The sequence below is a fragment of the Bidens hawaiensis genome, unplaced genomic scaffold (genome assembly GCF_021521415.1).
Source record: "Bidens hawaiensis isolate Kalapana, Puna unplaced genomic scaffold, B.hawaiensis_p1.1 tig00011081_1, whole genome shotgun sequence".
NCBI lineage: Eukaryota > Viridiplantae > Streptophyta > Magnoliopsida > Asterales > Asteraceae > Bidens > Bidens hawaiensis.
The window spans coordinates 421,182-493,270 of NW_027491856.1; the positions used below are offsets into that span (position 1 = coordinate 421,182).

Consider the following 72,089-nt stretch of genomic DNA (forward strand, 5'->3'; position numbering starts at 1 on the left):
ATGTCCTGCGAAAATCAGAATCTTTTACCCACTCCTCCACTTTTGAATAAATAATAATACTTTCCATACTTTATCATCATCACACCTAGATATGAAAAGATTACAATCCCCTAAATCAAGGGATTGTGTTCCATTGAGTGTGCCTATAAATATGTAACCTAAAATTATCACTCAACACACTTCAAACTTCTCTCTTAAAACTGCAAATCTGCTCTGAATCATCTCCCAAGCATCTATTTGATTTTCAATTCCGTTCCTGTTACTAGGTAAGCCGAGATTATAACCTTGAGATCTACTTTCCAACCCTTATATCTTGATCTTAATATAGATTTCTTGTTATTTAATCGTATTCTAGACCTTCGATTCCGAGGCCAACACCAAGAAAACCCGAATCTCGATTAATCCCTTAACAAGAACCTCAGGTGAGTCTCACAGCCCCCATTTCACTATTTTCACTGTTTTTAACCTGTTTTCGGGGCGAGGGACACGTGTTTAAATTACATTTTATCATGGTATACTTACAAGCTATGCAACGATTATGTGTTTAACTTATAATTCATTATGGTAAGTTTTCGAGCAATGCAAACAGTTATCTATGGTTTTCGATATGAGTGCGCAAGAACGAGTAAGTGATCACTTTACCATTGGAACTCTAAGGGTAGGGACTGCTGGTTTGATCCACCCACTCGTAGGGGTCGCACCTCTTTGCATGGACGAGTGCCTAGTATGGTCATGGGGCAGTACTATGGGTTTGAGCCCGCTCGTAGGGGTCGCGCCTCTTTGCATGGACGAGCGCCTTGTTTTCCGGCACAACGTCCGCGCGTAACCCGCGGGACGGTAATACGTTATTTTAGCTCGTAGTGGCAGCGCCACTTACATAGACGAGCACGGTTTTTCAGAAATGTCCACGCGTAAACCGCGGGACGATAATACATTATTTTAGCTCGTAGTGGCAGCGCCACTTTGCATGGACGAGCACATTTTCCTGAAACGTTCGCGCGTAAACCGCGGGACGGTATTACTTATTTTAGCTCGTAGTGGCAGCGCCACTTTGCTTAGACGAGCACAGTTCCCAGAAATGTTCGCGCGTAACCCGCGGAACGATTTTATCAGAATATGTTGATAGAACTATGTTTTTACCAAGCATGTGTTTTAATGATGCTATCAGAATTATGTTTCAGAATGATTATGATGCAATACGATTTATCAAGTTACTAAAACTTGTGAACTCACTCAGTTTATACTGATTCAAATATTTTTACGTGTCTTTCAGGAGATAATTAGGTAGCGCATGGAGTCACACTTAGAGCACCTCACGCTGAACATCTAAAACCAGCCTTTTGGAAGATTTTAGTTCTATCCCTTCGATGCGCGTGGTTGTTCCCACCGCGCAAGGGGATATGGCTTGGAAATCTTCAACAGTTTTATACTTGGATGTTTTTATGTAATTTTTAAACAATGTAATGTATTGTATTAAACATTTCACGCGCAATGAAAATCTTTGAATGTTTGCAATGGCCCGTGCTTAATTATCAATCCCCACTCGCGCGCGCCCGGCTGTTTCCGCCGCTCAGGGCCGGGTGTGACAGATTGGTATCAGAGCACTGGTTATAGCGAACTAGGAAAAGAAGTTTTAACCTAGACTATAACCGTTGGGGAATCACATGAAATACTTTTCAAAGAAAATATTTTCAAAAGAAACTATACACACACTTAGGAACACGGGTCACACAGTGTCTAGTAAATAACGATAACATTATGTGCTCAGAGTACATGCGCTAAGTTTGATATAATTCCATTCTCTTTTAAAGCGAGAATGCCTCCAACTAAAGCCAAGGGAATTACCATGACACCCGAGGAACTCGCGGAAATAATCGCGCAAGCGATTGCGACACATGAGGCCAGCAAGGCCGAATCAAGTCAGGGTCGTCAGAACGAGACCCCAGAACCCGAATCAGGAGCCTTGGACAAAGGATGCTCCTACAAGACATTCATGGCCTGTAAGCCTTGGCCATTCAAGGGTATCGAAGGAGCCATTGGGCTCTACAACTGGATTGACAAGATGGAGACAGTTCTCTCCATTAGCGGATGTAGTGAGAACCAGAAGGTCCTTTACGCGACCTGCATGTTCCAAGAAGCAGCTTCATCTTGGTGGAAGCTTCAAGTGAAGACTTTGGGGCGAGAAGTTGCTCTTCACAAGACCTGGGAGGAACTGAAGGAAATGTTGATGAGAAAGTTCTGCTCACGCGCAGAGATTCAGAGTCTGCAACAAGAATTCTGGAACCACACTATGGTAGGAACGGATATCGACGCCTACAACAACCGGTTCAACGAGCTTTGTCAGTTGGTGCCAGATATGGCAAACACAGAGGAAAAGAAGGTCGAGAGGTATATCTTTGGGTTGCCTCCTGTTGTTAGGGTTCCGCTCAACGCCGCAGCGCCTCCAACCTTCGATGAGGCGGTTGCGCGGGCCATCACCCTTACAAGGGATACGGTCCGTGCGGGTATGTTGACTACGCGCGGAAGCGAGCAGCGAACCTCTGACTCCAAAAGGAAATGGAACTCTCACCACCGAGGGTCCGACTCCAAGCAGCCACCGTTCAAGAAGCAGGAGAGCGTAAGGACTTACGCGATCCAAGCCGCGGAGTCGTCAAGGAAAGGATACAGCGGGCCTCGCCCATGGTGCAACAAATGCAAGTACCACCACGAGGGTGAATGCGCAAGAATCGAATGTGCCAAATGTGGCAGACCAGGGCACAAGACGATGAATTGCCGTATCAGAGAAGCTGGAGCAAGCGACAACTGCTACGCATGCGGGAAGCCAGGGCATTTTAGTCGGGATTGCCCGCAAAAGGGGAACCAAGCTCGTGGGAGAGCTTTTGTGATCGGCGCAGGCGAAGCAAAAGAAGAGCCGAATGTGGTAACCGGTACGTTTTTACTTAACGGCCATTTTGCATCTGTCTTATTTGATACTGGCGCTGATCTAAGTTTTATATCCACTGAGTTTAAAAACTCCTTAGGTCTAGCAACCAGTAGGCTAGACATACCTTATACTATAGAACTGGCCAATGGTAGGCAGTTGTGCGCGAGCGAAAGGGCTGAGCAATGTGTTCTATTCATGGGAGGTCACGAGTTCAATATTAACTTGTTGCCTATAGATTTGGGAAGTTTTGACATTGTGGTAGGTATGGATTGGTTAGTCGAGAATCTCGCAGAGGTTATTTGTCATGAGAAGCAGGTCCGGATTCCACTGTTGAACGGAGAAACTTTGATGATTCAAGGGGAAAGAAAGGGAGTTGCGACGAAACTGATTTCGTGCCTAAAGGCGCGTAAGTGCCTAAGGAAAGGGTGCTACGCCTTCCTGGCGCATGTAGTAGAGAAGAAAGATGAGCGAAGAATTGAAGACTTACCAGTAGTGCGCGAATTTCCAGAAGTTTTTCCTGAAGATCTGCCCGGATTACCGCCGCCGCGACAAGTCGAATTTCGCATCGATTTGGTCCCAGGAGCTGCGCCAGTAGCACGAGCGCCTTATCGATTAGCTCCATCTGAGATGCAAGAACTATCCAATCAGCTACAGGAACTATTGGATAAGGGTTTCATTCGCCCAAGTTTCTCACCTTGGGGAGCTCCAGTACTGTTTGTAAAGAAGAAGGATGGTTCCTTCCGGATGTGTATTGACTACAGGGAGCTGAACAAGCTGACAGTCAAAAATCGGTACCCTTTACCGAGGATTGACGACTTATTTGACCAGTTGCAGGGATCCAGTTATTATTCGAAGATAGATCTACGGTCAGGATACCACCAACTTAGGGTCCATGAGGAAGACGCGCCAAAGACAGCCTTCCGAACTAGATACGGCCATTATGAGTTCTTAGTGATGCCTTTCGGGCTAACTAATGCGCCGGCTGTGTTCATGGATCTGATGAACCGCGTGTGCAAACCATATTTGGACAAGGTTGTGATTGTGTTTATAGATGATATTTTGATTTACTCTCGGACCAAGGCCGAGCATGAGCAACACCTGAGATTGATTTTGGAATTGTTAAGGAAAGAAAAGTTGTATGCGAAGTTTTCCAAGTGCGAGTTTTGGCTTAGAGAAGTTCACTTCCTCGGTCACGTTGTAAACGAGAAAGGAATTCACGTTGATCCTTCCAAAGTCAAGGCCATCGAAAACTGGGAAGCGCCAAAAACCCCAACTGAGGTGAGGCAATTCCTAGGACTAGCTGGCTACTATCGACGCTTCATTGAGAACTTCTCCAAGATAGCTCTACCTCTGACCGCGCTAACTCAGAAAGACAGGATGTTTGTTTGGGGCGAAAACCAGGAAGCAGCGTTTCAAATGTTGAAGCAGAAGTTATGTAGTGCGCCAATTCTATCTCTGCCCGAGGGGACAGATGACATCGTCGTTTACTGCGACGCTTCACATCAAGGACTCGGATGTGTCCTTATGCAGCGAGACAAAGTCATAGCGTATGCCTCGCGCCAACTTAAGACCAATGAGAAGAACTACACAACGCATGATCTGGAACTTGGAGCGGTTGTCTTCGCGCTAAAGATTTGGCGCCATTACCTCTATGGTACAAAGTGTATAATCTTTACGGATCACAAGAGCCTTCAACATATATTTGATCAAAAGGATTTAAACATGAGGCAACGAAGATGGGTTGAATTGTTGAACGATTATGATTGTGAAATAAAGTACCACCCTGGAAAGGCGAATGTGGTAGCAGACGCGCTAAGTAGGAAGGAGCGAATAAAAACGCTACGAGTCAAGGCTCTAAGGTTGACCATTCACGCAGATCTCTCTACCCGCATCCGAGACGCTCAGCAAGAAGCCTTGAAACCAGAGTTTGTTAAAAACGAATGCCTTGGGGGTATGGTTAAGAATTTGGAACTTAAAGAGAACGGCAATCTATATTTCGCTAACCGCATATGGTTCCCTCTCAAGGGAGGATTGCGCGAACAGGTCTTGAACGAAGCTCACAAGACGCGGTATTCCGTACATCCTGGCACAGACAAGATGTACCAAGATGTTAAAACGCTGTATTGGTGGCCCAATCTTAAAGGCGCCATCGCGACGTATGTCAGTAAGTGCCTGACGTGTTCGAAGGTGAAGGCTGAATACCAGAAACCATCAGGGTTGCTTCAGCAGCCAGAAATTCCCATGTGGAAGTGGGAACAAATCTCTATGGACTTCATCACCAAACTGCCAAGGACACCTGGGGGTTATGACACAATATGGGTTATTGTGGATCGGCTAACTAAGTCAGCGCACTTCCTGCCAATCAAGGAAACCGATAAGATGGAAAAGTTAGCCCGACTGTATATTCGAGAAGTAGTTTCAAAACATGGAGTCCCAGTGTCCATCATTTCTGATAGAGATAGTCGGTTCACATCAAGATTTTGGAAATCGTTACAAGGAGCTCTAGGTACTCGCCTTGATATGAGTACAGCTTATCATCCTCAAACGGATGGGCAAAGCGAGCGAACAATCCAGACTTTGGAAGATATGCTACGCGCGTGCGCAATCGATTTCGGTGGTAGCTGGGATACTCATCTCCCATTGGTTGAATTTTCTTACAACAATAGCTATCACACAAGCATTAAGGCTGCGCCGTTCGAAGCTTTGTATGGGCGCAAGTGTAGATCCCCACTGTGCTGGGCTGAAGTGGGTGACAAGCAAATGACTGGTCCAGAATTGATCCAAGAAACATCAGACAAGATTTTTCAGATACGGGATCGCCTTAAGACAGCACGAGACAGACAGAAGAGCTACGCAGATGTGCGAAGGAAACCATTGGAGTTTCAAGTAAGGGATAAAGTACTTTTGAAAGTCTCTCCATGGAAAGGAGTCCCCCGTTTCGGCAAGCGAGGAAAGTTGAATCCGCGCTTCATTGGACCATTCGAGATCCTGGAAAGGATCGGTCCGGTTGCTTATAAACTCCGTTTACCCGCCGAACTCAGTGGAGTTCATGATACGTTTCATGTGTCCAACCTCAAAAAGTGTTTATCTGACGAAACGTTGATTTTGCCGATGGAAGAGATTCACATCGACAAACAGCTGCACTTCATAGAAGAACCCATAGCAATAACCGATTGGAAAGAACAAAAGTTACGCAGAAGCAAAATCAAGTTAGTAAAGGTTCAATGGAACTCGAGGCGTGGGCCTGAATTCACTTGGGAAAGAGAAGACCAGATGCGCATGAAATACCCACACCTCTTTCAGAACATGGCTTCTGCCAGCAACGTCTCCTAAATTTCGGGACGAAATTCGTTTAACGAGGGGAGAATGTGACACCCGGTAAATTCCCAATCCCTTAAACTAAGTAATCAACCTAATAATTAGGTGATTGTAAATATTATGTGCGCCATGTTAGTCAGCGCGTGCATTTGTTATGTGCGCCCTGCGCGAGCGCCATGTTAGTCAGCGCGTGCATTTGTTATGTGCGCCCTGCGCGAGCGCGCCATGTTAGTCAGCGCGTGCATTTGTTATGTGCGCCATGTGCGAGCGCACCATGTTAAGAACCAGCGTGGGCATATGTTATATGCGCCATGCGCGAATGTTTTGGCTTTATGTTTTCATGTACCTTAACGTTATGATGTCTAATGGGTTGACCGTCACGCATGATGCTAAGGCGGGTGCACCCTAAATCGTTTATGCGCGTGCGGAAGGGAACTAACCTCCCCGCATGGCGGGAACATTGAGAGCTAGTTTGTCTGAAGCTCCAGGATGGAATTGACTTCAACATAACTGATCACTATGTTGAAATACCAAGACCACCTGGAGAATCTACAAATGAAACTCAATGTCCCTGACTGCGAGAAGGTTACGTACCTACCCGCAGCAAAGAAACATTCTACACGCAGAATCCTACACGCATAAGGCTGTACGCGCAAGGTTACACGCACAAAACACAGTATTCTTCAGAATAAAGGGGATTATTCCCGCCCAAAAGAAAACAGTAACGTGTTTCAGAAAATTTCTACTTTTTACTGTGCACTGGCAAAAGCACACTGTGGCATGAACAGTCAACTATCAGCCACCCTACTCTCACCAACCACAGACCTGCATGTCCTGCGAAAATCAGAATCTTTTACCCACTCCTCCACTTTTGAATAAATAATAATACTTTCCATACTTTATCATCATCACACCTAGATATGAAAAGATTACAATCCCCTAAATCAAGGGATTGTGTTCCATTGAGTGTGCCTATAAATATGTAACCTAAAATTATCACTCAACACACTTCAAACTTCTCTCTTAAAACTGCAAATCTGCTCTGAATCATCTCCCAAGCATCTATTTGATTTTCAATTCCGTTCCTGTTACTAGGTAAGCCGAGATTATAACCTTGAGATCTACTTTCCAACCCTTATATCTTGATCTTAATATAGATTTCTTGTTATTTAATCGTATTCTAGACCTTCGATTCCGAGGCCAACACCAAGAAAACCCGAATCTCGATTAATCCCTTAACAAGAACCTCAGGTGAGTCTCACAGCCCCCATTTCACTATTTTCACTGTTTTTAACCTGTTTTCGGGGCGAGGGACACGTGTTTAAATTACATTTTATCATGGTATACTTACAAGCTATGCAACGATTATGTGTTTAACTTATAATTCATTATGGTAAGTTTTCGAGCAATGCAAACAGTTATCTATGGTTTTCGATATGAGTGCGCAAGAACGAGTAAGTGATCACTTTACCATTGGAACTCTAAGGGTAGGGACTGCTGGTTTGATCCACCCACTCGTAGGGGTCGCACCTCTTTGCATGGACGAGTGCCTAGTATGGTCATGGGGCAGTACTATGGGTTTGAGCCCGCTCGTAGGGGTCGCGCCTCTTTGCATGGACGAGCGCCTTGTTTTCCGGCACAACGTCCGCGCGTAACCCGCGGGACGGTAATACGTTATTTTAGCTCGTAGTGGCAGCGCCACTTACATAGACGAGCACGGTTTTTCAGAAATGTCCACGCGTAAACCGCGGGACGATAATACATTATTTTAGCTCGTAGTGGCAGCGCCACTTTGCATGGACGAGCACATTTTCCTGAAACGTTCGCGCGTAAACCGCGGGACGGTATTACTTATTTTAGCTCGTAGTGGCAGCGCCACTTTGCTTAGACGAGCACAGTTCCCAGAAATGTTCGCGCGTAACCCGCGGAACGATTTTATCAGAATATGTTGATAGAACTATGTTTTTACCAAGCATGTGTTTTAATGATGCTATCAGAATTATGTTTCAGAATGATTATGATGCAATACGATTTATCAAGTTACTAAAACTTGTGAACTCACTCAGTTTATACTGATTCAAATATTTTTACGTGTCTTTCAGGAGATAATTAGGTAGCGCATGGAGTCACACTTAGAGCACCTCACGCTGAACATCTAAAACCAGCCTTTTGGAAGATTTTAGTTCTATCCCTTCGATGCGCGTGGTTGTTCCCACCGCGCAAGGGGATATGGCTTGGAAATCTTCAACAGTTTTATACTTGGATGTTTTTATGTAATTTTTAAACAATGTAATGTATTGTATTAAACATTTCACGCGCAATGAAAATCTTTGAATGTTTGCAATGGCCCGTGCTTAATTATCAATCCCCACTCGCGCGCGCCCGGCTGTTTCCGCCGCTCAGGGCCGGGTGTGACATTTTGTCCAAAAGAGAAACTATGTAAGTACATAATAAATAGAGTTCGATAAGAATCCTAACATGTCATCTAATCTTTTGGAAAGAATCATAATAATCTTTTTGGAGTTGGTTTTGGTATCCAAGGTTTGATTAATGTAAAATATATGGCAAGAGAAACCTCACGTAATGAGAAATACGTTGCCAGACTTAGGGAATATGCAACACGGCAAGTCTAGTATGTTGTTAAGCTTGATTTACCGCTCACGTAATAAACTAGCGTCCGTTTGATGTAGACCAAGTTAGGGCTTGAATATAAATCTTCTAAATGTTAGTTCTGGCTAAAAAAGGTTCTTTCACCTGTGAACTAGCTACTGCTCCTACTCTTGCTTGTGATTGTCACCCACTAGTAAGTCTATGTCAAACACTTACAAAGGATAAAAGCCCAATGACAAGGGAAGATGATGATAGAAACTAAAAAACCGAAAATGGATTACGAATTTTCGTCTATATCCATAAGACGATTTATTTGTCAATGATATAACAGATATACCAGCTACCTCACATCTAGGACAAATTCAATCTTATATCCATCCTCAATCGTCATGAACTGATATCCTCGTATCCATGTTGTCATCCGTATTAACATGAGTCGATTTTCATCCCTAATGATATTAACATATGTATAATGTATATATATTTTTTTTATAGGGAGCATTATTTGAAACTAACTTTATCTATTAAAGACGACGTGAAATTACAAATTTAGTGACATGTACGATGGTGAAATATGAAGGTATTTATAATGTTTGGTGGCAAGTGTTCATTAAATGTGTTCAATAATGATCGGAGAATAGATTTTTGGGCCTAGGTTGAGCCAATCCTATTTAACTCCCACAACTAGTACACCACCAATAAATCCCACGTTCCCTTTGACCATGTCAACGTCTCACCAGTGTTTTAAAAACCGGTTCAAACCGGCCGGTTGAACCGGTTAAACTGGATTTTGCACAGCAGGCCGGTATTTTGAGTCCGATATTTTTGGTCGGTTTGCTAAAACATCATACCGGCGGTTTTTTTCTAAAATACCGGTTTTTACCGGCAAACCGGTATTATGTCCAAGAAATTTTTGATATTTGCGGCCCATATTTTATCAAAATTACTTTTAACCCAACAATTAATATTCAAACGTTTAAGCTTTATGCCTCTTTTTCTAAAATTGAGTGCTTTTGTGTTATTTTTTAATATGGATTCACTTTTTGATTATATTTTGTTATGAAATCATTTACTTTTGGATTATTTTTTGAGTTAAAATTATATTTATCAAAAATTATAAGGTAAACTATTCAACCGGTTGAACCTCCCGGTATAACCCGGTTCAACCGGTTGTACCATTTTTTAGCCCAATCCGGTACGTGTAAAAAACCGGTTTATAAAACATTGCTTCTCACCGTTAGCAAATTCTCACCATTAAATATCAATAGCCATACTAAATTCGGTTACCATCAGCTTCTTTCCAGCCTGTGTTTTCCGGCGAGTCTTGCCACCGTTTCCCTCATGCAGTATGTGCACGCTTCCCAGGCCTTTAAACCATCGATTCGCGCACATTTGTCACCTTTGTCTTTCTTCACAAATGTAAACACATACAAATAACGTACAACGTCAACAAGTAAAATAAATTATCTTTGGTAATGAAAACAATAGACGAGCTGATTTTAAACAATAATTTTTTAGCGAGTTTTGAGACATGCTATCTAGAAAACCGTAGGTCATTGTTAAATGACGTTTTTCTTGGTTCTTTCACATACTTTTCACACTATAATAATCTTGAATTTGAATTAACCACGGTTATTTATTTATTAATAAGTAAATTAGGTTATTTATTTAGTTACTTAAAACATGTTATCTGAAGAAACACTAGTTTAACTCTCGGCCTAATTACTTAGTCCTTAGGATAAGTTTCATCTTTCTCACGGGGGTTAGTTTATAATCTGGCAGATTTGAGTAGCAACACATGCAAGACAGAATACCGTGAGCTCGTTACAAGAAGGAGATTGTTGGGGGAGGGGGGTCTTCTCATAATCACCCTCCGGAGTGAGAATCAGTACGGGAGACTAAATATGAATAAAATGCAAGTGAACACGAAACACTAGGGAGTATTCTCGCATAAGACTTCAGATCCTTTTACCATTGGAAGTGGAGGGGTGTATTTATAGCCGGATGAGAGGAGAGAAGATATGTGTCGCATGTCATGTCAGAAAATCCACTAATCATGGTGCTTGCACGTGCCCAAGAAAGTTAGTGAATGAAGTAGCTAACTGATGGTGACATTTGTAGTACTAATGATGATTTGTTGTCATTTATAATGATGCAATTATGAAACGAACTAATATGTGTTTATTGTTGTGATTTAATCGTATTAAAAGCAAGTGTTATTATATGTACTTCTATTTTTTTTATCTCGTGTAATACACATGTTTCTAACCTAGTCATGATATATTGAAAGTTGAAAGCTAGTTCAGTGGCGAATCTAGACAATAATTCCAGGGGTAGTGTAAATTTTTTTTAGCATACGTTAAAAAAACACCATAATACATAAAGTTAAACATGTACCTAACAGATTTCTACTCTCCGGCATTTAAAAGCTTGAAATATAGCTGTTACATTGTCTTATGTTATGTAATTAACTATTTATCTTTTGACCGCATAAACTGGATCATTGTTTAAATACTCTTCACCTATTTGATTGCATAAAGCTCTCTTGATAAGTTGCAATCGGTAAAAGTACCAATGCTAGCTTCAATATCCGATAAACAAATGGTTGCGGTTGTAACCAGTAAAATCAACGGTGAGACGATAGCAGCAGGTGATTCACTTAGTAGCAAACCGTCGGATAAGATTGTCGTTGGTCGAATATTGACGCCCTTGGGCGTTGTGTTCTGTCTTTTTGTTTTACCTTGTTCAATTTTCAAAACCCTCAACAAGTTGAGCTTTTTACCTAAGATGGATTTTTTAGTTTTAACTAAATAATGAATTTTTAATTATCAATCAGTGTCGGACTTCTAAATAAAATTTTGAGAGATGAGGTGCTGGGATTTTAAAAACATTTGAGGCCAGTAGTGGAACTAGGGTTTTTGAACTATGGCCCCAATAGAATTTTGATTTTACATTCACCTTTAAATTGGTTTTTAACAACCGAAATATTATAATGCAAGAATTTTCATTTTTTTATATATATTTTTTTGCTAGTATTACGTTGGCATTCGATAAAATTGAAATGATACAAAAATAACAGCATAACTCATGCGAAAGGATGAAATGTAGAAATGGAAAATAGTAAAAAAAAAAAACTACTTATATATATATATAACTATACTATTAAAGCAAGACAATGTTTTCATATGTCATTCAATTAGACTCTCCGCATAGGTTGCTAAGTGTACAAGTTTTCATTTTTACAATTTCCCCTTCATGAATGTTAAAATGAAAAATATGTTATTAGTGAGAATTGAACTCACTACCTTGCTTTTAAGATGTTTGTGGCTTACCAACTTAACTAAGATGAATCGATGCTAGCCTTTTCTTTTACTCAATTATTATAGATTCACAACATTCCATTTTGTTGAATTTTTTTAACCACCCGTGTAGTACACGGGCTCTATCATAGTATGTATATATATCTCAAAACGTGGGTTGATGGTTCATTGACAAATGCAAAGCCTTTAAATATTTTGGATAGAGAAAGTTTAGGAGGTAATGGATTCAAGTTTTACTGACAACAAAAGTTAAAAATAAATTCGTCATAAGAAAAGCACAAAACTTATTAATTATAAATAAATCATAACTATCTAACATAGATAGATTGAAGAAAACAAATAACGAAGTTAACGGAAACAAAAGAAATTAGAGTCTTTTTAATGTTATATAAAACAAAGAGAACAAAATGATAAAGAAATTATAAAATTATATTATAATATTATTAAAGATTGATTTGGCTTTTACTTGAGAAAAGATAAACATGCATTATAATATGTATAAGGTGGGCCCATAAGTCATCATCTTCCTTTCCCTCTGTCCTTAAAAACATCCTCTCGGCTCAACAAATAAATTCCGATTTCTTGATTCTTTTTATCTAAACCATTCTCTGTCTCCTGGTTCCGTCGATGTTTGAGGGGTAACGTAATATCATTTCAGGGGTAACACAATATATAAAACGTTAAAAAACTTAAAATTTTCCACCTTCACCGGAAAAGTTGAGGGGTAGCGGATGTTACCCCTGCTATTGAACTGAATCCGCCCCTGAGCTAGTTAACAAAAGCAAAAATACATAATAACTGATAACTGATGTCAAATAACTTGTGCCAAAGAAAGTGATAAAAACATGGTATAATTAATAGCAGGAGCCGTTCATTATTTTATCTTTAGCCCCTGCTTTTTTTTGGTATTATTTACAAAACTCTTCGTTGTCACGCTCATAAAAACTATTTATGTTAGATAATTGAGAAGTTTATAGTCCAATATGATCGAGTCAGACAAAAATTCTAAGCATCTATACCTATGTTTCGAGAAAAGACAAAGCAAACCGGCCTGGCCGATCAGGTGGGAACTTAACTTGGTAGTTTCCCATCACAGGGCTTTCTATCTATAGATCAAGCCATTACCAAACCAAGGAGCGAATTCGTTCAACATTGTGGGTGATATCGTACGGTTGGTATTTCACCGCAAAAGTGTCAGGGATGAACCGGACGTGGTTGAACCATCTACCATGGGGGGAGCTCATGCATAGGTCAGAAGCTTAGATAAGAGAATAAGCTTCGCCCTTTTTTTTTTGTGTCGAAAGCTCGACCTGTGATAAAAGGTTTTTGGCCGTAGACAAAAATTTGACCAATTTCATTCGCTGGTCGAGTCATCCTCGCTTCGTGGGGTCGGCTGACCACTTTTCTGACATTTTGTTTTGTCTTAGAGCATAACTTTGCCTAACTTTTAAAAAATGATAATAATGGTTTGTGAATATAATAAATATAACAATCTTTTGTGAATATAATAAACATACATACATATCTTTATATTCCTAAGATATATGCAATAAATGTTAGATGAGTAGTTCTGTTTTCAAGGTAGATTCCAAGTTTCAGATTGTAAATAAACAACCAAACTATGTACTATGTACTTCAAATGGCCAAATGTGCTAGCTTGCGTGATATAGGTTGTTTGGTCAGTTTCAACAGCTTATGAATACCCGAAATCTCCTAATGAGTGGTCCGGTCCATTAACCTTTTTTATTGCATGTTCAACGCCATCTAGAAAAATAACTGCTCATGTGGAAACTCGTGTGGGGATCGAGTTATGGACAAAGGGTAATACTAGAAGCATTGAGGGAACTACAACTTGGATAAACCCATTAGAAGAGTCTTGAGGTCGTAGCTTCATGGATCTCCATCTAACGATTAAGCCAACACTCGGTTTACCTGAGTGCATAACAAGTATGCATGCATATATACAACTAGCTATATGTGTACGTAGTCTGCTAGGAGAAAATAGAGAGTTTTATGACTGTATCAATGAGTGAGCTTTAGGAGAGAAGGCCCCAACTGTCCAAGTCCTTTTGCTGGAGAGGATGGGTCCTTGTTACATAATAATAATAATAATAATAATAATAATAATAATAATAATAATAATAATAATAGGAGGGGTTGTGGGTTGGGTTGGGCTAATGGGCTGGATCTCATTCTGGATGAGTATAACCAAGATATAGTTCAATACGAATATAATAACATCTAAGAATGTTCTAAATAATACGAATAATTCTCAATAATCTTATTTTGGGAGAGCAAACTCACGTCCGTCGAGGTGTTCATGAGACAACCCATGAAGACAACATACGTTGTAATGTCTTTCGAACAATGAAAATAGCATTGCTCGAAAGCCATACAATTTAGAAAAAAAGAACTATAAAAATCATCCATATTGATTTGAGGAATTGATAGCACTCCGTTTTGGAACTTGACATCTAAGAAGCTATCGGCTTGAGGATTAGCCTTGAACTTGACCCCGGCAATAACAAGTTTGGTTGCGGGTTGTATGAGTTTAAGGGAAGGGTTGGGCTTATCAGTTGCTTCAGAATCAACCGACTTTCTATTAGTACTTATGAAACTCTTTCGGAAAAAATCAAGCAAATGTTTTCCATCAAGATTCTCATAATTTTGTAAAGCTTCTTTTGGCCTATCAACCATGTAATTGAAAAACTCGAGGATTAAAGACTGAAGCGTATGGTCTCCGGTTCTAGACTCTTCAAACAACGTTTTTAGAACGACAAACGGTATTTGATTCTCTATTCTCAAAAGATCTCTCGTCAAAAATGGTGAAATCCAAACCATTCTAAAAATTGGATCATCTTGATGAGTGTTAATCAACCTCCCGACTTTTCTAAACAATTCAATCATGAAAACACCATCAAGCACCATCATTTTAGCTAGATCATTACGACCAAGATCAAGAGACTCCGAGTAGCTTTCTCGAATTTCATTCTCCTTTAAAACTATAATATTCATTAAATCATCAAGTGACTTACCGGTTCTTGTGATCATGTCATCTAGGAACCTCCATTTATGTTCTTGGATCATCTCAAGATCCTTGTTTCCATAATGGTATGGGCTGATTGAGACAATTCGAGGTTGATATGCTTCTTTGTTGATTTCAACTAGACTTTGTGGGACTCCGGTTAGTTTCCTGGAACCGGTCTATATGAAGGTACAACTGGTCGGCTGGAAGAAGAAAACAATAGAATAATTAAACAAGACTTGTCCGTACGTGGGTCCGACTGCATAAATGATAAAACAATTCATATATGCAATTTCTGAATTATCAACTAAAAATGGATATGATCCTTACATTTTAAATCCTCTAGATTTAGTTCAAACTGATTTGGATACGAACAGCTTGTAGCCTTGTAATTTAATTTTTTCATATATAAACTTTGGTTTTCTTTCTTAAAATAAAATTATGCTTCATGGTTTTCGAGGAAAACTAACAATCGCGAAGCCGGGGAGAGAAGATACATGCTATATTGTTATACCATGCCAATATTACAATGTTGGTCATGCATGTTGTCGAGAAAAGCTAAACTGATATGCCGGGATATGCTATTCTTTCACTTGTGGACTAAATCGACAATGCATTCCGTGGATTGTTGTTAAATGATGTTGATCATGGTTCTCTAACGTTTCTAAGTAATCTTAATGCTAATGGTTAAAAATTTTCCATGTAGGTATTTCAAATTCGAATTCATTATGGCCAAGTAATCTAATAAAAATCTACTATCTTATAGGAAGCAAAATGCATGGTGCTTCATGGTTTATTCAGTGTAGTTTCCTTTCACCCACAACTTAATTAAAGGAGGTATCAATAGGAAGAAAAGACTACAAGTTTTCCAAAACAATTACACGTTTCATTTTTATTTCATCAAATTCAATTCGGCAAGTAGCTGATTGACATTGCCGAGCGCCCTACCTGAATCGCGGGCGTGTAGCCATAAATTCCTTGTTGCTATCCGTACTAATGTGAGTCGAGGACTCATCTCTAAAGATATTCATATGTAATTTTTTAAGGGACGTTACATATTCATTTTGGATTAACTTAACTCATATGTACAATGTAATGGTTTAAAATGATAGAAAATTTAGTGGCATTTACGATGCTAAAATATAAAATTTATTTGTTTTGCTTAGCCGCACATGTTCATTCAATGTTTACAATAATGATCAGAATAGATATATTCTTTTTACGATGAAAACACACTCTCTACTATACACCTACTCCGCTAAAGTTACCATGCGTGTATAATTGCAGTCTACATGATTTGAGCGTAGGCCACGACTGCTTGGTTGGGGTGCACACCACTTTACACCTTACACTATACACCATATCCCATTGGAAATGATCGAAACCGATTTGGGCCTAATTGAAGCTAGTTGCAATGTGTAGACACCTTATCGCTAATTAACCACAAATAAACCAGACAATCATATGTTTTCGCTGTTCATGTCCACTTCTCACCGGCAGCACCACCAAATCACCAATAGCCATACTAGATTATATTACTATCAACTTCGTTTTGTTGATTTTTGCTAGCAATTCTCACCAATCACCATCTACACTTCTCTGACTTATAAAACACACAGTATGAAACAAAGGACTTTCAGTGACGGAGAATATATTGTTGACAAAAGCACCAACTATCTCCTTTGGTATTTATAAACACATTCACACTTCCCTTAAAAAGTTTAGCGGGAATCTTTAATATGTTGCAAATGGCCTACCGGCAAAACAGGAAAAGCATGGGATAAAATTTTATCTAACACCTTATAATTTTTGGTGCAAGTTTTATCAATGGAGTAGCGATTAACTTTCCGTCAAAACTGTTTCACCCCAAATATGCCAGCCTTTTTTTCCCCCTATTGTGGACCGTCCATCGGTAATCAGTAGCAGATTATCAACTTATTGCAAAACTTGGTGCAATACCAACTTGAAGGACCCGAATGATTAATACGAAAAATATAAGTGTGGTACGGAAGATCTCAAGGGGCGGTTTGGTGGAGATCAAAAGTTCACGGACCAAGTTGAATAACTTGGTGTCATAGTTATCTTTTATTTATTATTAGATAAAGTAGAAGTCTAATATGATTGTGTTTCCTAGTTTGAGTAGGATTAGAATTGTGGGTGTTATCTAAACCCATCAAAAGGTTTATTTTTATAGTGGTAGAAAATATTTTGTTCTTGTTTTCTTATTAATGAAAAGAGTCGCATAAACGTTTTATGCAATATCGTATTTGTGTTCTTGATTCGCTTGTCTAAGGTTTAACAAGTGGTATCAGAGCCTAACGATTCAGCCTTGTGTTTCCGATTGGCGGCAAGTCTTGGATTGCGGTGGTAGTTCCAATCAAAGACATAAGAGGCTAAGAAACCGATCTCAGGCAAGATACGGTTCAAGATCCACAAGTATCCAGAAGCAAATTAAGATCGGAGAGAAAGAAAAGAAGGCAGGCGCAACATATTGTCATTGTTTATTTTGGTTGCTGTTCATCGAATCACAAGAAAAGAAAAGAGTTCGTCTTTTTGTGGACTTTGGTGGTCGTTGCATTCAGGAGGTGAAACAATTTATTATTGCTATTATATATTATTGTTTTGTTTTGGGGAAGTTAATCCACAGCCGTGAGTTATACCATAGTCATCATTTATTGGGATCAAAAGTCAAAACAATAGCAGCCACTCTAAATTGTTGAGCAGATGATATAGTTCGACTGGAAGTAAACCATCACTGGTTCCGATCGCAGGAAGAAACCGTACGACGCGGAAGTTGTCAAGAATTTCGTGACAGAAACGATGGCAGAATTGCAGGTCGTTGGAGGAATAAAGAAGTTGAACCAAAGCAACTACAAACAATGGTCGACGTGTACCAAATCGTATCTTCAAGGTCAAGATCTTTGGCAAGTAACGAACGGTACCGAGACGAGACAACCCGCGAACGATATTAACGGTAGTATCGGGAAGTGGCAGGTGAAAGCGGGTCGAGCAATGTTTATCATCAAGACAACGGTGGATGATGATGTTCTTGATCACATTCAAGATCTCGAATACCCAAAGCAAGCGTGGGATACGCTGGAGACCTTATTCACGAAGAAGAACGATGCTCGATTGCAACTAGTCGAAGGTGAGTTGATGACGGTTTCCCAAGGAGATCTTCCGATCACATAGTACTTTCGTAAGGTGAAGAATCTATACCGCGAGATTGGAGAACTCGATCCATAGTCTCGGCTTAGCGATGCTCGTATGAAGCGGATACTCATCCACGGTTTAAGACCGGAGTATCGTAGCTTTGTTACCGCTATTCAAGGGTGGGCGACCCAACCGAGTTTGAGAATATTCTTGCCGGACAAGAAGCCTTGGCAAAACAGTTGGCGGGTATGTCAGTTAAAACCGAGAGCGAAGCCTTGTATGTCGGAAGGAAGGAGAAGCATCGGTCAACAAAAATAAGAATCGTTATGGCGATAAAGGTAAGAGTAAGTACAGGGAGAACGAGAAACGTGAACAACCGACGAAGAAAGAATGGAATCGAAAGATTCAGGTTGACAATTCTGAAAAAGATTCATCGGATAAAGAGAATCGAGACAAGGAATCAAGGTACCAACCAAAGCAGTTTCCTTTTAGGTGCCATAACTGTGGACAAAAAGGGCACATGGCAAAATACTATCGAGAACCTAAGAAGAAAGGTAATGCAGCTGTTGTTAAAGAAGAAGAACCATGGGATGTGGAGGCTAATATGGCCGAGGTTCAGAAAAATTACGCAGTTGACACCGAATTCAAACCGAATCTGTTAGATGAATGGTTTAAAGTAGGCTCCTGTTGGTGGACAGATCAGGAAGTAGTGAGAAAGTCGAATCAGTTGAAGGCAACCTTGGAATCATCTATTGTTATTTTGAATTTAGATGATGAGGAAATTGTAGTTGAGGAAGAAAGTATGGTTGATCAAGACGTAATCGTGACAGTAACCGAAGAAGACGAGAAAGAAACCGTGTTGAATGAAGAGCACGAGGAAATAGTTCCGTCTCATGTTACGGGTTGTCATGGTGGAATAGAAAATGTTGAAAATCCGCAAACCAACAAAGTTGATGTTGGAGTTTGCATGATGTTCATGCATAGTTCGGGCGATCCGAAGGAACAATCGAATAAAGGAGTTAAGTTCGAGAGGGAGCATGCATCAAGTGAAGATGGAAGAATTGCTTTGAGTACCATGATAGTTGGTCATGAAGTTGAGAAAGCAAAAGTTGTTTCCTGTCTGAAACCGGGTGATGCAGTTCTAAAAAGTGGTAATCTTGAAACTAGCTTAGTTGTCAACAGGAAAAAGAAACCTGATGGTAGATTGAAAAAGTCAAATCCAAGAATCAAGCTCAAAGAGGTGCGAGTGATACAGGGTGTGAAGGATCTTGGAGGAACAATGGTAGTTGGTATTGAGAGGGAGTGTAAAACTTGGTGCAATACCAACTTGAAGGACCCGAATAGTTAATACAAAAAATATAAGGGTGGTACGGAAGATCTCAAGGGACGGTTTGGTGGAGATCAAAAGTTCATGGACCAAGTTGAATAACTTGGTGTCATAGTTATCTTTTATTTATTATTAGATAAAGTAGAAGTCTAGTATGAATATGTTTCCTAGTTTGAGTAGGATTAGAATTGTGGGTGTTATATAAACCCATCAAAAGGTTTATTTTTAGAGTGGTAGAAAATATTTTGTTCTTGTTTTCTTATTAATGAAAAAAGTCGCATAAACGTTTTATGTAATATCGTATTTGTGTTCTTGATTCACTTGTCTAAGGTTTAACACTTATTAGTTATAATTTTGTCTATTTACTTAGCTTTTGTATGACAAATACTCCAAGATTGTTGAATATGTAGAAGATTAATTTGATCTCTCAGATTAAATCTAATTTATTACAAGCTGCAACAACTTGACTATAAACTTTTTGAAAATATGATTAAATATTCAAAGCGAATCTTAATATTATGAAACTGGTTTGAGACCCGTCTATTACACGGGTAGTTCTTGAAAATACAATATTTAGTAAATAATCAATATATATGAAACAATAAACCTATTAAACACTATTAACACATAGTCATTATACAATAGTCTTTTAAACAGTTTTAAAGTAAAAGATTATTATAAATATCGAATATTTGAAAAAAAAAATAGGAAGTATATATTAAATTAACAAATTTTGAATCATAAATTTTAAGAATGGTAAATATTATTTTACTATTATAAATTTGTTAAAAATTGGGAGGTTTAATGTGGGAGTGATAAATGACAAAACTTGTAACTTTTTATTAGAGGGTATAGATATAGATATAGACTGTGTTTTGACTTTTGACTTGCCATTCATGATTCACCATGTTTTAAAATCAAGTATATAAAATGTCATCTTTCTTATACGAGAACCAACTTTTAACCTCCAAAATTTTGAAGATTACCATTCTGATTTTGTTTTAAAAATATTTTGATAAATCGTAATAAACAATTTGAAAATATATGCGAGTTTAATTGTTTTTATATCTTAACTTATAAAAAGAATATATGGTACAATGAAACTGCATTCGTTTATTTACCATATGAAATCATGCTAGACTGAGCAAATAACCAGTTTATATATGTAGCAATGAAAGTATTTACAAATACAATCGCATACAACAAATCAATCAGAAGTTAAACAAACTAAACAGTCTACTTACAAGATGGGCTATCTAATAAGAAAACGACCTAAATAACCATGCCGAAGTGTTGCTGCAACAACGTATACCACCGCCGAACCCCTTGAACTGCTTATCTCAGTCGTGCTTAATGATAATATGAAAAAAACCGTGTAAATTGTCTGAAGAGCTGCAAGAGAAAGCAGCATAAACGCCGCAAGTGCGGATATAGCAGCCCATGGGCTCTCAAAATAGGTATGCTTAAACCCGGCCCAGCCTACATGCCACCCATTCTTACAATACTCGTTTAACTCTACAAACAAGTCTTTTAAGTAATGAGTCTTGATATCAAAGGCCACATCTTTCCCAACATTTTTGAAGAATTTGGCAATCTCTTTATCTGTACCAAAATAATTCTCAATGATCTTATTATGCGAAAGCAAACCTACGTCGGTTGAGGTACTCATTAGACATCCCATGAATACAACATATGTTGTAATGTCTTTTGTGCAACTAGAATAACATTGCTCGAAAGCCATACAGTTCATAAAAAATGAACTATGGAAATCATCCATGTTGATTTGAGGGATTAAAAGCAACCTGTTTTGGAACTCAATATCCAAGAAGCTATCGGCTTGATAATTCGCCTTGAACTTGACCCCAACGTTAACAAGCTTGGTCGCAGGCCGGATGAGTTTAAGCGTTTTATCATTATTATTCGAAGCTTTCGGGTTAATTTTCTTAGTATGTATGAAACTCTTGCGGAAAAAATCAAGTAAATGTTTTCCATCAAGATTCTCACACTTCTTCAATACTTCGGGTTTCCTATCGACCATGTAATTGAAAAACTCTAGGATTAAAGATTGAAGCGTTCGGTCCCTGGTTTTCGATTCTTCAAACAATCTTTTTAGAACAAAAAACGGGATTTGATTCTCTATCCTCAAAAGATCTCTCATCAAAAATGGAGAAATCCAACTCAACTTAAAGATGGGATCATCTTGTTGAGTGGAAACCAACTTACCAACTTTTCTAAACAATTCAATCAAGAAAACACCATCAAGCACCATCATTTTAGCTAGATCATTAGTCGCAAAACAATCGATAGACTCCGGTAGCATTCTCGAATTTTATCCTCCATTGACACTATAAGTTTCATGAATAAACCAAGTGGCTTACCGGTTCTTGTGATCATATCATTGAGGAACCTCCATTTATGTTCTTGAATCATCTCAAGGTTCTTGTATCCATAGTGATACGGACCGATGGACACAATTCGAGGTTGATAGGCTTCTTTGTTGATTTCAACTAGACTTTGAGGGAGTCTAAATATGCAACAAGAACTCTTGCCAGCTGACTTGTTAAGTAGTTTTGGTGGTTCTTTCATTTGGGCAGTCATGTTTTCCACTTCTTGATCTAATATTGTGATTACATGGCTTTGATGATTCATGTTTGAATTGGATTCTTGGTTTGGTGATTGGAAGTGAATAAATCCAGCAACTGGATTGGGGATATGAAGAACTCAAGTGGATTGAATAGGTCAAAAAAGTCTGGGGGGTTTCATGGTTTCTTCTGTGCTGTTTCCTTACTGGGAGGACAAACCAATATTAAAAGATACTGCTTATGCGTGTGGGTCCTTTGAATTAGTAAAATACATCATTATTATTATTATTATTATTATTATTATTATTATTATTATTATTATTATTATTATTATTATCAAATTCAGCAGTTTGCCTAGACATTGCCTTAGATTTATTAAAATATAACCTTTTTACAATACATTTACTGACTCAAAAGATTCTTACACCGTCTAAATTTTGTACATTTGTGTTAAATAAATTGTAACTATCTAACTTTTTCATAGCCGATGATTTGATGAGGGTTTTATCCAGGGGTGTAAAAGAGTTCGGGCAAGGTACTCGAGCCCATCTCGTTTAACTTGTTAGCACAAATCTTAAATAATTGTTAATATCTTAAGCTCGGATGACGTCTCAGAATTCTTTACTTTTTTTCATTATTTTCTATATAACAAAATATACATAAAAAAGTTATATAAATAATAGCCGGGTGTTGGATTGCGAGCCTACTCGAACTCGATAAGCAAGACTTGAGTTCAGGCTTGGACTTGAGATCGAGCTCATTTAGGCTCATCAGCTCGATTTGAACTTTTAGCAAAACAATCTCAAGTAACTCATGATCCTAGCTTTAGCCTTTCAAACCACAAATTTTTCAACCTGTTTTTTTAGCTAATTAACATTATAAATTTTTCTAATATAACTAGTTAAAACACAACTAAATAAATATTAATTATCACAATTTCGTTTTTGTAGTCATATGGTTGTATGTAGGGAAGAGCAAATGGTACTAGGTATCGATCCAGTACCAACCATTTGAGGTTTCGGGATCGATATGGTTCGGTACCGATATTTACTAAATTTTGGCCTATGGTACAAGCACCAGTACCAAGGTTTTAAGAAAACCAAGATCGAAAAGTTCAGGATTACACCAATATAGTACCAAGCACATCCCTAATTATACAGCCGGGAGTTCAGTACGGCTGTTGAGAATACAAAACACAGGTTTAATTTTTGTAAAATATGATGCTTGTCTTAATCGAAAAAGTAGAAAGTTATATGTCACAAAATATATAAACTGCCATAAATAGTATGATATAGACATGTACCATCACATACTCTGGAATTTATTCCTATGTCGGTTTGTGTATGATGAATTTAAGTTTTTCATTTTGACATAAATGGGATTTACATTGTATAGTAAGTGATTCTGATTTGGCTTGTAAATTTGTAAAACTGTAAATTATGGATTTTTTTCCATTCGGTTTGCCCTAAATTACAGGTTATGTCCTTTAGTTTAATTAAATACAAGTAAGGTTTTTTATTTGAAAAGTTATAACATATTTGGTCATTTCACTAATTGTGGTTTATTTTTATTGTTAATGAGGTATAATATGAATACACTACTCTTCTTTTAAAACAAAAGAAGAAAAAAATAAATTAACGTTGTGTTTCCGAGCCTCATTTAAAAGCCTTACCATTGACCCTACTATCTCCCTCCTCTCTTTGTTTTTTTCTCTAAACCTTGTCTTCAGTACCAAAAGTCAACACCGTCATCGTCGACACCTCCTTGTTGGCTGCTCATATACCCTTCTATTGTGTATTTCTTCCATTTTTTCGATTCCAGATTGTGGACTCGGTGGATCGATGGTAATGGCTAGCACTACTAGAAAATTGAGCAATTGCTACCAAAATTTGCTACCGAAAAAAAAAACGGTTAGCAAATTTGCTACCGAAAATGTGAATTACTTGACAAGGTGGCTAAGCGGTCGGAGTTTTTGCAACCATTAATTTTCGGTGGCTAAGCGGTTGGAATTTTTACAACTGTTGGCTAGGCGGTCGGAGTTTTTTTGCAACCGTTGGCTAAGCGGTCGGAGTTTTTGCAACCGTTAATTATCTTTTGGAGTTTTTGCAACCGCCAATTTTCGGTCGGAGTTTTTGCAACAGTTAATTTTCAGTCAGAGTTTTCAACGGTCGGGGTTTTTTTGCAACCGGTAGGCGGTCGGAGTTTTTGCAACCGCTGGCACGGTCGGAGTTCTTTTGCAACCAGTAGGCGGTCAGAGTTTTTGCAACCGGCTATTAAGCGGTCGGAGTTTTAACTTTTATTTTAAAAATAAAGCACAGCATGTGACTTTTACCTATGATCCAGCCCAAGAAGAAGACAAAAGCGTGCAAAGCACGTGATACCCATCCATCCACTCAATTAGGCAATTATCTAATTGAATAATAGAAACCAAAACCATCGGTCATCCACACACACAACACACTCTCCAATCCATTTTCATATTCGTTTTAATGGCTGGTGTGCTTGAAACTCTCGCAGTTCTCCGTACCTCCGGCTTTCTGGCGGCATCATTGCCTCCGATCACCTCATCCTCCGTCTCCGGCCGCTGGAACAATGTAAATTTGTCGAAATCAAACATACGGTTTGGATCGGTGAGCCTGAGGTCTAAATCAGGTCGCCGTGGAACACGTATTGCGTGTCAGGCTCAGGAAGCCGTTCAAGGTTTGAATAATCGTAATAATAATTTGTTACCGGTCTATAATTATTCAATTGATGTACGATTTGAGCTTGAAATCAGTGATGAATTTGCATTAGTAGTGTTTAATTTTCCGTGATAATTTTGACCTAATTTTATCAGGAGATTTTTCTGTACGGTTTGTAGATGATGATGATATTGTGATTTTAGTAGAATATTATTCGTATTTGGTGAAGTACTTTGTACTAGAGGTGCAAATCGCCGAAACCGGTTACTAACCGACGGTTAGGGATTTTCACATAGAAACTGGTTAACTGAACATAGGCTAATACGGTTAATGTTGATAAGGTTAACATCAGTAAGATATTATCAGTTAGCCGGCTAACTTGGTTTTAAAAAGCACGCGTTAAGCGCACCAGAGCTCAAAGTGACGCAAAGGGATGGTGTTGTCACTTTTGCGGTTTGCCTATACAAGGTGACAAAAGGCCAAAAAGTCTGTTTTTAAGCAAAAAAGCGAACCTGAGGCCGCTTTAGTTTTTTGTACACAGCTCATTTTTTTTCTTCAGAATTTTGTACAACGTGCCTTTTTAAGTTGTATATATAGGTAATTTATATACTAAATCCTATATAAAGCTTATTTTTAGCTAAACATTGGGAATGGAATGGGAATATGGGATGCTAAAAACTTATGAGACATATAAAAAAGTTATATAAAAACCTTGTTCCCCCCGTACGACAATCGGTACGCTTTTGCACTTCGGTTTTTGACCCCTTTGCTTATGTGCGGTTCTTGCTTTTTAACACCAATCCGGTTAATAATCGAACCGAACCGGCTACATAGGTAGGGATTTTCAACTCAAAAACCGGTTACGACAGCTATAGGATGCCTTGATGTTCGTCTACCGTTTACACATTCTAGGGTTTTAGAGACTAATGTAGTGATTCGGTAATTGTTGAATCTGAATTATGTTTTTGTTGTAGTTATCATGACACGCGAATATGGTTCAACTGAAAGTCAATTTTATACATGGCATGTGTTAATAGTTGTATTATAATAATAATAATAATAATAATAATAATAATAATAATAATGCTTCAGGTACATAATATTGGATGTCAGATACTATCAAAGCTGTTAAGTGATTGGAAATTGATGGATGAGCTAGGAGTATTACATGATGCGCATCTGTTAGGCTTTGGTAATGCATTTCTTATCTAGCAACTGTGTCTATTTATTGCCTTGAGAAGTTCTGAAACGTTTACATTTTTAACGAAATCAGGTGATCTACTGCAGCATTTCTTGGCAGTAGTATCAAAAGGCTGGATAACGGAGAATCATGGGATGATAATTTTCAGCTACATCTGGTGTTACAGGTACATGTTTGCTGATTTTGTTTAACTTCTTGTTCTTGTGCAAATATTTTTCTATAACCTGTTAATTTTTTTTAATCTTTTTTCTACATTTGAAGTTGATGTTGTATTTGTAAGTGTTAAGTGATTGTTAACTGTTTTCAAAATTTGAAGTTAAGTTTCATTCTTCAACCTAACAAAAAGGGTTACTTCTGCTATGATTTGTTTTTTTTAGTTATAATATGGCTCCTAATTTGTTTAGTTACATTTGCAATTGAAGCTTCAAATGTGAAAGACGAGAAGAGAAGAGTCGATTGTCTCCTCTCTTAATCGGGTTCATCCTCTTTGATTTGCTGATGAGTTCTTTAGTCTCAAATTTTGTTCAAGGTTTTGATGTGCCATTTTAGTGTAACAATTTTTGAAGATTTCACTATAGCAAATTTTTTGGTATCTATTTAAGCAATAGCATCTTACTCTGTGTTTAAGTTTAAGTTTAAATTGATTTAGGGTTTATCAAACTTGAATGGAAGGGGGTAGTTTTATTTTTATGGTTCTTTGCAAATGATTTTTATGGTAGCAACCCTATGGTTTGTTTCGGTTTAAGTTTTTTCGGTTTTTAATTTCGGTTTTTTTGGTTTCCTTTTGGTCCAATTTTTTTGGTTGTTTGTTTTGTTTCACCTCGGTTTCAATTTGTTTAGTTTTTTGGAGTTGGATTTTTTGTCTCGGTTCGGTTTCAGTTTATTCAATTTTTAGTTTCGGTTTAGTATCGGTTTTTTTTTAGTTTCGTTTCGTTTTGCTTTTGTTCGATTTGATTTTATTCGACTTTTGGTTTCAGTTCAATGTTGTTTAGGCTTGGTTTCTGTTTTCTGGTTTCAGTTCAGTTTCGGTATCGATTATATATATTTTTTTATTTGGTTCGGTATCGGTTGAGTTTATTCGGGTTTTGGCTTCAAATATAGGCTGAACTGTTTTTTCCATTCATTGAACCAGTGCACACGATCACTTCTACTGCTGGAGTCGAATGTTCTGTTGTTGAAAAACCATTGGAGCATGATGACTCGGATCTTGGATATGATGCTGCTAAAGGTTCCTCTCTCTCTCTTTTTCTCTAAAATGTTTTGGGCTGACACAAACTCACCCGCTTGCATATGAATGGTTGGTTTGAGTTATATTTTGTTTGTGGTAGATCTAATGGGTTAAACTAAAAAGATAGCTGAAATAGAAACTGATTGAGCATGTCAAAAGTTGTCCATAGTGCATTTTAATGCAACACGTTCATTTTATGCAGAAGATTAGATTATCATCAAAATAATATAGTCTTTATAATCCCAAAGTAAAGCAAAACGCACTAGCCTAGTCATTATTGCCAACCTTGTTTTTTTATTATCTGAATAGAGGGTAATAACGAGTGTAGAATTATCCTATATGTCAAACAAAAGGATGAAAATGTATCAAATTTTTAGGAATAAGCCCATATGAGTTTATTCTATTAAGGGCCTTCAATAGTTTCCACTTTCTACAATAACATTTTCTGCTGTGTGATAAATTATCTTAGCTATTGTCATGGGTATCAGTTGAATGGGTTCTATACTTCGATGACAATGAATGTTGGTCAAATTAGATATATACAAGAACTTAACAAACACTTTGGCTGTAGCCGTCATTGTATCAGTATGATATGCTATGAGGTAAGATTTGTTACTCTACATAATTAGGTGATATAAATGTTTTTTCTATGCATAATCTTATGGTGATTGTAAATTAACAATATCATGTCTCTTAATAAAAAGTAGGCTCATTTCATATTTAGACAAGTCTATATTATGTAATATATATCTATATTGTAGTAGAACATTAATATATACTGTTGTTATTGCAATTAATTGAAACTTTAGTGTGTAATAAATCTTAAAACTGTTTTAGTTCGTTAGCCAATTGTTATTGACTTGGGAGTAGTATATTATTAAGGTGTAACATGAATTAATTCTTTTGTATAGTGGTTAGGTATGAACTAAGGCCGGGCATCATGCTCTCAAGGTATATTTCCAGGAGAGTATCATTGCTGCATTGGTAAGAACGATTAAGTTGCATAACTCAGTCAAGATTATGTGATATTTGAACATATGAATTAATGATGATTTCCATGCTATTTTGAAGTTTTTTTTACTCTTTCCTATGAATCTTTACATGAATTTAACCGTTTTCTGCTTTTTCAATACTCACAACGTGCAGGTTTAGAGCTCATGGATATGATGGCCGCCTATCAAGCCTAAGAGCGCCTGTGCAGGTGAATAATCGATAAATTATTTTACTAATTGGCGTTAGAGATAGAACTTAGAACTTGGATCAACTAGAATGTTAATAATTATCTGATGAGCAAGCCATGAGGAATAGATGTGAAGACTGAAGACACGAATTCGGGGGCTGTATTCATGAATATGCGGATCAACTAGAAAGCATATGCGGATTTTCTTTACCAAAAAGCGTGTATTGCTAGAATAACATATTTTTATATATGTTTATAGAACTCGAATAACATTTTCTATTGAACGTCTTTTATAGAAATTTCCAGTTTTGTTTGTTTGCATCTATAATTTTATGATTTGATATTTTAATAGTTTTTTTGCAAAAAATATTTCTACTGCATTGCGACAGAAATATGGTCGCAAATCCGCCTCAAGAGAGCAGGTGCAGGTTGATCGCAAAAACCGAGCACCGGTCGGAAGATTTACGACCGCAGCACCGGTCGGAAGGTCTGAGACCGCAACACCGGTCGGAAGATCTGCGACCGCAGCACCCGTCAAAAGATGTGCGACCGCAGCACCCGTCGGAAGATGTGCGACCGCAGCACTGGTCGGAAGATTTGCAACAGAAGAACGGTCGCAAATGTAACTGGTCGCAAAACGGTCGCAACAGAGCAACTGCGACCAGCGTTTTTTCGACTAAACTTTCGGTTGCAAAGCGGTCGCAACAGGGTAGTTGCAACCGTTTTCTGACCGAATAGGCTGTTGCAAATGCTTAGTTTTGTAGTAGTGTAGGGATGTTGTAGCTACGGGATCAACTTGGAATTTTGTGGTTGGGGTGTCTTCGGGGTGTCTTCGATAGTGATGACTATAAAGATGAGTTGTGGAAATAAAAGAGATTGGCGAGATGATCTAGTTCTCATAAGCTAGAATTAGGGCTGGCATGGAGCATGTGCGAGCTAGGCAATTGTGTAAGGCCCATTGAGATTTGAGGTCCATAATTTTTTAGTTTCTTTGAATATATTTTATATATTATATGAGTTTTTTTTATTTTTTTAATATATTTTGAGTCCCATATTTATAATTCGTATAAGACCCACAAAGACAATTAAGCTCTTGGGACGGCCCTAGCTAGAATATTGTTATCATTTCTAATTAACATGCTCATTCACCCCCACACAAGCACTTCTCCTTCCCCTATGTTTGTACCAAATCTTCACCCTACATATTCAATTTCCCATCACTGTTGGCCGCCTGTTGTCTATCAAATATCATTATTATAGTATCGACAAGTCCACCTCTAAATAACCTTTGTTGTTGAAGTTCAAAATTTGCAAGGATGAGTTGCAGCTTTATCCAATTTCACATAGGAAATCAATGTTTAGATGCTCCTGCATCGTTGATGCACTTAAGCACTTTGTTGACACATCTATGATAGCATCCCGGATAGATGAGGTTTTAAGTTCTTCCATCGGCTCATCCGTGTTTTAAGTTCTTCCATTGTCATCTTTTTGTTCTTCGTGGATTAACAGAACAGGATTAGATTAGAGGGACGCAACTCAAACATAGGGGTTTTTTAGACTAATTTATAATTTTTGTCATTCAAACACAACGAATTTATGGATTGCACCCTTTACAAAGTTTACTTTCACTTAGGGGTGCAAACGAAGACGAGCCGAGCCCGTGCTCAACTAGGCTCGTTTAACTTATACACAGCTCAAGCTCGGCTTGTTTCGAGCTCTATTTTCAAAGCTCGAGCTCGGCTCGTGAGCAGATTTTGAAGCTCGAGCTCGGCTCGGGCTCGGCTCGTTTACTATTTATCAATTATTTTTTATATAATTATTGTTATTGTTATTTTTATATATTTTTTTATTATAATTTTATGTATAAAATAATATATTTTATTTAGTTATTTTTATTTATTTTTTCATAACATTACATATATTAATTAATAATTATTATATATATATTTAAAAAATTATATAAATAACAGGCTCGTTTAGGCTCGCGAGCGGCTCGAGCTCGATAAGTGAAGCTCGGGCTCGAGCTCGTTTATTAAAGAGCTTATTTTTAAGGCTCGAGCTCAGGCTCGGACTCGATTAAGCTCGGCTCGATCGAGCTTTTTAACGAGCCGATCTCGAGTAGCTCGCGAGCAGCTCGGCTCGTTTGCACCTCTACTTTCACTCTCTGTTGTTTAAATAAAACGGTGTCTCGCTTTTACTCATTTAACTTAACACATGTCCAAAAAATCAGTTTAAGTCCTCTTAGCTTATGTATCGAGAGAGTAATATGATAAAAACGTATTTCCTATTTTCTTATTTTGGAAGTCCAGTTCAGCGTCACAAACTTTTTTCACACCAGAGGTCTCTTAACAATATTTCTATTTATGTTATGGAGCGAAAAAAAATTCTTTTTTCCTTAGTTTATTTATTATTTGATCAAATAAAAAGCAACTTTGGGATTGCTGAATGACAGACAAATCACAGACAAAATAATATAATAAATATATATAGCAACGGAGCCATCATAGTATTTTTGAATTCCTCCGAAAGGAAGGGTGGTAAGTTGATCATTTACCGATCGGGGTCTGATCGATCCTATTTTTTATTTCTTTGATGGAAGGTAAGGGTCAATTTTATTAAGACCCATGAGAGCATATAAGTATTTCTATCCCCAACTTCAAAATAAATTAAATTTTGGACCAACTTATATAGAAAATAAAACAAAATAAATAAGAAAAATACGATTAAAACTCTTAAAACCCTTCATCTCGTTCAACCCAACCCAACCCAACCCAACCCAACCATAGCCACCGCTCCCTTTCTCCGACTACCACTCCAACATTGGTGACCACCACCATCATTGGTGACCGACTACCGCCGCATCCACCAGCAACACCAACTTCTCCGAAATAAATCATTTAATTTCTAATTGTATAATTGCGACAATAAATCTAAAATATTACATTCTTTGCAAATGCAATCGTGAAGGCTTGTAAATCACCCGGGCTTCTTTAACAAAATTATTATTAATTTAACCAATTAATATGTAGCAATGACAAGTATTCACAAATTATTTATCGATCACTTCAAACGACAAAAGTTACTAAAACAAAAGAACAGTTAAAATAGTGAATATAAAATACGAATTTAAGGAATCAACAGAATCAACAGTCACTAAAACATCATCATCCGAGTGCTGCTACAACAACCACTTCCACCAGCTACTGTCTACAACCGCTTACCTCATTTTTGGCCATTGCTATGGTAGTATGGAAACACGGTGTAAAATGTTTGGACAAACGCAAGAGAAAGCAACATAAAAGCCGCAATTGCCGAAACTGTAACCCATGGGCTCCCAAAATAGGTATGTTTAAACTCGGCCCAGCGTACAAGCAAACCATTGCGACAATAATCGTCTAATTCCCGAAACACGCCTTTTAAGTAACTATTCTTGATATTAAAAGGGATGTCTTTTCCAACAGCCTTAAAGAATTTTGCAACATCTTTATCCGAACCAAAGTAGTTTACCACGATATCATTTTGCGAAAGTAAACTGACGTCGCTTGAGGTGTTTAGGAGACATCCCATGAACACAATATACGTTGTAAAATGTTTCGAGCAATCAGAATAACATTGCTCGAAAGTCACACAGTTTAAGAAAAATGAACCGTAAAAATCATCCATATTGATTTGAGGAATTAAAAGCAGTCCGTCGTGGAATTCGATATCCAAGAAGCTATCTGCTTGATTATTAGCCTTGAATTTGACCCCGGACACATCAAGCTTGGTCGCAGGCCGGGGGACTGTATACGAAAGGTTGTTAGTTCCAACAACCGCTTCAGGATAAATCGAGTTTTTATCCTTAGTGTTTATGAAACTCTTTCGGAAAATATCAAGTAAATGTTTCCCATCAAGATTCTTATATTTCTCTAAAACAGTTGGTTGCCTATCGACTGCATAATTGAAAAACTCAAGGATTAAAGATTGAAGGGTACGCGTATTATTGTCTTTAGACTCTTCAAACAAGTTTTGTAGAAGACAAAATGGGATTTGATTCTCTATCTTTAAAAGATCCCTCACCAAAAATGAAGAAACCCAACCCATTTTAAAGATTGGATCATCTTTATGAGTGGAAACCAACTTCCCAACTTTTCTAAACAATTCAATCAAGAAAACACCATCAAGCACCATCATTTTAGCTAGATCATTAGGACCAAGATCGATAGACTCCGAATAGCTTGCTCGTATTTGTTTGTCCATCGACACTATGATATTCATGAAAACATCAAGTGACTTACCTGTTCTTGTGAGCATATCATCAAGGAACCTCCCCTTATGTTCTTGGATCATCTCAAGATCCTTGTTTCCGAAGTGGTATGGGCCGATGGACACGATTTGAGGTTCGTATGCTTCTTTTTTTATTTCGACTAGACTCCGAGGGACTCTAAATATGCAACAAGAACTCCCACCGGCTAATTTGTTGAGTAACTTTGGTGGTCTTTTTATTTCGGTCATCATGATTTTTACTTCTTCTTGATCTATTGTGATGGCATGGTTTTGATTCATGTTTTGAGGCATTTATGATTTGGATTCTTGATTGATGTTTAGAAGTGTATTAATAGAGCAATCAAGGTTTGGAGGTGTGAAGAAAAAGGAATTATTTAAAAAGTCAAAATGTATGGTGTTTCATCGTTCCTTCGAACCAATGCTTATGAAGGTACAATCGGAACAAGAAAACAATATAAAAAACAAGACTTTTCGCATGGGTCCGACTGCATTAATGATTAAACAATTCATAAATGCAATTTCTAAATTATCAATCTAAAGAGGATATGCTCCTTACATTTTTAATTTATCTTTAGTTTTCTTGTTCTTGATTTAGTCTAATTGATCGATTGAGATACAGTTTGTAATTTAATTTCATGTTTAAATTATGGTTTTCTTCTTAAATTAAAATTATGCTTCATGGTTTTATAGGAAAAGTAACAATGGTGAGGGGAGGGAAAAGAAAATACAAGTTGAATTAAATTAATCGAATACTATTATATTTACAATTTTAACCGATATTACTCTTAACTTTTATTTTTATTGGCGAAGGCAATCTTATTCAAGTAAAGAAATAACTCTGATAACTTTAACTTGTGTTGTTCAATAGCATTCACGACTTTTTGTTTATGAAAAAAGTTGGTCAATTATTATTTGGGACGCATCTATAATTGTCGAAAAAGTGAAAGGAGTGATTGATAGTCACATTGTCATTATTCATTTATTTCTAATCATAGGAGAACCACAAATAGTCTCTAGAAAAATGAAATGATGAAAACGTCGTCATATACAGCATGAGATGATTTAACTGAAAAATTAACATTTAGACAATTGTTATCGTTGGTTAGTTAAAGCGTCACGTCATTGCCACGTATGAGTGGACTTTAACCAACCAACTTTAAAATAAGTGTAATATGGTGGGTTGGTTAACAAGACAATAAAAAAACAAACAAAATGTGATTGGTTGAACATCACCTCTTTGTGCCCTTTAAGCGTTAACCGGCTGGCAATAAGGGGGGAGGAGAGTTGGCGGCTGGTGGGTTGTTATGGTTTGGAGTATGATTTTGGCCGAGGAGTTCTTTTTGATATGTTGGCATGGTGGAAAGGAAAGAAAATTCTAGCCATCATGATTGGAGATTTAATAACCATCCATGTTTCTATGATAGCTTCGGAATCCGCCTTTTCTACTAGTGGCAGAGTTTTATCAATTAGAAGAACAAAATTTACTCTCGCTGCGCAACGGAATGTGCATTTGCTTGAAGGATCATTTAGACGCGGCGGAATAAATTAAGACGAAAAACCAATCGAGGAGGAAATACACAATATAAAAGTATCAAGCAAATGATCATCTCCATTCTCCGATGAAGAACTCACACGCGACATATCGATACACATACGCACTAGAAAGAACCAACAATATTGAAGATGTTTAGACGAGACGATTTCCCCGAAGACCAAATGGCTGTTATACAACCCGGTCCCAAATCGAACCTATAGTAACCAGTTTCAAAGGTTCCTAAATCCTAACCATTGGCTCTCCAAACTGTTTCCAGCCTAAATCGGTTTAGGGTTATAATTCTAAATATGCACCTCCACCGCATACTATTTAAACCCTACTCTTAAATTACACTCTATTTTTTAACAATCTAGAGACCTGAACTTCACTATTTTGAAAGACAAACATTTATCCAACACATTAGTATTGCTAAGCCAAAGCTAGGCTCTTTGGTTTCAATTAACATTTCAAACACAACCCTCGGTGAATACACTTTGTAAGAAAAGTATCCCTTTCTTAAAACACAAAATTAGGATCTTACATTAAAGTTAACTAATTCATGTGTAGCAATGCCAAGTATTTACAAATGTTACTTAAACTGAAGAGCAGGTTACAAGAAAGACTTAAGGAATTAACAGCTAACTAAACCATCATCATCGGACTGCTGCTACAACAACCACCGGCTACTACCTAGAACGCTAATTACCTCACTTAATGTTTTGGCCGGTAGTACTGAAAAAGAGTATAAAATGTTTGGAGAGTTGCAAGAGAAAGCAGCATAAAAGCCGCGAAGGCGGAAATTGTGGACCATGGGCTCTCAAAATAGGTATGTTTAAACCCTGCCCAACCTACACGCCACTTATTCTTACAATACTTGTTTACTTCCAGAAACAAGAATGCTAAGTAATGATCATCAATATCAAAAACCATATCTTTCCCAACATCCTTGAAGAATTTTGCAATATCTTTATCCGAACCAAAACTGTTCACAATTAAATCCTTTTGCAAAAGCAGACTCACGTCCTTTGAGGTGTTTATGAGACATCCCATGAAAGCAACATACGTTGTAATTTGCTTCGAACAGTAAAAATAGCATTGCTCGAAAGCCATACTGTTTAAGAAAAGGGAACTATAAAAATTGTCCATATTAATCGGAGGAATTAAAAGCCGTCCATTCTCAAATTCAATATCCAAGAAGCTAGCAGCATAATGTTTAGCCTCAAATTTGACCCCGGACAAAACAAGCTTCGTTGCTGGTCCGATGAATTTAAGGGAAAGGTTGTTGTTTTTAACAACTGTATCACTAGAAATCCAGTTTCTATTCCCAGACGTGTTTGAGGATATTAAACTCTTTCTGAAAAAATCAAGTAAATGTTTACCATCAAGAATATTCTCACCCAACAGTAAAGCATTTGGTTGCCTACTAACGACATAATTGAAGAAGTCGAGGATTAACGATTTAAGCAGATAATTATGAGCATCGGATTTAGATTCTTCAAACAACTTTTTTAGAACAAAAAATGGGATTTGGTTCTCTATCCTTAAAAATTCCACCATCAAAAGTGGGGCAAGCCAACCCATTTTAGGGATCATTTGGATGAGTGGAAACCAACTTACCAACTTTTCTAAAGAATTCAATCAAAAAAACACCATCAAGCACCATCATTTTAGCAAAGATCATTAGTGGCAAAATGATCAATAGACTCAGAGTAGCATTCTCGAATTTTATCCTCCATTGACACTATAATTTCCATGAAAAAACCAAGTGACTTACCGGTTCTTGTGATCATATCACCTAGGTACCTCCATTTATGTTCTTGAATCATTTCAAGTTCCTTGTTTCCATAGTGGTTTGGGCCGATTGAGACAATTCGAGGTCGATATGCTTCTTTGCTGATTTCAACTAGACTTTGGGGGACTCTAAATATGCAACAAGAGCTACTGCCAGCTTATTCACTAAGTAGTTTTGGCGGTTTTTTCATTTGGGTCTTCATGATTTCCACTTCTTGATCTGTTGTGATAACATCCTTTTGGTCCATGCTTTTGGGCACCTCTTGTGATCTATTGTTGATTTGGTGTTTAGAAGTGAATAAATAGAGCAGTCAAGGGTTTTGATCAATGTTTCTGGCTTTCATCATTTCAACCAGAAGAAAAAAAAACAATAAAAGAGAGGATACTGCGTATGGTGTATAAAATAATTCATGTATGCAATTTCTGAAATTATCAAATCTAAAAGCTTACATTTTCCCCTTTAAACGAGACAATATATTAGTTTACTAATAAAATCGATATAAACGCCTTAGATCTATAATTACAATATATTATTTTAGATGTCAATTTGTTGCAACTTATAATAACGTAGATATGAAATATGTTGAGCAACATTAGCAATAGCACATTTAAATTTGACTGGAACGTAAAGCAACTCCATATGTATTGTATATAAAACTATTATTATTTAGTTAGAAATAATATATGAAATATGTTGTCGAAAAACTTAATACTTGCGCTCTTGTGTCTTGTAAATGGAGTCGTTTAGGGTGTAAACCAGACAAGCTTTCTTTTGGAGCAAAGGGAGGTGTTTTAAGTCAGGATAGGAGATTCTATCTAGTCGCAAAGGTTTCGGAGACATTTTAATTTACAGGTAATAAAAAGTGTTATTTAATCGAATTGATTTGGAATTGGTGAAGAGGGCCAAGAGGGGGAGTAGAGATGACGCCACAAAATGAGTTGATAGAGTTTATGTTTGTCGTTTCATTGTCAAATTCAAATGATCGGTCGGTATGGGAATTGGGTTTTTTTAGGAGAGGGGGGGGGGGTGTGGCCCAACAAAATTGTTTCTCGATCGAGGGGAGTTAGCGGGCGCCATTCGCATTACAATATGGAACATATTCGTGCCCAAAAACATTAATATTAGTGCTTTTGGAACGTAATCCGACTACATTTAACCTTTCTACTAAAGGTTTGGAAATTTCATCTATTTAATTAGTGTCAGAAAAATATTATGGATTAGCTAGTTGAATTCATCTTGATCAGTGATGAAGAAAAAGGACTTGATTGAGGTAATTAGCTATCTGTTTTGTGGTTTATTCTAAACAAGTTTGGTCAAAAAGACTACTTTTTTATTCAAATTTTTTTATGGTCCTCTTCTTGTAAGTCTGTAAGCGAACTGGATGTCCGGTGGAAAGTTTGCTTATGTTCGTCCGTTTAATAAACAAACAAGACACAGACAAAAAATTTTGTTCGGTAAGCTTAACGAACGAACAAGGACAAAAGCCGCGTTCATTCAATAGTGTTCGTGAACATCCGATAATGTCCATCCGATTACGCCCGGTGACGTTCATCCGGTAACGTCCGTTTAATAGTGTTGTGTATGTAAAGTTCCCTTAAAAATGAAGAATTTGAAGCTTGTTTTTCTTGAAACACTAGAAGTTTGTGGATTTTGAATAGCAAAACACTATTTTGATATGATTATGTGTTTGTTACTATGTTAAGTGTTAAGTATTTTTTTAATATCATATAATGTTCATTGTGTTTATTTTAAGTATTTTGATATGTTTATGTTTGTTTGTCCGTTCATTAGTGTTTGGTTGTCCATTAATGTCCGTTTAAAGTACTAACGAACGGACACAAATGGACATGGACAAACTCAATTCTTTAATGAACATACATGGACACGAATTTCGTTCAGTAGGGTGTTCGTGAACCATCCGTTTGTCCGACAAAAGCTTAACGGATGAACACGGATAAGATTCCGTTCGATTCGGTCCGATCCGCTTACAGTCCTACTGTGAAATTCAAATCACGATTTTCATTCAAGTTGTGTTATTACAAACTAGTATTTATAGGCAAACTCTAACTAACTAATTCTAACTGATTGATAACAAACTCTAACTAACTAATATGAACTAAAACTAATAAACTCCAACCCCCCCCCCCCCCCCCCCCGGCAAGTTAGAGATGCTTCAACTCCAACTTGAAGGCATATCGGGCTTCAGGGCCCGTATATGCAGAAACTGGATTACGGCCCCAAAAACTCAGTTTTTGTGAAGTTGTGAATCATGGTAAAGAGGTACAAGATGAACTTCCAGTAAGCTATGTTTGGAATCATCATGATCAAGGAGATTACAATCTGTTGGCTAGTCAAATGGTTCAAGAGCCTGCGGACGTTTCTAACTCGTCATCAGGTGTAATTGTTGAAGAGGTAGAGCTTGCAAACAGCGGCAACAACAGCAATGCCAAAACGACGATGACGGATGGAAAACATTGACGTCGGCAGTGATGTGGAGAAGAAAAAAAATGTTCGCCGGAATAACGAAAGTCACCGGAAAAATCTGTTATCGTCTCCGGAAACTCGAAGGTTGACGAAAAGTATGGTTAGGCCGTAAAAATATTGCCGGAATATGTTGTTATATCACCAGAAAACCAAAAATCGCCCGAAAATATTGTTAGGCCGGAAAAAATGGTTCAGTCACCGGAAAAACGAATCTCAACGGAATTGTCACAGGAAAAACGGTTATTACCAGATGATCATGTATCTATGAAACCGAAACTTGCAATCTGAGTACACTCACTCACAATCAATTTACAAGCAACTGATTATCACAATCTGGTGTATAAACCTCGCCGGAATTTTTAGTTGTGGTGGCCGGAAAATTCAGTTAAGCTGCCAGAAAACGGTTTCTTCGCCGGCAAAACGTGAAATCGATGAAAACTTCAAATCAAACTCATATTTGAACACGAATACACTCATACATCAATCCTAAACAAACGTAGACATCAATCAACAACCAATTAGCATCCGAAAAATCTCCGCTGGATATCTCACCGGAACACACCGGAAAATGAGGTCCAGACAGATGAAATGATGAAGACAATCACTAGCACAGTGATGAATGAAAGATGAATCAACGACATCGCCAGATTTCGATGATGAATAAAACGAAAATTCGAATCGAAAAGGATCGAATGAATGATCGACATTCAAATCGAAATTGGAATGAGAAGTAGCATCGATTCAATAAATCGAAAAGAAAAGGATAAAATGATCACAAAATGTGAGATTAAATGAAGAAGATAAGATGGCTGCAAAGAAATGAGATCAAATGGAATGAGAACCGAGATCGAATGATCTCTGATACCATGTGAAATTCAAATCATGATTCTCATTCAAGTTATAAACGTAATTGGTATTTATAGACAAACTCTAACTAAGTAATTGATAACAAACTCTAACTAATATAAACTAAAACTAATAAACTCCAACACCTACTTCCCGTAATTGTAAGTTCACATCAAATTTGAGTGGTTAAAAAAACCCACTGCTTAGCAAGTATTCTGCTTTCCTTTTCAATTATGATTTTTCAAACAGGAAAGGTGTTTTAATTCAGTTGTCCTTAAAAAATGAGTAATCTTGTAAAAAATATTTAACGTGCATGTATCATCATTTAAGTTTATATTAATAAAGATACGACATCACATGGGCTTTTTTTTTTTTTTCCACGACCAACTAATAAACATTCTGTACCAACATTTGTAAAACAGCTTTAATGCGCCTGTATCATCATTTGTTTTGTTTAAAATAACAGGAAAAGTTGGTTAGTGGGTTGTCTTTTGGCCAAAAACAATTTTGCAATTAAAAGCCCTCAGTTCATGTTTAATTTTTACTAATAAAAGAACATGATTGGTGCCTAGTGGGTTGTCTTTTGCTGAAATAGTTCTCTTTTCAAGGAAAAATCCCGAATAGGTGAAGAAAATACATAACATATAAAAACAAAAATATAAGTTAATAAAAGAATTATAAGACCGTGGGCCGGTGGAAGACAATTTATATATTTTGGTTTTGAAAAACAAATGACTGAAAATTAAGTTATTTATAATACTTGGCACAATTCTTTAACTGATGACAGATTCGTTCGTAGAGGAAACATTGCTCCACCCTCGTTGATACACTCAAATGCAACTTACACGAAGAGTGTAAGGTCATTCTGTGAATGTTGAAATGTCAATTTTAGTTTAACTGTTCATATGTTCATTATCAGTCAGAAACACCATTCAAATTTCAAAAGGTGCTTAAGTATAAGCTTATCCTCTAACCATCACATAAAATTATCAATTATTATATATAGGTTATTGGATTTAAATACTCTCAACTTTCACTCTTTAGTACCTCTTAACTATCACCATGTTATCTTTTGGCGCTCCCAACTTAACAAACCTTAACCCCGTTTGTTTTGTTGTTGAAGTTGCTTTTTTAGTGACGTGGTATGCTTTTGTGTCATTTTTATTAAATATTGTGACCAACTGGTGCGGCATTGACTGGAAAAACGGAGAGAGTGAAGGTTGGTGGTGGTGGTGGTGGTGGTGGTGGAGGTGGTGGTGGCTAGTTGGATGACGTGGTAATGAATGTTAGGGTTTGAAGGAAGAAACATGAGGTGGTGGTGTAGGACCCACAATATTTAATAAAATGCCACATAAGCATATTGCATCACTAAATAATGCAACCTCATCAACAAAACAAACGGGGTTAAGGTTTGTAAGTTTGGGAGCGCCAAAAGATAATATATATGGTGATAGTTCGGAGTTATAACATTTCGTTAGTTGGAAGTGTTCTCGGCCAAATGGTGAAAGTTAAGAGTATTTAAATCTATTAGACAATAGCATATTTCTTTAAGCAATATCCTCCTAGCATATTTCATAGAGCAATATCCTCCTACCCCATCAATATATTCAATGTAATTATGTAGTCAATGGTTTCTTATTTTAGAGGAGTAATTCTCTCCATATTATTATTCCAATAATTTGTATTTAAAGTGTTTGTAAGATTGAAATGAAATTCAAGTTGACCATAGTGATTTCATATGGTATCAGCCTAAACATTGCAAGATCCTTTCTCCTAGCAATCTTCTTTCTTTCGGTCACTTCCTAAACTCCTCCCATGGCTGTCGAACCAGCTTCAATCCCTCTCCACTCCCTTAGTCACTTAATTAACATCAAATTAACCTCAACAAATTATCTTCTATGGGAGAAACAAGTTACTCCGGTCCTCTCCTATCTCAATCTTCTCGGCCATGTAACCGGAGACACCCCTTCACCACCCGAAACTCTCCTAACCGACGACACACCTGTGGTCAACCCCGATTTTCTGAATTGGAAAATAGCCGATCAGAAAGTTCTTCTCCTAATCAATTCTACTCTAACCGAAGAAGCCATGGCCGAAACCATTGGACATACCACAGCCAAAGATGTTTGGAAAGCCCTAGCCGATGCCTAGAGCCACTCCTCTATTGAACGAATCCACATTCTCAAAGTCTCCCTTCGAACCCTTCAAAAAGGAACCTCTTCGGTTTCTGAATTCGGTCGAAAGTTCAAAGCTTTAGCCGACCAACTTTCGGCTATAGGTCATCCCATAAGCGATGAGGACAAACGCCACTGGTTCCTTTGTGGACTCGGCGCCTCTTTTGAAAACTTTTCCACCTCTCAAAGAATAATTCACCCGGCCCCCTCATTTCGTGATCTCTTGGCTAATGCCGAGAACCAAGAGATGTTTGTTCAACAACTTCATGGCTCTCAATCATCCCAAGTCGCTATCTATGTCCACCCGACCAAACCCTCTCACACCCGTACTCCTTCTTCGTCTCGTGGAAAAGGCCGCGCCTCTTCCTCTAGAGGCTGAAACCCCTCCTACACCAAAAGACCTCCACATTGCCAACTTTGTCGTCAAACCGGTCACTATGCGAGTGCTTGTCCTAAACTCGCCTCCTTTGCCCAAAAATCGGTCCCACTTGATGCCAATCTTGCCGAGGCCTTTCTTGCTCAATGCAATGTAGCCTCCGACTCTCCAGATTGGACCGCTGACTCAGGTGCTACAACACATATGCTACCCTCAATTCATGGTTTACACAATTCTAAACCTCACAATGGTAGCATCCGTGTTACTTTTGGGAACGGAAAATCATCACCCGTTTCTCATATTGGAAACACTAAATTAAATGATTATATAACGTTAAAAAATGTTTTAGTTGTTCCAAATCTTACAAAAAATCTACTCTCAATTAGTAGGTTAACGAATGAGTCTCCGGTTGATGTGTTATTTTCTAATAATTTTTTCCAAATCCAGGACCGAAAAACAGCGGAGGTTCTAGCTAAAGGCACGTGTGAAAATGTTCTCTATGTTCTCAACCAAGGTCACAAGTCTCTCGTTGCTGCGCTTTCTGCATCGAACCTTCGTGCTTCATTCAATAAATGGCATAGTCGCCTAGGACATGTTTCTTTTGATACAATTTCTACTTTAAACAAACTTGGTCGTGTTTTTGTTACATCTATATTACCTAAACCAAGATTATGTGAATCGTGTGAATTATCAAAAGCAAAACATCTACCATTTATTGAAAATCCGAAACGCGCACAACATGTTTTGGACCTCATCCATTGTGACCTTTGGGGACCCGCACCCGTGCCCTCCACAGATGGCTATCGGTACTATGTCATCTTCATCGATGACTATTCCCGCTTCACTTGGTTCTATCTGTTAAAAGCCAAGTCCGAATTCTTCACCATCCTCACCCTTTTTTTAACATTTGTTCAAAATCAATTCTCATCTAATGTTAACGTTTTTCAAAGTGATGGTGGTACCGAATTCACCAATCACCAAGTGCAAACATGTTTTCAACAACACGGCATACATCATCGATTATCGTGCCCCCGTACACCAGAACAAAATGGGAGGGCCGAGCGAAAACACCGTCACATATCCGAAACGGGTCTAGCTATGATGTTCAATGCCAAAGCTCCACCCAACCTATGGTTTGATGCCTTCACCTCTGCCACCTATATTATAAATCGCCTACTTACAAAACTTCTTGACGACAAATCTCCGTTTGAAATTTTGTTCAACCAACCACCCACTTACTCAAACATGCGTATTTTTGGTTGTCTTGTTTTTCCCTACCTTAGAGACTACACAAAAAATAAACTTCAACCAAGAAGTGCTCTGTGCATATTCATTGGTTATAGTCCTAAGTATAAAGGTTTTCCCTTTTCACCAAAACTCGACATCAACCAATAATACTAATCTACCCATTACCAATTTTGAGGAACACATACCCACCAACCCTCCCACACCATCACCAACAATACCAAAATCCTCGAACCCACCCAAACCAACCACACCTTTCTGTGATGATATACCGCCACCTCACCCCCTCACTGAACCCCTCAACAGTCCACTTCCCTCACCCTTATCCAGCCCAACAAACACATCCAGCCCGTCTCACTCCCCTTCATCCAGCCTACCATCTGTCCCCCTACCCACGGCCCACTCACCCTCTACTCAATCAAGCCCACCAAACTCCCCAACATCCGGCCCACAAAACTCTCTACCATCCGACCCAATCGACCAACCCACTCCACCTTCCGCAACATCCACAACCACAAACCCAACTAACAACCAACCCATTAACTCTCATCCCATGACCACTCGTGCAAAGGACGGGATCTTCAAACCCAAACACTTTGCTAATCTTTCTCAAACCATCACTCATCCTCTACATCACTCTTTATTCTCTTCCCACATTCCAAAAGGCATCAAAACCGCTCTCAAAAACCCTAAATGGATTCAAGCAATGCATGACGAACTAAAAACTCTTCATGCTAATCAAACTTGGACCCTTGTTCCTCGACCCGCTAGCACCAACGTCATTGGTTCTAAATGGATTTATAATATCAAATATAAATCTAATGGGTCCATTGATCGCTACAAAGCACGTCTTGTGGCCCAAGGATTCACTCAAATACCGGGTCTAGACTTCTCTCACACCTTCAGTCCAATCGTCAAGTCTTCCACTATCCGGGTTGTTCTTAGCCTCGCCACCATTAACAAAAGGTCCCTTCGGCAATTAGATGTCAATAACGCCTTTCTTAATGGTCATCTTACCGAAACCATCCTTATGGAACAACCGCCGAGTTTTGAAGACTCAAACCGACCCAACTATGTGTGTAAACTCAACCGGGAAAACAAGCACCACGAGCTTGGTTTCAGCGATTAAGCTCCTTTCTTCTCAATTGTGGCTTTCACAACAGTCGAGCCGACACATCTTTGTTCGTTTACAAACACCAAGGTATCGTAATTTATCTTCTAATTTATGTTGACGACATCATTATCACCGGGAATAATGCATATTTCATCAACAACTTCACATCATGTTTAAACAAAGAATTTAAAATTAAGGACCTTGGCCCTCTAAATTTATTTCTCGGACTCGAAGTTCATCACACACAAAAGGGTTTATTTCTAAACCAATCCAAATATGCCTACGACATCCTCACCCAAGCCGGTTTACTTGACTCAAAACCGGTTGCCACTCCTCTCACATCCCAAGATGTTTTCACCTCTCACGGCAACCCATTCCATGATCCTACTCTTTATCGCTCTCTTATGGGCGCTCTTCAATATCTCACCATCACCCATCCTGACCTTTCCTATGCCGTTAACCAAGCTAGCCAATTTCTTCAAAATCCCACAACCGATCACTTCCAGCTAGTAAAAAGGATTCTTCGTTATGTTAAAGGCACTTTATCACATGGTTTAACATTTGATCGTCCACCTAACACTACTTTACTAGGTTTTTCAGATGCAGATTGGGCTCGATGTATCGACACACGAAGATCCACATATGGCTACTGTGACAACCGGTAATTTCCCAAACCCATAAGCTAAGTAATCAACCTAATAATTAGGTGATTGTAAATGATAAGCGCGTGCATTTGTTATGTGCGCCCTGCGCGAGCGCGCCATGTTAGTCAGCGCGTGCAGTTGTTATGTGCAACCTGCGCGAGCGCACCATGTTAAGAACCAGCGTGAGCATATGTTATATGCGCCATGCGTGAATGATTTGGCTTTATGTTTTCATGTAACTTAAACATTATGTTGTCTATGGGTTGACCATCCCGCATGATGCTAAGGCGGGTGCATCCTACATCGTTTATGCGCGTGCGGAAGGGAACTAACCTACCCGCATGGCGGGAACGTTGAGAGCTAGTTTGTCTGAAGCTCCAAGATGGAATTGACTTCAACATGACTGATCACTATGTTGAAATACCAAGACCACCTGGAGAATCTACAAATGAAACTCAAATGTCCCTAACTGCGAGAAGGTTACGCACCTACCCGCAGCAAAGACATGTCCTATACGCAGAAAGCTATGCGCACCAAGTTATACGCGCAGAACACTTGGTCTATTCTCCAGTTAAGGAGATTACTCCCGCCCGAAAGGAAACAGTAGCGTGTTTCAGAGATTTTCCACTTTTTACTGTACACTGACAAAAGTACCTGAAAAAGCACACTGTAACATGAAAAGTCAACTGTCAGCCACCCTATTTTCACCAACCCCAGATCTGCATGTTCTGTCCAAATCAAATCAAAATCTTTTATCCACCACTCCACTCTTAAGTAAATAATAATAACTTCTATACTTTATCATCATTACATTTAAATATGAAAAGATTTCAATCCCCTAAAGCAAGGGATTGTGTTCCCTTGAGTTTGCCTATAAATTTGTAGCCTAAATTATCACCCAAAACACACTTCAAAGAACTACAAACTTGCACTAATCCTTTCCCAAGCATCCGTTGTTTCCAGCTCCGATCCTGTTACTAGGTAAGCCAAGAATATAACCTTGAGACCTACTATCCAACCCTTATATTCTCCTATTTCTTGATCCTAATATATATACTTGTTATTTAATCGTATTCTAGACCTTCGATTCCGAGGCCAACACCAAGAAAACCCGAATCTCGATTAATCCCTTAACAAGAACCACAGGTGAGTCTCACAGCCCCTATTTTCACTGTTTTCACTGTTTTAAACTGCTTTCGGGGCGAGGGACACGTACTTAAATAATGTTTTATCATGGTATATTTACAAGCTATGAAAGCGATTATGTGTTTAAGTTATGTTTCATGATGAGCAATGCAAACGGTTATCTAAGGTTTTCAATGTATGTGCGCTAGAACTCGAGTAAGTGATCACTTTACCATTGGAACTCTAAGGGTAGGGACTGCTGGTTTGATCCGCCCACTCGTAGGGGTCGCACCTCTTTGCATGGACGAGTGCCTGGCATGGGGCAGTACTATGGGGTTGAGCCCGCTCGTAGGGGTCGCGCCTCTTTGCATGGACGAGCGCCTTGTTTTCCGGCACAACGTCTGCGCGTAACCCGCGGGACGGTATCCTTAGCTCGTAGGGGCAATGCCTCTTTGCATGGACGAGCACAGTTTCTCAGAATTGTTCTCGCGTAACCCGCGGGACAGTATCCTTAGCTCGTAGGGGCAATGCCTCTTTGCATAGACGAGCATAGTTTTCCAGAAACGTCTGCGCGTAACTCGCGGGACGGTTTTACGTTATTTTAGCTCGTAGTGGCTGCGCCTCTTACATAGACGAGCACCGTACCCAGAATTTGTTCACGCGTAACCCGCGGAACGATTTTTATCAGAATATTGTCAGAATTATGTGTTAATACGATTTTACCAAGCAGATGTTAATGATGTTGCCAGAAATGTTTCAGAATGATTTTTATCAAGTTACTAAAACTTGTGAACTCACTCAGTTTATACTGATTCAAATGTTTTTACGTGTCTTTCAGGAGATAACTAGGTAGCGCATGGAGTCACACTTAGAGCACCACACGCTGAACATCTAAAACAAGCTTTTTGGAAGATTTTGGTTTTATCCCCTCGATGCGCACGGTTACCCGCCGCGCAAGGGGATATAGCGAGGAAATCTTCAGTTTTATACTTGGATGTTTCTTTTTTGTAATCTTTGAACGATGTAATGTGTTTGTACTAAACTCCTCATGCGCAATAAAAATCTTTGAATGTTTTGCAATGGCCCGTGCTTAATTATCAATCCCCACTCGTGCGCGCCCGGCTGTTTCCGCCGCTCAGGGCCGGGTGTGACAGATTGGTATCAGAGCACTGGTTATAGCGAACTAGGAAAAGAAGTTTTTAACCTAGACTATAACCTTTGGGGAATCGCATGAAATATTTTTCAAAGAATATTTTCAAAAGAAAAATCACACACGCACTTAGGAACACGGGTCACAGTGTCTAGAGATAAGAACATTATGTGCTCTGAGTACATGCGCTAAGTTTGTTATATTTTCTTTTTATGAAAAGAATGCCTCCAACCAGAGCCAAGGGAATTACCATGACACCCGAGGAGCTCGCAGAAATAATCGCGCAGGCGATTGCAACGCATGAGGCCAGCAAGGCCGAATCTAGTCAGGGTCGCCAAGAGAACGAGACCCCAGAACCCGAATCAGGAGCCTTGAACAAAGGATGCTCCTATAAAACATTCATGGCCTGTAGGCCTTGGCCGTTCAAAGGCACCGAAGGAGCCATTGGGCTCTACAATTGGATTGACAAGATGGAGACCGTTCTCTCCATCAGCGGATGTAGTGAAAACCAGAAGGTCCTTTACGCGACCTGCATGTTCCAAGAAGCAGCTTCGTCTTGGTGGAAGCTCCAAGTAAAGACTTTGGGGCGAGAAGTTGCTCTTCACAAGACCTGGGAAGAATTGAAAGAAATGATGATGAGAAAGTTCTGCTCTCGCGCAGAAATTCAGAGCTTGCAACAAGAATTCTGGAACCACACCATGGTAGGAACGGATATCGATGCCTACACCAATCGTTTCAACGAGCTTTGCCAGCTGGTGCCAGACATGGCAAACACAGAAGAAAAGAAAATCGAGAGGTACATCTTTGGGTTACCTCCTGTCGTTAGAGTCCCGCTCAACGCCGCCGCACCTCCGACCTTTGACGAGGCGGTTGCGCGAGCCATCACCCTTACAAGGGATACGGTTCGTGCGGGTATGTTGACCACCCGCTTGAACGAGCAGCGAACCTCTGACTCCAAGAGGAAATGGAACTCCCACCGAGGGTCAGACTTCAAGCAGCCACCGCCCAAGAAGCAGGAAAGCACAAGGGTTTACGCGATTCAAGCCGCGGAACCATCAAGGAAAGGATACAGCGGGCCTCGCCCATGGTGCAGCAAATGCAAGTATCACCACGAGGGTGAATGCGCAAAAATCGAATGCGCCAAATGTGGCAGACCAGGACACAAGGCGATGAATTGTCGCATCAGAGAAGCTGGATCGAGCGACAGCTGCTACGCATGCGGGAAGCCTGGACACTTCAGTCGGGATTGCCCACAGAAAGGAAACCAAGCTCGCGGGAGAGCTTTTGTGATCGGCGCGGGTGAAGCAAAGGAAGAGCCGAATGTGGTAACCGGTACGTTTTTGCTTAACGGTCATTATGCATCTGTCTTATTTGATACTGGCGCTGACCTAAGTTTTATATCCCATGAGTTTAAAAACTCCCTGGGCTTAGCGACCAGTAGGCTAGACAAACCTTATACTATAGAACTAGCCAATGGTAGGCAGTTATGCGCGAATGAAAGGACTGAGCAATGTGTATTAGTCATGGGAGGTCATGAGTTCAATATAAACTTGTTGCCAATAGATTTGGGAAGTTTCGATATTGTGGTAGGTATGGATTGGTTGGTCGAGAATCTCGCGGAGATTGTTTGTCATGAGAAGCAGGTTCGGATTCCACTGTTGAACGGAGAAACTTTGATGATTCAAGGGGAAAGAAAGGGAGTTGCGACGAAACTGATTTCGTGCCTAAAGGCGCGCAAGTGCCTAAGGAAAGGGTACTACGCCTTCCTGGCGCATGTAATAGAGAAGGGAGATGAGCGAAGAATTGAAGACTTACCTGTAGTGCGCGAATTTCCAGAAGTTTTTCCTAAAGATCTGCCCGGATTGCCGCCACCGCGACAAATCGAGTTTCGAATTGATTTGGTCCCAGGAGCTGCGCCAGTAGCCCGAGCGCCTTATCGATTAGCTCCATCTGAGATGCAAGAGCTATCCAATCAGTTACAGGAACTTTTGGATAAGGGTTTCATACGCCCAAGCTTTTCACCTTGGGGAGCTCCAGTACTGTTTGTTAAGAAGAAGGATGGTTCGTTCCGGATGTGTATTGACTACAGGGAGCTGAATAAGCTGACAGTCAAAAATCGGTACCCCTTACCGAGGATTGACGACTTATTTGACCAGTTGCAGGGATCCAGTTATTATTCGAAGATAGATCTACGGTCAGGATACCACCAACTTAGGGTCCATGAGGAAGACGCGCCAAAGACAGCCTTCCGAACCAGATATGGCCATTATGAGTTCTTAGTGATGCCTTTCGGGCTAACTAATGCGCCGGCTATATTCATGGATCTGATGAACCGTGTGTGCAAACCATACTTGGACAAGTTTGTGATTGTGTTTATAGATGATATTCTAATTTACTCTCGAACCAAGGCCGAGCATGAGCAACACTTGAGGTTGATTTTGGAATTGTTAAGGAAAGAAAGGTTGTATGCAAAGTTTTCTAAATGTGAGTTTTGGCTTAGAGAGGTTCACTTTCTCGGTCATGTTGTAAACGAGAAAGGAATACACGTCGATCCTTCTAAGGTTAAAGCCATCGAAACTGGGAAGCGCCAAAAACCCCAACTGAGGTGAGGCAATTCCTTGGACTAGCTGGCTACTATCGACGCTTCATTGAGAACTTCTCCAAGTTAGCTCTACCTCTGACCGCGCTAACTCAGAAAGACAAGGCGTTTATTTGGGGCGAGAATCAGGAAGCGGCATTTCAAATGTTGAAACAGAAGTTATGCAGTGCGCCAATTTTATCTTTACCAGAGGGGACGGATGACATCGTCGTTTACTGCGACGCTTCACACCAGGGACTCGGATGTGTCCTTATGCAGCGAGACAAAGTTATAGCGTATGCCTCGCGCCAACTCAAGACCAATGAAAAGAACTACACAACGCATGATTTAGAACTTGGAGCGGTTGTCTTCGCGCTAAAGATTTGGCGCCATTACCTCTACGGTACGAAATGTGTAATCTTTACGGATCATAAGAGCCTCCAACATATATTCAATCAGAAGGATTTAAACATGAGGCAACGAAGATGGGTTGAATTGTTGAATGATAATGATTGCGAGATCAAGTATCATCCGGGGAAAGCGAATGTGGTAGCAGACGCGCTAAGCAGAAAGGAGCGAATAAAAACACTACGGGTCAAGGCCCTAAAGCTAACAATTCACGCAGAGCTCTCTACGCGCATCCGAGACGCTCAGCAAGAAGCCTTGAAACCAGAGTTTGTTAAAACTGAATCCCTTGGGGGTATGATTAAGAATTTGGAACTTAAAGGGAACACTCGATATTTTGCCAACCGCATATGGGTCCCTCTCAAGGGAGGACTGCGCGAGCAGGTATTAAACGAAGCTCACAAGACGCGGTATTCCGTACATCCTGGCGCAGACAAGATGTACCAAGATGTTAAAATGTTGTATTGGTGGCCCAATCTTAAAGGCGCCATCGCGACACATGTCAGTAAGTGCCTGACGTGTTCAAAGGTAAAGGCTGAATACCAGAAGCCGTCGGGGTTACTTCAACAGCCAGAAATTCCCATGTGGAAGTGGGAACAAATCTCCATGGATTTCATCACCAAACTACCAAGGACACCTGGGGGTTACGACACGATATGGGTTATTGTAGATCGGCTAACTAAGTCAGCGCACTTCCTGCCGATTAAAGAAACTGATAAAATGGAAAAGTTAGCCCGACTATATATTCGAGAAGTAGTTTCAAAACATGGAGTCCCAGTGTCCATCATTTCGGATAGAGATAGTCGGTTCACCTCAAGGTTTTGGAGATCATTACAAGAGGGGTTAGGTACTCGACTGGACATGAGTACGGCTTATCACCCCCAAACGGATGGACAAAGCGAACGAACGATCCAGACATTGGAAGATATGCTGCGCGCGTGCGCGATCGATTTTGGAGGTAGTTGGGATACCCACCTTCCGTTGGTTGAATTTTCTTACAATAACAGTTATCACACAAGCCTCCAGGCAGCGCCGTTTGAAGCGTTATATGGGCGCAAGTGTAGATCCCCACTGTGTTGGGCTGAAGTGGGCGACAAGCAAATGACTGGTCCAGAAGTGATCCAAGAAACAACAGACAAGATTTTTCAGATAAGGGATCGCCTTAGGGCAGCACGCGACAGACAGAAAAGTTATGCTGATATGAGAAGGAAACCGTTGGAGTTTCAAGTAGGGGATAAAGTACTTTTGAAAGTCTCTCCATGGAAGGGAGTCCCACGTTTCGGTAAGCGAGGAAAGCTAAATCCGCGCTACATTGGACCATTTGAGATCCTGGAGAGGATCGGTCCAGTTGCTTATAGACTCCGACTACCCGCCGAACTCAGTGGAGTTCATGATACGTTTCACGTATCCAACCTCAAGAAGTGTTTATCTGACGAAACGTTGATTTTACCGTTGGAAGAAATTCATATTGACAAACAGCTGCACTTCGTAGAAGAACCCATAGCAGTAACCGATTGGAAAGAACAAAAGTTACGCAGAAGCAAAATCAAGTTAGTAAAGGTTCAGTGGAACTCGAGGCGTGGGCCTGAATTCACTTGGGAAAGAGAAGACCAGATGCGCACAAAATACCCACACCTCTTTCAGAACATGGCTTCTGCCAGCAACGTCTCCTAAATTTCGGGACGAAATTCGTTTAACGAGGGGAGAATGTGACAACCGGTAATTTCCCAAACCCATAAGCTAAGTAATCAACCTAATAATTAGGTGATTGTAAATGATAAGCGCGTGCATTTGTTATGTGCGCCCTGCGCGAGCGCGCCATGTTAGTCAGCGCGTGCAGTTGTTATGTGCAACCTGCGCGAGCGCACCATGTTAAGAACCAGCGTGAGCATATGTTATATGCGCCATGCGTGAATGATTTGGCTTTATGTTTTCATGTAACTTAAACATTATGTTGTCTATGGGTTGACCATCCCGCATGATGCTAAGGCGGGTGCATCCTACATCGTTTATGCGCGTGCGGAAGGGAACTAACCTACCCGCATGGCGGGAACGTTGAGAGCTAGTTTGTCTGAAGCTCCAAGATGGAATTGACTTCAACATGACTGATCACTATGTTGAAATACCAAGACCACCTGGAGAATCTACAAATGAAACTCAAATGTCCCTAACTGCGAGAAGGTTACGCACCTACCCGCAGCAAAGACATGTCCTATACGCAGAAAGCTATGCGCACCAAGTTATACGCGCAGAACACTTGGTCTATTCTCCAGTTAAGGAGATTACTCCCGCCCGAAAGGAAACAGTAGCGTGTTTCAGAGATTTTCCACTTTTTACTGTACACTGACAAAAGTACCTGAAAAAGCACACTGTAACATGAAAAGTCAACTGTCAGCCACCCTATTTTCACCAACCCCAGATCTGCATGTTCTGTCCAAATCAAATCAAAATCTTTTATCCACCACTCCACTCTTAAGTAAATAATAATAACTTCTATACTTTATCATCATTACATTTAAATATGAAAAGATTTCAATCCCCTAAAGCAAGGGATTGTGTTCCCTTGAGTTTGCCTATAAATTTGTAGCCTAAATTATCACCCAAAACACACTTCAAAGAACTACAAACTTGCACTAATCCTTTCCCAAGCATCCGTTGTTTCCAGCTCCGATCCTGTTACTAGGTAAGCCAAGAATATAACCTTGAGACCTACTATCCAACCCTTATATTCTCCTATTTCTTGATCCTAATATATATACTTGTTATTTAATCGTATTCTAGACCTTCGATTCCGAGGCCAACACCAAGAAAACCCGAATCTCGATTAATCCCTTAACAAGAACCACAGGTGAGTCTCACAGCCCCTATTTTCACTGTTTTCACTGTTTTAAACTGCTTTCGGGGCGAGGGACACGTACTTAAATAATGTTTTATCATGGTATATTTACAAGCTATGAAAGCGATTATGTGTTTAAGTTATGTTTCATGATGAGCAATGCAAACGGTTATCTAAGGTTTTCAATGTATGTGCGCTAGAACTCGAGTAAGTGATCACTTTACCATTGGAACTCTAAGGGTAGGGACTGCTGGTTTGATCCGCCCACTCGTAGGGGTCGCACCTCTTTGCATGGACGAGTGCCTGGCATGGGGCAGTACTATGGGGTTGAGCCCGCTCGTAGGGGTCGCGCCTCTTTGCATGGACGAGCGCCTTGTTTTCCGGCACAACGTCTGCGCGTAACCCGCGGGACGGTATCCTTAGCTCGTAGGGGCAATGCCTCTTTGCATGGACGAGCACAGTTTCTCAGAATTGTTCTCGCGTAACCCGCGGGACAGTATCCTTAGCTCGTAGGGGCAATGCCTCTTTGCATAGACGAGCATAGTTTTCCAGAAACGTCTGCGCGTAACTCGCGGGACGGTTTTACGTTATTTTAGCTCGTAGTGGCTGCGCCTCTTACATAGACGAGCACCGTACCCAGAATTTGTTCACGCGTAACCCGCAGAACGATTTTTATCAGAATATTGTCAGAATTATGTGTTAATACGATTTTACCAAGCAGATGTTAATGATGTTGCCAGAAATGTTTCAGAATGATTTTTATCAAGTTACTAAAACTTGTGAACTCACTCAGTTTATACTGATTCAAATGTTTTTACGTGTCTTTCAGGAGATAACTAGGTAGCGCATGGAGTCACACTTAGAGCACCACAAGCTGAACATCTAAAACAAGCTTTTTGGAAGATTTTGGTTTTATCCCCTCGATGCGCACGGTTACCCGCCGCGCAAGGGGATATAGCGAGGAAATCTTCAGTTTTATACTTGGATGTTTCTTTTTTGTAATCTTTGAACGATGTAATGTGTTTGTACTAAACTCCTCATGCGCAATAAAAATCTTTGAATGTTTTGCAATGGCCCGTGCTTAATTATCAATCCCCACTCGTGCGCGCCCGGCTGTTTCCGCCGCTCAGGGCCGGGTGTGACAGCTACTGTATCTACTTAGGAGGCAACTTAGTCTCTTGGAGCGCTAAAAAGCAACCAACGGTGTCCAGATCCAGCTATGAGTCAGAATACCGTGCCATGGCAAATACGACAGCAGAAATTATTTGGCTAACTCACCTTCTTCGGGAACTTCATGCTCTCTCATCGGGACGACCGACACTGTTATGTGACAACAAGAGTGCTCTATTTTTAAGTCAAAATCCAATATCCCACAAAAGAGCCAAGCACATCGACATTGACTATCATTTCGTTCGTGAATTGGTAACCGCCGGCAAGCTTCATACAAAATTCATCGCAACCGACAAACAAGTCGCCGACATTTTCACCAAGAGTTTGCCAAAACCGTTGTTTGAAAAATTTCGCACAATGCTTCGTCTTGGTCCGCCACCAACTTGCATTGACGGGGGGTATTAGACAATAGCATATTTCTTTGAGCAATATCCTCCTAGCATATTTCATGGAGCAATATCCTCCTACCCCATCAAGGTATTCAATGTAATTATGTAGTCAATAGTTTCTTATTTTAGAGGAGTAATTCTCTCCATATTATTAGTCCAGTAATTTGTATTTAGTGTTGTAAGATTGAAATGAAATTCAAGTTGACCATAGTGATTTCATAAAATCCAATAACCCATTATATAGTATATGCAAACGTATAAAAATTTTAATATTTATGTTACTATGTGTGTATACCTTAACATTCATTGCCCTATATAGGCGTGACGTAAATTTCTTATTATGTGGCGTTGAACTTGTCACTAAAATTTATATTGGAACTGTTGTTACTGTTGTATTTAAACAGATATCAAACGCATACTGCATATGGCTATGACTCTGATAGAAACAAGGTTTGATTTACGGCAGAGTGATAGATACACGATTGTTATATCAAACCTTAATAGAAACCCGACTGTTTCTAAAACCAATAATAAGTCTAAGAGCATGTTTGGGGTTGAGTTTGAAAAATGCTTATTGGCTTATTGACTTTCAAAAATTGATTTTGAAAAGCCAGGATTTAGGGCTTTTAGAAAACTGTTTTTAATCCTTTCAAAAAGTTAAAATAAAAAGATTTTTGTGATTGTTAAACACATTTTAACTTATTGGTTTTTTGAAAACACCAATAAGCTAATAAGCATTTTTCAAACTCAATCTCAAACATGCTCTAAGAACACCTTTATACTTATTCGGTTTGCGTTCAAAGTTATTGTCGGATATTGAATTATTAGTTTATCATCAATAAAAGGATCCAAATACAATAGAGAGGCAGATAAACAGGCAACAAGCTGCGCTGTCACCCTCTTTAGGATGACAAATCCGATCCAAAAGGGGGTTTGCTTTATTTTTTTGAATTAAAATGGATGTTTTTTACGGTTAATATCGTTTGAACTGTGTTGCTTATGACCAATTAATGTAATTTTTATTTTTCTGAAGACATTACAACATATGTTGTGTGTATGGGAATTGGGATGCCAATGGGCTTGTCTATGGAACTGTAAATATATAAATATTGTAAGAATGAGTGGCATGTAGAGTGGGCCGGGTTTAAGCCTACCTATTTTTAGAGCCCATGGGCCGTTGCTTTTATGACGCTGTTTTATTTAGACCGTTAATTTTAAGTATAATTCAACGATGTATTCATGTAATTTTGATGTTTTATTTTATATAATAATCAAGAAATACTGTTTCAAATTATATTTTTATGTGATAAACAAGAACAACATTTATATTTGATATGAGAAGCATAAGTTTAAAGATTGTTTTCGTGTAGTAGATTTGGCGGAGGTCATGAGATGGTTTAGCTACATATGTTTTATTGAATGGTCATGTGCGTATGAATTTGATTATATAAAAATCAAAAAAGTCAAATCAAAATATGAAGAGGTTGAACAAGATGAAAGGGCACACAGGCTGTTTTTTATGTGTGTTTCCTTTATTCCAAAAGTGTTTTTAAAAGATCAATTACAACTGCCTAAACAGTTTGTTAGTTATTGAAGGCGGACGTTAGTTTTTTAATCTCAACATGACCTGTAGATTTAGGGGAAAGTGAATACGGTGCTGTTATACACCTAAGATTACACGCAAAACCTTTCAAAACTAACTTGTTTTGATTAAAAATGCTAAAAAGTAAAACAAAATCCCATGATTTGCTTCTACGTATCATTTGTGAGTCACATTTTTTCATCTTATTTTAGCCAAAACTAGCTTTACGGTTTTTCTTTAAACCTGCTTCCGTTTTATATATTGCTATCCCAGAGTTTAAGAGTCTTAACGTCCAATTTCATGTTCTGGGTAATAGAATAAAATATATATATATATATATATATATATGTATGTATGTATGTATATTGAACAACGGAAAATAGCATAATAATGGTTGTTGATATGAATTCTAAAAAAAATATAATATAAAAACATTAAATAACAAGCCATAAGTAAAACTTGAAATTGAATAGCAGGATCTTTAATGTCATAATAATTCTTGTTTTTCGAAACAGCAACTATAATTCTTAATTTGCTTGAAAAATAGTGTTAGCTAAAAAGGAGAAAAGAAAATTGAAAAAATAAAAATCGTGATCAATGAAGTATATATATGGAAGCAAATCATGGGATTTTGTTTTACTTTTTTAGAGTTTTTAATCAAAACAAGTTAATTTTGGAATGTTTCGCGTGTAATCTTAGGTGTATAACAGCACCGTATTCACTTTCCCCATATATTTATTTGTTCAAAGATAGCAATTTTAACGTGGGCATACTTAAAATTGTGTAACCCAAGTCAAGTAGCTTGACGAGTCGTAATGAAAAATTGATAAACATGTCAATCAAAACACGACCTTGGTTAAAGCAATTAACATGATCAGATCTTGTACCTGAACCGGTGGCTCACTTTTTTTAAGAAATCTTACAATACTAATAAAAGAAAATGTTGAAACTTAGGTGTCAATCTCACATTTCACCTAATTCCTAATCTCTAATTTCATTCATTCTATCTATTCATGGGTCAAAACCAATTTGTCAAATGTGTTATAACATAGTGTGGATTATATTCATTATTGAATCAAGTGTCATTTTCATACCTAAGGTTTGACCAACTACACAACTTTAGTATTATTTTTTTTTTCTTGCAAATCAACACATGATGTTTCCAAAATCATGCTATTTTAGTACTTTTCGTTAACCCTGTTTATTTTTTTCATTAAGTCTACATTAAATTAATTCACAAGTATTTTGAGAATCACAACTAAAATAGCAGACCTTATTTATCTTTATCATTTACAAAACCTGTGTAATACACGGGTTCAAAAGCTAGTGGGGGAATAGAACTGAAACATGCCACTGAAAGACTCTATTGAGACAAAGATTGGCTGAATAAGAGACTGGGGTTATATTACTTACTAAAATAATATCTTTTAGATTGGCATCCATAAACACTTACATACTTCACTTTGGCATGTATAGAATGAAAATCCACTTAAGTTGAGAAAACTCGCTAAAATCCTATGAAACATCGTTTTTTTTTTAAACATATGTAATATATGCTGCTACATTTAAATTAAAAAATTAAAAAAAAAAGTGTCGTAATTTCTTTTTAACTTTTAAACATATTTTTAGAGAGAGAAAATGTAGATTTGGTTTTATATTTTTTATTAACTTTAATCGTCTATCACAAAATTCAAACTTAATTAAAAGCATGTTGTTGAAAATAGAGTTCTATAATATTTTTATTTCAAGTGGATTTTATTTTATTCTAATCTCTTTTACTTTTATCAAATAATAGTTATTAGCTAAAGGATGACCTGTTTTATTATGGCATCGTTACTAGAGGTGCACAAATCGGTTTTTTTAAAAAAACCGGTTCAGTTATTAACCGGACCGGTTTTTTTCGTCCAGGAAAAAAACCGGTTCGGTTAATAACCGGACCGGTTATTAACCGGTTTTTGTGTATGAAAACCATAACCGGTCAAACCGGTTAGGACCGGTTTAGGAACCGGTTAGAACCGGTTAATAAACCGGTTTTTTTATTAACCGGTTTTTTAATAACCGGTCTAACCGGTTAACCGGTTTTTTTTTTTTTTTTTTTAAATAACCATTATTTTTTCACAGTATAAACAAACCGGTATCTACATGGCAAACCGGTAACTAAAAGGCAAAACGGACTGACTCCATTCTTTGCTTTCGTTGTTAGGGTTCTTTGCTTGGAAGATTAAAAACACATAACTTTCATTTATAGCTTTTACATTAAAAATACAAACATTAAATCGTTATCGCATATTCGTAACTCAAAAATACAAACATTAAAGAATGCTTAGACACGATTACATTAACAACTTGCTGTTTCTTACTCATTATTTTCCTCGCTACCCGATCCCGAGCTATTCCTTAGGTAATCGTCGTACGCGGCTTCTTCATCGGTCATTGGTTGAGTGTGTCTTTGATTGACCTCGTCTTCATACAAGCCCGCCTCATAGTCCATTTCTCCCTCGAGTGAGCGTTGATGTTGTGCCCTATCTAAAGAGTCCAAGTAATCCTTGTAGCAAATAGACATCTCTACAGCTGGTGGAGTGAGTCGAGTCCTCCTAATCGATATAACCCTGCCAGAAACAGAAAAAGCAGACTCCGAAGCTACCGTGGAAGCTTGGACCGTTAGTAAATCTTTGGCCATGGCGGCGAGGATCGGAAACTCATCCTCCTTACCTCTCCACCAAGCCAGCAAATCAAGACTTCTAAATTCATCTGGAGTCAAGTGTTTCACAAAGTTGGTACCACCATACCTTCCAAGTTCACTGCTTGGGGTGTTTACCTTTTGACGTTTACCGGCGTCTTCCCAAATCATGTAGTACATCCCCATTTCAAGGTCGGTTTGGGATTGGGATTGGGCAACAGCTCTTAACGAGTCATGAATTTGGGAAGACGACCCGTATTTTGTAAGGTAAACATCATACATGTTAGACAAGGTGGTGTTGAAAGCATTCTTTAAAGTTTGGTTATAATAGGGGTTTTGATCGTCGTTTAACTCTAGCTCATCACAAATTTTTTCTATTAAAGCTTCAACACCATCAACATTTATGCAAGGGTTTAACGCAGCAGCACATGTCAAAACAGCTGGTAGTTGTTGAAAATATTTTCTAAATTTTTCTTTCATTTTTACACCCATATCAAAATAAGGTGCACCCCTACAATGAAGTTCACTCAACTTTGTGCACATGACAGCAATTTTTGGTAAAGCAATGGGGCTTGTTGGATAGTAAACCCCGGATAAACTAGTTGTGCAAGATTTAAAAATTTGAAGGACCTCCGTTGTGACATCTGCCCCGATCCGACCCGACCCAGGTACCCGCTTTCTGATCCGATTCTTTTTATGATTTAAAATTTAATTATTTTCTTTTAAAACTTGACATTTAAAATATATATATTACTAATAATATTTTCCTTCCCGTCTCTTCCTTCTTTTCCCTCTTGTTGTCGTCCCGCCTCTTTCTCTCTCTTGTCGTCGTTCCGCCCTTGCGCCTTGAACCTCCTTCTCTTAACTCTTTGCTTGTCCTTTGGTTCTTCCCGCCTAAGGTTGTTTGCGCAGCTCCACGCGCCAGACTCCTTACAAGGAAGCCTGCGTAAAGACCAGTTGTTCCTGCGATACGCGAGGCGAACTGTTCTCGCAGCGCGCTAAGAATTGTAGTTCTTCTCGCAGCGCGCTAAGAACGGTAGTTCTTCCCGCGACGCGCTAAGAATTGTAGTTCTTCTCGCAGCGCGCTAAGAACGGTAGTTCTTCCCGCGGCGCGCTAAGAATTGTAGTTCTTCTCGCAGCGCGCTAAGAATGGTAATTCTTCCCGCGACGCGCTAAGGATTTTAGTTCTTCCCGCGGCGCGCTGTGGACTGTTCTCTGTCTGCCTTTGCCCTCGCGCGTGCGCTCAAGCTTTCTCGCGCTATGTCTTGAGTCTTTTCTTCTGTTTAATCCAGCCGTTTACTTTTGTGTTGTCTTATCTTCTGTACTGTTGACCTGACCTATCTTATGTCTGAAAAGCCACTTTTGGCGCAGCATGCGCACCAACCCCATTGGTTGACAGAAAAAGTGACTGACATTATCTTTTGAGATCTGCTTTTTCCATGCTTGACCAGTACCTTTATCTGACCCTCCCATGCCTGTTTACTGTTACCTGTCAGCTTTCCCTTGTCCCCTGCAGCTGCCATATCTTTTGATATCTTTTGCTTTTTGAGATCTTTTCCCCATTTCTAGGGATTGTGTTCCCTAGGGTTTCCCTATAAATAATAATCTTATTTTTCCTAACACATCACACACAAACACTTAATTTAACCTCCTCCTTGCTCTCTCTGCCGTCTCCTCCCTCTCTGCCTCCGTCTTCCTCCCTGTTCTGCCCTGCTTTTCCGGTAATATATATTATATATAATAATTTACTTATTAATTATGCTAACTTATAATCAAGACTTAAAACCAATCATTAAAACAATAATCTTAATTATAGGTTAACTTGTGCTTGTTTAAAGTTGGTTCTTGCATTATCTTTCAACGCATCTTTATCAAGTGAGTAATCTCGTACCTAATCCCTTTTTATTTTTAATGTTTTGGGGTGTTCATGTGTTCATACAAACTTAGAGTCTTAAACTTGTTTACGAACTTTAGTCGCGCAGTATCCCATGTGTTGAGGACGTAGACTTGGCTGTTTATTTGTATGTGTGGATCATTAACCGTCTTGTCGGTCTATTCCGCAGTTCTCATGGTACCATTAGATGAACACGGGAGAACAATCGTTTATGATTTTCTCTTTTGTTTACACTTGCACAGTTTTCTTGTTTTTGTGCTCAATTGGGAGCACGGATTAACTATGAGCTATGAATCTTAGACTTGGTCCCGATCGGATTACACCCTTGTTGAAAACCAGACATACACATGTTGCGCGCAGATTTATTGTTATCTATGTATTGTAATTAAACTTGATTTCTCACCAACACGCAAGTGTTTGACGTTTTATTTTAACACATGTTCAGGTTTGTTGTAGCTACATTTGGAGCTTGTGGACACGTAGGACGTTTTTACTTTTGGACCTAGATTAAAATGTATCAAGACAAGTTACTGTTGTTCGAATATTTTGTCTTATAATATATTGATTTATGTTGATTTATGTCATCCTGTGTTTACGCTGCGCGTGCGCGAATGAATGTATTTATTAAATATTGACACCCAATAGTGTCACGAGTAATGAAACAATATGTGGCGCCCCGATGTATAATCCGCCTTTGGTCGGGGTGTTACAGATTGGTATCAGAGCTCGTTGACTTTAGGATAGGTGGTTAGACGTAACGGCCTAGAATACCTAAGAGTCCCTTCTCGCGCATGAGAGAAATCTCATGTTTGCGCGCTTATTGTTAATTACTCGTTATTTATAAATATGCTTGCGCAGACGCAGCGTATGGTTTTATGTTTTATTTCGCGATATTTCGATTTTTGCTGAATTTCGATTTTTATTGATTTTACTTACATATTCGTTTGTTGGGATTGAAAATCCGAAAAGTCGTGGTGATACATGAATAGTTGATTTTCAAATTCCATTTACGATTATGTTCTGAGGTTGGAGACTTGAAAAGTCATGGTGATACATGAATTGTCAACCTCCAATACTCATTTTCTTGTATATTTTATATTGAAGATTGAAAAGTCATGGTGATACATGAATCGTCAATCTCCAATACTCGTTTACTAGTCATTTTAAATTGAGAATTCGGAAAGTCATGGTGATACATGAATTGTCGAGTCTCGATTCGAAATTGTTATCTGTATTAAGTTTGCATTCAAATTCATGTGTTTACTTTAACTGTTGATGGTATCTAACCCCGCGAAACCAAGCTTTATAAGATTATACTTTGCGCCAAGATATTAACTAAATTAAAACTTTTATAGAATGCCTCCACTATCTCGCCGTCATCAGAGAAGAGAAGCCTCGCGCAGGCGTAGACAGCAACGTTCCCAGGAAATGGCCGCCGTAATAGCCCAAGCTTTGAGCCAAAACAATACCTCCAGTTACAACATTAAGTCCTTTAACGCGGGTAACCCTCCAAAGTTCACAGGTCTTGAAGGAGCCACCGTGATGCTCCAATGGCTCGAGAAGATAAAAAACACTTTCCTCCACACCCAATGCCCCTCAGACAGACGAACCCTATATGCTTCCAGTGTCCTGGAATCTAGAGCGCTTACATGGTGGAATGGAGTAGCTCATGCGCGTGGCGCAGAAGCTGCTTCTAGCATGACATGGGAGGAATTCAAGGAAATTCTGACGCGAGAATTCTGCCCTCCCAACGAAGTTAAGCGCCTGGAGGAGGAATTTTGGAATCTTAAGCAATACAGCGGTGAAGCGCGCGAGTACGCGACGCGCTTCCATGAACTAAGCCTGCTTGTCCCTCACCTTGTTACCCCTTCCCGCCGACCCATAGAGAAATTCCTTGGGGGTCTCCCCATGGAAATTCAAGATTCTGTATGGGCCAGAAACCCAGTAACCCTCTCTGACGCCATTGAGTTGGCCGCTGTGCTCAGCGACAACCATGTCAGAGCAGGAACCCTGTTCCTGCGGGGAGCTGAGAAGACCAAACCCACCAAGACTACCCCTGAACCAACAGAAACCAAACCAGAACCCTCAAACCATAACAACCCGAAGCGTAGGCGCAGACAAGTTTATGCGCTTACCAACCCACCCATTGTCCAGCAACCCACCTACCTACCTCCAGTATACGCGCCTACCCCACTGTCAGCCTACCCAACACCTCCTGTAGCCCACAACTATGCCTTAACCAATCCCGCACTCCCTGCCCCGCCAACTAAGAAACCTTACACAGGAACCCAACCCTTCTGCCCAACCTGTAGATTTCACCACCCACCTCAAGCCCCATGTCGACTTTGTCACCGATGTGGCCGCGCTGGTCACATGGCGGAAAACTGTAGAGTTCTTCCCGCCAACCCAATCGCACAAACACCACCAACCTACCCGCAAAACCCTCAACCAACTTACCTTAATCCACGACCCAGGTCGTGCTTTAACTGCGGTGATCCCAGTCATTTCCGGAACGCGTGCCCGAGACTACAAGTTCAGATTACGCAAGCGAACCCAGTTAACCAAATCTCAAACCAAGTGACGCGCGGCCGAGCATTTAATATAACCGCGCACCAAGCGCAAGCGAATAATGACGTAGTTAATGGTACATTTTTACTTAACGGATATTATGCTTCTATACTTTTTGATACTGGCGCCGATCGAAGTTTTATCTCTCGCGCCTTTGAGCAGAAGCTTGCGCGACCGCGCGATAACTTAAAAGAAGATTTTTCAGTTGAATTGGCTAATGGTGAAACTATTTTAATTAACTCCGTGATCAAAGATTGCACGCTTAACCTTAACGAAAACGATTTTCTAATCTACTTCATCCCCATGCCTCTTGGAAGTTTCGATGTTATTATTGGTATGGACTGGCTCTCGAATAATCGCGCCGAAGTTATTTGCGCCAAGAAGTTGATTCGCATTCCTCGAGAAAACGGTGATCTCCACATCTACGGCGAGAAACCCTCCCGCGGTCTTAAACTTATGTCTTGCGCCGAAGCCCAAAGGCTTATGCGGAAGAAGTGTATTGCATTTTTAGCCCATGTGGTTAAACCCGATGAAGGAAAGAAGAAGCTTCGCGATATCCCTGTTGTGCGTGATTTCCCTGAAGTTTTTCCCGATGATCTTCCTGGTATCCCTCCCGCTCGTGAAGTCGAGTTCCGTATTGATCTTGTCCCTGGTGCTTCCCCCGTAGCTAAATCTCCTTACCGTCTTGCGCCCGCTGAGATGCAAGAATTGGCAAGCCAACTTCAAGAGTTGACCGCTAAAGGATTCATTCGCCCTAGCTCTTCGCCCTGGGGTGCTCCGGTGTTGTTCGTTAAAAAGAAAGATGGATCGTTTCGCATGTGTATAGATTACCGCGAGTTGAACAAACTCACCATTAAGAACCGGTATCCCTTACCGCGTATTGACGACCTCTTTGATCAACTCCAAGGTGCCTCTTGTTTCTCCAAGATTGATCTCCGCTCTGGCCATCACCAGTTGCGCATCCGCGATGAAGATGTTCCGAAGACTGCTTTTCGAACTCGTTATGGACATTTTGAATTCTTGGTCATGTCCTTCGGTTTAACCAACGCACCCGCCGTTTTCATGGATCTAATGAATCGGGTGTGTAGGCCTTTCTTGGATAAATTCGTGATTGTGTTTATCGATGACGTTCTGATTTATTCTAAGACCAAGGCCGAACATGAGCAACATCTTCGGTTGGTATTGCAAAAGCTTAGAGCCGAGCAGCTCTTTGCCAAGCTCTCCAAGTGTGAATTTTGGTCGGATGAAGTACAGTTTCTTGGCCATGTTGTGAACAAGATGGGTATTCATGTCGACCCATCCAAAATTGAAGCAATCAAGAACTGGATTACGCCATCCACTCCTACCGAGATCCGTTCCTTTCTGGGCTTAGCTGGTTATTACCGGCGCTTCATTTCGAACTTCTCGAAGATCGCTTTGCCTTTAACAGCTCTAACGCACAAAGGTAAACCGTATATTTGGGGCTCGAAGCAAGAAGAAGCCTTTCTAACGCTCAAGCGTTTGTTGTGTGAAGCTCCTGTCCTTGCGCTACCTGAGGGTAATGAAGATTTTGTCGTGTATTGCGATGCATCCAACCAAGGTCTCGGTTGTGTTCTTATGCAACGAGGCAAGGTTATCGCTTACGTTTCAAGGCAACTCAAGGTTCATGAAAAGAATTATACAACTCACGACCTCGAACTAGGCGCAGTGGTATTTGCCTTGAAAATCTGGAGACACTACCTTTATGGTACTAAGTGTATCCTTTACACCGACCATAAAAGCCTTCAGCACATTTTTGATCAAAAGGAACTTAACATGAGACAACGCCGATGGAACGAACTCATCAGCGATTACGATTGTGAGATCCGGTATCATCCTGGTAAGGCTAATGTGGTAGCCGATGCGCTCAGCCGAAAACCCTGCCAGCTTAACTGTATCTTGCCGCGCACGCAGCTTCACTTCGCGCCGATCCAAAGCAACCTTGAATCACGCATTCGTGACGCGCAGCGCGCATCCATCAGCAATGGCAACCTTCGCGCCGAGTTAGCGTGTGGCGCGGAAGCACACTTGGTCCCTAATCTGAGTGGAATTCTCTGCTATCTCAATCGCACCTGGATTCCCTTTGATGAGAATCTTCGCACTGATATCCTGAGTGAAGCGCATAAATCTCGGTATTCTATTCACCCTGGCGCTGATAAGATGTACAAGGATTTGCGCATTACTTATTGGTGGCCCGGTATGAAAAAGGATATTGCTGTGTTCGTAGCTAAATGCCTGACTTGTTCCAAGGTAAAAGCTGAACACCAACGCCCATCTGGTTTGCTCGAACAACCAGAAATTCCTACGTGGAAATGGGAAGGTATAGCGATGGATTTCATTACCAAGTTACCTCTGACAGCAAGCAAACATGATAGCATTTGGGTAATAGTGGATCGTTTGACTAAGTCTGCTCACTTTCTGCCCATTCGTGAAAACTACCGTGTTGAGCAACTCGCGCAGCTTTATGTCAAGGAAATTGTCTGCCGCCATGGTACTCCTTTGAGCATCATATCCGATCGCGATGGCCGTTTTATATCTCGCTTTTGGAAATCTCTCCAATCTGCGCTAGGAACTCGCTTGGACATGAGTACTGCATATCATCCTCAGACTGACGGACAGTCTGAGCGAACTATTCAAACTCTTGAGGATATGCTTCGATCTTGTGTTCTTGATTTTGGAGGTAATTGGGATTCACACCTGCCTTTGATCGAGTTCTCTTATAATAACAGCTATCATTCCAGTATTGGTATGGCCCCATTTGAAGCACTTTACGGTCGTAAGTGCCGCTCCCCGATTTGTTGGAGCGAAGTGGGTGAAGTTCAAATCACAGGACCCGAACTAGTTCAAGAGACAACCGATAAAATCGCCAAGATCCGTGATCATCTGCTGACTGCCAGAAGCCGACAGAAGAGTTACGCAGATCGCAGGCGAAAGCCTCTCGAATTTCAAGTTGGTGATCTTGTCCTCCTCAAAGTGTCGCCCTGGAAGGGTGTTGTCCGCTTTGGGAAGAAAGGTAAGCTTGCTCCTCGTTATGTTGGTCCATTCAAGATTCTCGCGCGTGTGGGAAAAGTTGCCTACAGACTTGACCTGCCGCCCGCGCTCAGTAATGTGCATCCAACGTTCCATGTATCCAATCTCAAGAAGTGTTTAGCCGACGAGAACCTTCACATCCCACTTGATGAAGTTCAAGTTGACGAATCCATGCATTTCGTTGAGAAGCCTGTTGAGATTATGGATCGCGAGGTTAAGCAAACCAAGCGCAGTCGCATCCCTATCGTGAAAGTTCGCTGGGAGTCCAAGCGCGGAGCCGAGTTTACATGGGAAAGGGAAGATCAAATGAAGATCAAGTACCCGCACCTGTTCTCTGCGCAACCTACTTCGAGATAAATTTCCGGACGAAATTTCTTAAAGTAGGGGAGACTGTGACATCTGCCCCGATCCGACCCGACCCAGGTACCCGCTTTCTGATCCGATTCTTTTTATGATTTAAAATTTAATTATTTTCTTTTAAAACTTGACATTTAAAATATATATATTACTAATAATATTTTCCTTCCCGCCTCTTCCTTCTTTTCCCTCTTGTTGCCGTCCCGCCTCTTTCTCTCTCTTGTCGTCGTTCCGCCCTTGCGCCTTGAACCTCCTTCTCTTAACTCTTTGCTTGTCCTTTGGTTCTTCCCGCCTAAGGTTGTTTGCGCAGCTCCACGCGCCAGACTCCTTACAAGGAAGCCTGCGTGAAGACCAGTTGTTCCTGCGATACGCGAGGCGAACTGTTCTCGCAGCGCGCTAAGAATTGTAGTTCTTCTCGCAGCGCGCTAAGAACGGTAGTTCTTCCCGCGACGCGCTAAGAATTGTAGTTCTTCTCGCAGCGCGCTAAGAACGGTAGTTCTTCCCGCGGCGCGCTAAGAATTGTAGTTCTTCTCGCAGCGCGCTAAGAACGGTAGTTCTTCCCGCGACACGCTAAGGATTTTAGTTCTTCCCGCGGCGCGCTGTGGACTGTTCTCTGTCTGCCTTTGCCCTCGCGCGTGCGCTCAAGCTTTCTCGCGCTATGTCTTGAGTCTTTTCTTCTGTTTAATCCAGCCGTTTACTTTTGTGTTGTCTTATCTTCTGTACTGTTGACCTGACCTATCTTATGTCTGAAAAGCCACTTTTGGCGCAGCATGCGCACCAACCCCATTGGTTGACAGAAAAAGTGACTGACATTATCTTTTGAGATCTGCTTTTTCCATGCTTGACCAGTACCTTTATCTGACCCTCCCATGCCTGTTTACTGTTACCTGTCAGCTTTCCCTTGTCCCCTGCAGCTGCCATATCTTTTGATATCTTTTGCTTTTTGAGATCTTTTCCCCTTTTCTAGGGATTGTGTTCCCTAGGGTTTCCCTATAAATAATAATCTTATTTTTCCTAACACATCACACACAAACACTTAATTTAACCTCCTCCTTGCTCTCTCTGCCGTCTCCTCCCTCTCTGCCTCCGTCTTCCTCCCTGTTCTGCCCTGCTTTTCCGGTAATATATATTATATATAATAATTTACTTATTAATTATGCTAACTTATAATCAAGACTTAAAACCAATCATTAAAACAATAATCTTAATTATAGGTTAACTTGTGCTTGTTTAAAGTTGGTTCTTGCATTATCTTTCAACGCATCTTTATCAAGTGAGTAATCTCGTACCTAATCCCTTTTTATTTTTAATGTTTTGGGGTGTTCATGTGTTCATACAAACTTAGAGTCTTAAACTTGTTTACGAACTTTAGTCGCGCAGTATCACATGTGTTGAGGACGTAGACTTGGCTGTTTATTTGTATGTGTGGATCATTAACCGTCTTGTCGGTCTATTCCGCAGTTCTCATGGTACCATTAGATGAACACGGGAGAACAATCGTTTATGATTTTCTCTTTTGTTTACACTTGCACAGTTTTCTTGTTTTTGTGCTCAATTGGGAGCACGGATTGACTATGAGCTATGAATCTTAGACTTGGTCCCGATCGAATTACACCCTTGTTGAAAACCAGACATACACATGTTGCGCGCAGATTTATTGTTATCTATGTATTGTAATTAAACTTGATTTCTCACCAACACGCAAGTGTTTGACGTTTTATTTTAACACATGTTCAGGTTTGCTGTAGCTACATTTGGAGCTTGTGGACACGTAGGACGTTTTTACTTTTGGACCTAGATTAAAATGTATCAAGACAAGTTACTGTTGTTCGAATATTTTGTCTTATAATATATTGATTTATGTTGATTTATGTCATCCTGTGTTTACGCTGCGCGTGCGCGAATGAATGTATTTATTAAATATTGACACCCAATAGTGTCACGAGTAATGAAACAATATGTGGAGCCCCGATGTATAATCCGCCTTTGGTCGGGGTGTTACAGCCGTAACGATCTCAATCAATAACCAGTTTCTAGGATCGTACGGTGCACATTTACCCCTACTTGACATTATTTGATGAAACGCAATTAGTGATTCTTTTTGTTGGATGGCTTTCTCAAACATATCACAAGTCGAGTTCCATCTTGTTGGACAATCCCAATTGGGCCCCAACCATTGACAATTAGCTTCATCACAAAATTTTTTGTATCTTGAAAATGTTTTATTGTTGCTAAAAACATCTCGTAACATTCTTTTAAAATTGTTTCTTTGCGTTTCGATCACGTTTAACCCATCTTGCACGGCCAAGTTGATAATATGTGCAATGCATCGGCTATGAAAAAACGCTCCATCACAAATAGGTTTATACTTTAATTTTAAATGGCCAACCGCGGCCGTATTGTTGGACGCGTTATCAAACGAAATTGAAAAGATTTTATCTTCAATCTTGTATTGTCGAATGACTTTATCCAAGAGTTTAAAAATATTTCTACCCGTGTGCGGGTAATCAAACAATTGAAACGCAACGGTTCGTTTCATCATTTGCCACGACCCGGGGTCAACCCAATGAGCCGTCACACAAATGTATGAGTCGGGCGAACCATTAGGTACCGACCACACATCCGTTGTTAAGTTTACACCAGTTTGTAAGTTTGAAAAGTATGAAATTAGTTCGGATTTAGCGTTTTTCCAAGCTTTAAGACAATCTCTTCTAAGGGTCGAACGACTTACGTGTTGGTAGCGTGGTTGAACATACTTTTGCATCATCTCCGTGAATTGAGGGTTGTCGAAGTGGTTGAAAGGAAGTGTATTTTGAATCACAAAGTTTGAAAACTGTTGACGTACCGCTTCAAGGTCGTACGTAAACACCGTTCCTTGATTCGTCATCTCCGGCTGCGAACTACTTCCCGATTCGTCCTTCAAGGCCTTGCAAAAGGGCCTTTGTACATGCGCTCTTAAAGTGGAGTTTGCATCTTTGCCATAAAACTTCAAACAATGTTTGCATCGAGCTTTTTGGGTACCGTTAGACATTTCGCATAGGTCGAAATGTTGCCAAACATCTTGGTTTCGTTTCGTGGGGATGACCCGAACGACCGTTTCTCCCGTGTTCGAGGCACCCATGTTGACGGATGAAGTAGCACTTTGGGAGGCCATGATAATCGACTAAGAAATAAGAGCGTATGGAGTGGTAATGTGGTATAATTGAGCGTGAGATAACAAAATAATCGCGTATGTAATAAACGTTTAGAGCGTTTGGAGTTGTATAATCGAGTGTGATCTAACCAATACCCAACCTAAGCTATATATAGATGTTTGTGGGGGTAAAATGGGGAAAAAAAACGGTCAAAAATTATAAAAAACGGCTATATGGCCGTTACTCAACGGGAAAAAAACCGGTTTTTAACCGGTTAACCGGTTTTTTTATAATGGTCAAAAACCGGTTTATAAAAAAACCGGTTAACCGGTTTTTTAAAAAACCGGTTTTTTAATAACCGGTTATTAAAAAACCGGTTTATTAAAAAAAACCGGTTTTTTTTATAACCGGTTATAAAACCGGTTTTGGCTCCAAATTGTGTAACCGATATATAAACCGCCGGTTTGTAAACCGGTCAAACCGGTTTACAAAAACCGGTTTTCTTAAAAACCGGTTTCCGGTTTTAACCGGCAAACCGGTTCGAGGACCGGTTTTTTTGACCACCTCTAATCGTTACCTCATAAATAATGATAATAATGACGACATAGTGGGTAATGGCTACGTGCTAACGTGACGCTTTATGTAGTATGTGCTGACATAACAATTTAAGTTGATTACGTTGATGGATTTGGATATTTTATTTTATTTATTTAAATATACTTTTAAGATATTTTGGCGTGATTAAAACCAAATAACCGGCATATATTAAATTTATTGATTATAGTAGTAGTTAAAATGTTTGATATAGGGGGTCGAGGTCGTTTACCAAAAATAGAAGAGATTTGTTTATTTATATATAAACATGGAATTGGAAGTTAGAACTCATATACATATATTAAAATCTAAATGTGTTCGTTATGGTAAACATGAAATGTGCAACAACAAAAAAAAATCTTAGTAAAAAGACCAAGCCATACAGACAGGGGTTATATTTCATACTTAAGATACTTAAATATATGTTATGGTGCCTTTAAAATATGAGATGTGATAATAGGGATATGATGAAGATAAATAATTTGATCATACATTAACTAATAAATTAAAAGAAAAAAAAACATTGTCGCTCTCACGTCGCTAGCCACCCTCTCCTCCATCCGTTCCCAATAGCGACGCACCATACCCTGTGTGTTGAGGTGGCTGGGCGATGCACCCCTCTCACGAAAGCCACAGCGAGCCTTAATATATTTACTAAGAGCATTCACATTTCATTCATCAGTTTTCTGTCACATCCTTTTATTTTGAAAATTCGCTATATTGGTATTTCAAATATCAAAATCTACTATTCATCATTCATCGAATTACTATGGTTTATTAAAACAAAAGGATATAATAAAAATAAGTGTCTGTAAATAAAATAAAGACAAAATAGTGGTTGGTCTTTTAAATAAAATATAAAATTTAAAGATTATGATTTTTAGGTAAATCATACACAGAAAATGATAGAATTTGCCAATTTGGATGCTCTAATAGTAAAGTCCACCAAGAGAAAAGACATATCATTCCGTAAACAGGATAAGATTAGTGACATGGACATCATACTATCATAGTATGAAAAATGTTTGTTTTTCTATCTTCCTTTTCATCTTATCATGTGAAACTATGTGAAATGGTCATGAAAATCTTCGTGACAATTAAAGGAAAATTTTAAAATCTATAAAATGTTGAGCATCAAATTATTAAGCATAATTAACTCTATTTTCTTCCTTAACTTTTTATAATTTAGTAGATCATTTAGAAAATAATTGAGATTTGTGATAAATAAGAAAGAATGTCGAAAAAAGGTAAATGTTTTATTTATTTTCATTTGTTAAATGCCAGGGATGGAAAATAATAGAAACTTGTTCAAAGGAAACTTAAAAATCAACACACTTAAATACAAATTTTTAGGTAATAGAATTTACTTATTATACTATTAAATCAATAACTATTTTCATAAATAACATTTATTCTCATAATTTCTTACTAATAAAATAATTCAAAATTAAATTACATTCAACTTAATTACATTTAACATATTCTAACTTAGTATCTAATCTAATATAATCTAACTCTACTAATAAAAGAAAATAATAAGAAGATGTGGCAATTCC

At 39.2% G+C, this 72,089-nt stretch overlaps 2 protein-coding genes and 2 pseudogenes across 3 annotated transcripts; all 4 read right to left on the reverse strand.

Annotated features, from left to right (window-relative positions):
* Nucleotides 1-14,412: 14,412 nt before the first annotated feature.
* Nucleotides 14,413-15,345, reverse strand: LOC143537098 (UPF0481 protein At3g47200-like). Its single transcript, XM_077030941.1, has one exon. The coding sequence runs from the start codon at nt 15,256-15,258 to the stop codon at nt 14,413-14,415; it is 846 nt and encodes a 281-aa protein (XP_076887056.1). The 5' UTR covers nt 15,259-15,345.
* Nucleotides 15,346-20,928: 5,583 nt separating this feature from the next.
* LOC143537099 (UPF0481 protein At3g47200 pseudogene) lies at nt 20,929-22,325 on the reverse strand (annotated as a pseudogene).
* A 9,436-nt stretch (nt 22,326-31,761) lies between these two features.
* LOC143537127 (UPF0481 protein At3g47200-like) lies at nt 31,762-33,113 on the reverse strand. 2 transcript variants are annotated; one of them, XM_077030961.1, is made up of 2 exons: nt 32,826-33,113; nt 31,762-32,480 (listed from the first exon to the last, which is right to left on the reverse strand). In XM_077030961.1, exons 1-2 carry the CDS (start codon nt 33,103-33,105, stop codon nt 31,771-31,773), a joined length of 990 nt encoding a protein of 329 aa, XP_076887076.1. In that variant the 5' UTR covers nt 33,106-33,113; the 3' UTR covers nt 31,762-31,770. The 2 variants fall into 2 exon arrangements, with proteins under 2 accessions (XP_076887076.1, XP_076887074.1); XM_077030959.1 differs by having other exon boundaries at nt 31,762-33,113.
* Nucleotides 33,114-35,059: 1,946 nt separating this feature from the next.
* LOC143537100 (UPF0481 protein At3g47200-like) lies at nt 35,060-36,393 on the reverse strand (annotated as a pseudogene).
* Between the last annotated feature and the right edge of the window lie 35,696 nt (nt 36,394-72,089).

What these genes read in the sequence shown, in the direction of transcription:
- LOC143537127 (XM_077030959.1), bottom strand. Translation starts at nt 33,105, where the DNA reads ATGCCTCAAAACATGAATCAAAACCATGCCATCACAATAGATCAAGAA.
- LOC143537098 (XM_077030941.1), bottom strand. Translation starts at nt 15,258, where the DNA reads ATGATCCAAGAACATAAATGGAGGTTCCTAGATGACATGATCACAAGA.